The sequence below is a fragment of the Pinus tabuliformis genome, chromosome 8 (genome assembly GCF_031772625.1).
Source record: "Pinus tabuliformis cultivar Carrire ecotype Pingquan chromosome 8, CPIR1, whole genome shotgun sequence".
NCBI classification, from domain to species: domain Eukaryota; kingdom Viridiplantae; phylum Streptophyta; class Pinopsida; order Pinales; family Pinaceae; genus Pinus; species Pinus tabuliformis.
In genome coordinates, this window is record NC_142294.1 from 1,371,205,366 (window position 1) to 1,371,277,454 (window position 72,089).

General features: G+C 34.6%; 1 protein-coding gene and 1 non-coding gene across 2 annotated transcripts; one reads left to right on the forward strand and one right to left on the reverse strand.

The window, feature by feature from the left end:
* Nucleotides 1–23,299: 23,299 nt before the first annotated feature.
* LOC149240603 (cyclin-dependent kinase B1-1-like) lies at nt 23,300–24,467 on the reverse strand. The gene is made up of 5 exons (XM_089370233.1): nt 24,265–24,467; nt 23,894–24,035; nt 23,732–23,793; nt 23,534–23,645; nt 23,300–23,413 (listed from the first exon to the last, which is right to left on the reverse strand). The coding sequence occupies exons 1-5, from the start codon at nt 24,465–24,467 to the stop codon at nt 23,300–23,302; spliced, it is 633 nt and encodes a 210-aa protein (XP_089226359.1).
* A 10,679-nt stretch (nt 24,468–35,146) lies between these two features.
* On the forward strand, nt 35,147–35,218 carry TRNAT-GGU (transfer RNA threonine (anticodon GGU)). Its single transcript has one exon. It is a non-coding gene; the product is annotated as a tRNA-Thr (tRNA).
* The last annotated feature ends 36,871 nt before the right edge of the window (nt 35,219–72,089 follow it).

The following is a 72,089-nucleotide window of genomic DNA, read 5'->3' on the forward strand; positions in this document are numbered from 1 at the left end:
TGCAAATTGTGAATATTTAGAGGAGGATATAATCTAGGGACTTAATCCCTGCTACAGGAGGATCAATATTGGATAATAAATGAACAAATATCATAAAATCATTGACAAATTTTGGAGCTCTAATGATTGATGAAATCTAGGATTGTGTTCCCTGTCATTTAATGCAGATTCCTAGTCTTGGGAACCAAATCCACTGTTTGAGGGATTTTGGAGGGGAAATCTTCCTCCTTTTAGGGAGAATGCTTCCCCATAAATTTTTATAAGTACCATTTAAAATTTTCCTCTAGAGGCATGTATTTATTAGTCTTCTTGTAGAGACAACTTGTTCTTTAGCAACTCCACTCTCATTTCTAGCAGGGATGTACTTGGATTGATTCAAATAATGAAGTTTGGTGTCATTTTTATCTTATAAAGATTGGTTCCTTTCATAGGAATCTAATTTTTATTGGGCTTGGCCATCCTAGGGGCCTCAAATATCTCTTGTATAATTTATTTATGTCCTTTGAATGTATATTTCACTTACATCTCTTATTTCTGCATTTACTGTCCATGCTTCTTTTGTTGTAGGTTACATTGGTTAAATGATTGAAGTGAGTTGTTTTGTAGGTTATTTACATAGTCACGAGAATTATGAATCCTTAGGAAAATTTTGAAAATCGTCTTCATCATTGAGCTACTTAGATTGGTTTACTTGTTCACGAATCTTGAATTTTTGGAAGTCCCTTATAGCATAATAGTAGTAATTTTCTACTAATTTATAGAATGTGTTAATGAACTTCATTTGAGTTGATTTGACTTGTATTTGGTCATAAAAACATTCAATTTATTAACAAAAAGTATCGCATGTTAGACATTTGATAGGTTAAGGAGCTTACTAGTTGTTGAATTTTCAAATTTTAGACTAGTAATTTTATGCTATTTTTTAGCACGTGTTAGCAAGGCTATTTTTGGAGTGATTCCACTTGGAATGGAGTCCTAAGAAATCCTACTCAATAAAAAAAATTCCCATCCCATTTTTGCTTTGTTTACTTGGGAAGTCAGAAAGTTATCTCCTCATCTAGCAAAACAGGGCCTCACATAGCAAAACATGACCACTTGTATCACCTCCTATAGCACTCCTATAACATGTGTAAACCTGACTAGATTTTCTCCAAAAGATTTTTTTTTATCTCTCAAAATTGAATAATGACCCCTAGGCTCTAAATCCATGATTAGGGAAGAATAAACACCACTTACGAATTTCCTTTTTACAAAGTAGATTAGGTTGATTTCCTTGAATTCATGCTCTTAAGATTTCAATTACAAATTGTTGTTCTTACATAGGATTAGTTTCTTTTCAAGGCAACTTTTCATATTATGCAATCAAACTAATGAATCACATTGTTGCAAGTAGCAAAAGGTTTACATTCTCCAAATAGAAAAGTACTTTTAATTCATGCAAATAACATAACCTTTACCTTATTTCAATTAGGATTAGTGTTTTCATTTGAGCAACTATCATTTCCATTTATGCAATTAATTTAGGCTTTGATTTCATGAAATTCAGTCCATTACACCAGATCAACAAAAGGACACATTGTACACTACACATATAGTGTCAAGAGCTTCTATGTTTGTACAAACCCCATGTTGATAATTGAAGTTGGTACCATTGGGAGTTGCAACGTTCTTCTTTCAATACTAGGGCTCATCAATTTTTGGCACCATTTCTAGGGAGGTGTCAAAGTATGAATTGTTTTCTTCCCTAGTTGATTCATTTCTTTTACTTTTTGCAAAAACACACAAAAATTGCATTAGGCATATTCATTTCAAGAATAGAAAATTTCAATTTATTAGCATTCTAATTTTTTATTTTATATATATAAAAAAAAAACCTCTCCAAGACCAAACCCCCCAGCCCCCGCCATTTGATCACATGGTGCACCATCCATTTTTGTAGGTAGAAGAAGAAGAGGTGGAAGATAAAGTAGAAGAAATGGATAGAGATGATGAAAATGAAAAATATCCTGTTGGATTTCCCATTCAAGATATTGATGTCAGTGTAAATATGAAGAACGTGCCTCCATCTTTATTTCCCAACTTCCCTGGTATGAGGTCAAAGGATCCAGAAACCTTTCTTTTTGAATTTCAAACTATTTGTAGATCTTATGGTTACTTATTAAACACTCAAAAATTGAGATTTTTTCTAGCAACATTGACGGATAAAGCTCTTAAATGGTTCATGAGTTCAGGGAATAATTCAGTAAGATCATATTATGATATGCAAAGCATATTTCTAGAAAATTATAAATACCATGATCTTAAGGAAGAAATATTTAGAATGATGCAAATAGAAGATGAGAGCCTTGAGGAGCTAATAGAAAAATTTATGTATAATGTTAAGAGGGAAAAATTACATCAGTTGGGATCTGACACACTAAAAATTAACTTAGAACAATTAGGGATGAGTGGATTGATCTCCTTGATATCATGAGCAGAGGTGATGTATATCAATTATCATTTGAATAAATTTGTGAAATGTGCAAGCGCATCTCAGGAGGAAGGGCAAAGGTAAGTAAATCAACATCAAGACTGGTAAGTTAAGATGAACTTAGAAATTTCTTAGTAGCTTTGAAACGAAAATTCTTGGCAATCTAAGTGAACAAGTAGAAATGTTAAGAACGCAAAATAAGCAAAAAGAGGATGCTGATATTTATGTTACCCATGCAGAATCACAGGCTACTAAATATTTCCCATCATTATCAAGGTTGAAGTAATTTTATCAAGAGGACAATGGAGAAATTTAATCACCGAAGCAACTATCTTATGTAGCTCAAAGAAGACCATGGAAGCCTAGTCAACTTGATATGATGCAAGAACCTAATTCACAATTTCAAGGTTATGCAGATCCATCTCAAAGTAATTAGAACACACCCTTTCCTTGGAAAACTTGGTCATATCAACCTTAAAACCAATCTTGGAAACAAGGTTGGAAAGAACCTTATGGAAGAAATCAACAATATCCTCCATACCCAACTCCATGTTATCCTTACCATGCAACTCCACCACAACCACAACATAAACCGCATCCATCTCAAAGATCCACTCCCACTCAAGTACATGTACCACCATTAACAAACCCACACGGGGAAGTAGCTCAACCCACTTGCAATGTTGAGGTACAATACTTCCAAGCAACTCCTCTTGATCTAAATGACATTCATCTTAGCTCAGGAATAGTATTGAAAGAAAAGATTGTCTTGATGTCATTGAAGGAAAATGTCCAAAGGAAAAAGATTCAAATGAGGAGACCAAAGAATCATGGGATGCACTTGACGAAGAGTAGAAACCAGAAGAAGAGATTGGGAAAGTTCCCTCATCTTTATCATCAAATCCTTCACGTGTTCAAGAGAATAATCTACAAAAGAGGAAGATTTGATTTTCATGGTAGAAGAAGACATGAATAATGATCCAGAAGAGAAAGCGAACTAAGGTCATCAAATATATATTGAGGTTTGGTTCTACAAAATCAACAAGATGGGGAATGACTCTATTATTTAGTTGTGCTTGATATCATCAAAGTGGAATCATTTGGTCTTTGAAATTCAAGTACATGTAAAAGCATATATTTCGAGCCTACAAATTAGTTTCTCTGTAATATTGATGTGCACATGGCTCCGTTGGAAGTATTTCTATACTTGAAAGAAATAAAAAAATGAAAAAATAAGAGGAAAAATAAAATCTCAAGTGAAAAGATCCTAGGTGAAAACCTCCTTTGAGCTGTCTAGGCAGACCCACTAGTTGAAAACCTCATTGAGGAAGCTAGTAGGCATAAAAGAAAAAAATGAAAAAATGAAAAAAAATATTTTCTCAATGTATCTCTCTTTGATGAATGTAGGTGCTCTCCAACCTTTGCAAACAAAAAAAAATGGTTACCACCAAAATATGAAGTTGGTCAAAAATCTAGTCAAAGGAAGTCAAACTTGGGCTTTCTCCTCCTTTTCTCAGATGATCCAATAGAAACAAGGCCATGTAAATCCATCACCATCATCCATTTACAACATCCACCCATCATTTACAATCCTTTCCCATTCATTTTCCTCACTGTCCTAAACTGCTACAAGAGGGTTTTGTTTTGTTAGAGGAAGCCAAAATACATAGGGCATAAATTGTTTTTACCATATCCTGAAAACCATGCATCCAGTTTCCAATATGTTTCATATGGTGATACATATGGATGATGGTAACATGATCAACCAATTTCAACAGATTCCAATGCACATGCTTCAAGAAATTTGCCTCCATCACCTACAACAATTTTTAAAATTTCTCAATATTCATGCCTTCGCTGGAAAATATATTTTATGAAGCGATGCATAAGGATGATGGAAACATGCTAATATTTTTTAGGTAAATTCAGTCTACTATTTGAGAGATATGGATAAAATAAATTTGCTATAGGAGGAGCCCAAAATGCTATAGGAGTCGGAAATGTTGCAATAGGCGGATCCGATTTGAGGATGGGGTCAAAAGGTCATGTATTCTTTAGGGAAGATTGATAGAGGTCCCCCAACACAACTTTCATCACCCATCCACTCCATCTAGCCAAAATTCCTCTTCAAATACCACTCTGCCATATATAGCAAACACAAAAAATATATGCTTTACATTTTTCCACCACATTAACAACCCAGGTGAAAATTCCATGTAATAAATGTTAATAAAGGAAAAATAATAACCATGGTTGATGGGACACTTATTCCAAGCTGAATGTTGGGCAAGAAATCCTAGAGTGGGTGTTCAGTTGATTATTATGGCTAAGGAAATTGACAAAGGAAATGGCTAAGGCTTTGGAAAGGAAAAATGGCATTTTGGCACATTTATTTATGAAAGTAATGGAAATTAGGAGAAAAGGGAGGTGAAAGGTGTGAGGAGAAAATTGAAGGAAAATAATGGAAAATCAAGAAAATAGAAGCGTCGTTGATCAAAACGCTTCTGAGGATTAGTTGGCAAGGCTTGGTGAATTCAATTTTGGAGCACACCCATTATTCTCTCTCTCACATACTCTTTGATAGTTAGAGTTTTCTTAGAGAACTCTTGGAGAGTGTGGAACACTTGGATTTTTGAGCAAGAAGGCAAAGGAAGAGTACTAAAGGATAAGAGGACATCGGGATCAACAACTATAGCGGGTTTTTCTTATAGGTACTGAGTTGCATGTATGTTTTCCTCGATATTTTTGGCATGCATGGCATATGCATGTGGTTTCTTGTTCATGATCTATCATTGGCATGGAGGACAGTCAGGATTGATAGTGGAATTAACTAGCCTTTGTATTCATGGATAACCATGGAGATTGTGGGTTTATTTCCTTGTTTTGTTTTGGTTGGTTCTCATGTTTCCTTAGCTTGGGTTGAGTTACTAGTCCATGAATCCCTGATTGGATAAACGCTATGGAATCCTTGTAACAACTTGGGTTGAGTTACTATTCTTGGAAGCCTTGGTTGGACAAATGTTTTGGAAGCCCTTGGTGGGTTGATTTACTTTTCCTGGAAGCCATGGTTAGACAAATTCTCTGGATGCCCGTAATAAGTTGTGGGTTGACTTAGTCCTACAAGCCTTGGTTGGAAAAATTCTCTGGAGCCCTGGAAGGCTTAGATAGGGACTAATCTAATGATGGTTTTGTGATGTCTGACCATGAGGTGGAATCATTGTTTGATGGGTTGAGGTGGATGAACTCTGGAGGTCCTAGATGGTTTTGGATTGATGTGTTCTATGAGATCCCACATTCATGCTTGGAATATGGAACAGGGGTGAATGGCTAAAGAGATATTTGGCTCAACCATTATATGGCCAGGTGGAATGTGGAAGTCTCATCCGTGGTTTGGATTTTGTATCATCAATTTGAGGTTATTTCTCCTTGTATTTATATGAGTATTAGACTGGTTTATATCTGGATCATATGGCTATGATTTCATTGGGATTTTTGTTTCTATGATGTTGGTTATGTATGTGTTTTATGATAGTAGCAATGTATGGCTCTCATCATGTTTTTACTTGTACATTAATGAAAAATGTATCTATGACCTAATGGATGAAATGGAAGTTAATGTATTGCGGCATTAATGCCTGTTAATGATTCTCAGCTAAGTATAAGACCCCTATACTTAGATCTCTTATTTACACTGGTAGATTACATATTCGTCATATGCTTGATGAAATATCTGTCATGGTTAGTAGGGGTCCATTCAAGCTCTTGTTCAAGAGATTATATTTGTACTTTCATTTCCTTGTTATGTTATTGCTTTCAAGGTGTCATTCAATTTTGGATAGTGACCTGGGCTTTAGGCCTAAAGAGGTGGCTCAATCCCATGGATGCTAGCACAACACTAAGACAAATAGTCCGTGAATGCTCGCATACCTTTTCATGAGAGCATATAGAGCCTCATGGATGTTGGAAAGCCTATAGCGTGGGAGCATCCAAGGGTCAAGTGGTCAAAAATATCAGTGGGACCCAGGGGCTGGTTGGTAGAAAGGTTGGGATGGTTCCTGAGGGTCCCGATACTGATGTTGAAGGTCTGTATGGTGTTATGCTCTTAACCTGCAAGACAAAACCAGAATACCAAATATACGAAGAAATATACCCAGAACATAGAACAATGAGAAATAATAGCAAGTATTTTATTAATCAGAAAGCAATGCTCACTTGCCTCTTCGAGGGAGCAACCTCCAATATAGCAGATCTCAATTACAAAATAAGACACGATGCTCCTCGAGGGGAGTCTCTATCCTTTATATGGGATTCGTACATGCAATACCATGGGGAAATACAATGGTTCTTATTAATACCATATATCTAATACCATGGCCCATTTACAACTAACTGTGGTCCCTTCATTAAATGCAGGTTAACCACTTACAATTATTAATATGGGCTTTATTGACACTTTACTTAACTATAACTATGACTTGATCCTATTACATAAATAAGGGGGTTAGGGTGGGACCCTAACATGCCCTCCCCCATAAGAATAGCCTTGTCCTCAAGGCTGAAGCTGCAGAAACTGCTGGAGAATAGTGGCTGGTTCCCAGGTTGCATCTTCCGAAGAGGTGTCTTTCCACTTGACGAGGACTTCCTTGATCATGTGGCCATGCAGGTGCCTTTCTCGTGTATCAAGAACCTATTGAGGTTGGAGCCAGATTGACCCTTCTTCATCCAGTTTAGGTAGATTGGTTTGAATTGCAATTGTTCCCAATCACTTTCTTGAGGCATGAGACATGGAAAACTGGATGGATTTTGCAGTGGGTGGCAAAGCTAGCTTGTAGGCAACTTCTCGAATGTGCTGAAGTACTTGATATGGTCCGTAGAATTTTGGAGATAGTTTCTAAGAACCCTTGTCTTTGAGTGATGTTTGCTTATAGGGTTGGAGCCTCAAAAATACCTGAACCCCTTCTTGAAATTAGTGTTCTGAGCGATATTGATCTACCTGTTGCTTCATGTGGTTTTGAGCTTGATGAAGATTCTCTCTAAGGTGGGCCAGCATGGTTGTGTGGTTCTGTAGGAGTTGATCCATTGCTTGTACCTTCAATCATCCCTTGATATAAGAAGTAGGGGAAGGAGGGAGTTGACCATAAACAGATTCCTATGGAGTCATTTTGGTGGTGGCATGATAGTTGGTGTTATATCACCATTTAGCTAGAGGTAACCATTGTGCCCAAAGATGTTGCTTTTCTGAAGTGAAACACCTAAGGTATGTTTCCAGACATTTGTTGACTACTTCAGTTTGACCATCAGTTTATGGATGATAGGAAGTACTGAGTTGTATTTGGGTACCTTGTAGCTAGAAGAGTTCCTGCCAAAAGTTACTGGTGAAGACCAGGTCACGATAAAAAACAATGGAAGTGGGCATGCCATGCAATTTGAAGATCTAATCCATGAAAGATTGAGCGACCAAAGTTGGTGTAAAAGGGTGGGGTAGGGCGCAAAAATGAGCATACTTAGAAATTCTATCCACAAACACCATGATGACTGACTTGTTTTGTGACTTTAGAAGACCCATAATGAAATCCATAGAAACCTCTGTCCAAACTGACGCTGGGATGGGCAATGGTTGTAATGTGACTGGGGATTTGACTATTTCTCCTTTGTGGCACTGACAGATATCGCATTCAGCTACAAAAGTAAGAATGTCCTTTTTCATGCCTATCTAAAAAAAGATCTTCGAGTGTGAGCATACGTCTTCTGAAAGCCTGAATGTCCTACAGTGGGAGATGAGTGCAACTTTTCCAAAATGTGGCTTTTGAGGGTGGATGTTGGTGATATTATGACTCTGCCCTTGTAGTGAATAATCTCATCTTGCCACGAGTAGCCCACTGTGGAATTTGGATCCGCCTACAATTGATTAATGAGTTGGGAGAGTCAAGGATGTGAAAACCATTCCTTGGGAGCTTCTTCAATCCATTCTAGAATGGGAATGGAAATTGTGAGCAAGGTACTTTCCTCCTCAAATGGGCAGGATAATGCATCTACTACAATATTTTCGTGCCCTTTCTTGTAAATTATCTCATAATCATATCCCAGCATTTTAGTGATCCATTTATTTTGTTGTGGTGAGGATAGGCATTGCTCCAAAAAATATTTAAGGCTTGGATGGTCTGCGTGTATTTGGAAACGTCACACCAATAAGTATGGTCGCCAGGTATCTACTGCATGTAAGATGGCCATCATCTCCTTCTCATAGGTAGATTGTCCCAGATTCTTCCCACTTAGTTGTTGGCTCATAAAGGCCAAGGGTCGACCTTCCTGCATTAAGATCGCCCCAATACTTGTACCTGAAGCATCACATTCAAGCACAAAAGATTTGGTGAAGTCTGGTAGTGCTAAGACTGGAGTGGAACACATGGCATGTTTGAGAGCTGTAAAGGTCTGTTGTGCTTCATCATTCTAGAGGAATTAATTTTTCTTGAGGAGTTGAGTGAGGGGCCTAGCAATGCGACCATAATTGTGGACAAATTTCTGTAGTAGCCTGTGAGACCCAAAAATCCTCTCAGGCTCTTCAATGTCTTAGGTTGAGGCCAATCCTGCATTGCCTGGATCTTTTTGGGGTCCACCCTGACACCTTCACGCCCCACAATGTGGCCCAAATACTCAACTTCTTCCATGCCAAAAGAACACTTGGACATCTTGACCAATAATTTATGCTTGTGGAGGAGTTGCAAGATCAGATCCACATGTTGAAGATGTGCGGCCCAGGTGCGACTGTAGATGATGATATCATCAAAGAAAAAAAGGAAAAATTTTCTGAGATATGGTTTGAGCAGGTGGTTCATAAGGCTCTGAAAATTGGATGGGGCATTACAAAGATCGAATGGCATGACCAGGAACTCATAATGGCCTTCATGAGTTTAGAAAACAGTCTTTGGAATGTCTACTTCTTTCATGCAAATTTGGTGGTAGCCTGAGAAAAGGTCAAGCTTAGTAAAGAATTGAGCCCCATTTAGTTCACCCAGAAAATCATCAACAACTGGGATGGGAAATTTATCTTTGACTGTAAACTTATTAAGGACCCTGAAGTCTGGACACATACGCCATTCCCCATCTTTCTTGAGCACCATGACCACCAGTGATGGATAAGGACTAATGCTAGGACAAATGACGCCTGCTTCCAAGAGTTCCTTGATTATTTTTTCTATTTCATTCTTTTGGGCAAATGGATATCTATATGGGCGAACAATTGGTGGTTGGGCCCCTGGGACCAAAGTAATGCTATGATCATGTTCCCCTCTCGAGGGTGGAAGCTCATGAGGCTTGTCAAAGACTGGCAGATGGTTGTTTAAAATCTGTTGCATCTCAGAATGAATATGAACAGGATTGGGTTCGTAGGTCTGGATAGCATTAAATTGAGCTATAACTCCATGGTGGCCCTTTTTTAACAATTTTTCCATCCGATGTGAGCTGATGATAGAGGGAGCTCCTGCCTAGAGTCTACGGAGGGTATGTGTGTGGTTTTTCTGCTTAAAGCTCATATATAACTCCTGGAAATCCATTGTGATTGGGCCAAGTGTGCGAAGCCATTTAGCACTGAGGACAATGTTGCACCCTCCCGTATGTATGGCAAACATGCTGGTCTTTAATTGATAATCCTCCATTTGAAGTTTGACATTTTCACAGCGGCCTTCAAATTTCATTGTTCCCTCATCAGCAATTTAGACCTGGAAGTTAGAAACTGCTCAGACAAAACAATGCACTACTTCCACAACTCTTTGATGGATAAAATTATGTGTACTTCCATTATCAATCAAGACTACTACTGGTCAATGCTTAATAAAGCCTCTGATTTTGAGAGTTTGAGGTGAAGAAATCCTTGCCAAAGCATGTAGCGAGATAACTGGTTCTTTAGGTACATTATCTCGATGGTTGTCCTCTTCTTCCTCCTCTGGTTACTCAAGTGGTGGGGCTTCCTCTGATGCACTGTGATCAGTAGCATCAATTTGAAAAAAAATGGGCTCCTTGCATTTATACCCGGGGGAGTATTTCTCATCACAGTAGTAACATAATCCTTGCTTTCTTCTTTTCACCATTTCTGCTGGTGACACCTTTTGAACCTTGAGTGTCTGGGTAGTGCTTTGAGCTTGTGGGAGGTGACCCTTGGCGATGAAATTTAGGCGATTGGACTAGGCCACCAACACATGCTTGACTTCATGAGCTATCCTGCAAGCATGCAGCCATGAGCTAGGGTGGTGCAGTCAGACATGGACTTGTATGGCTTCTTTGAGACCACTGACAAAACATTCCATGTAGATCTCATCGTGTAGACCTCTAGTGCAGAAAGCTAAGGCTTCAAAGGCTGCAATATATTCATTCACTATTCATGTCTATCTGAGCTTATTGAGATGGCCCAAAAAGTTAGATTCATGGTCAAAGTGATCCATAAGAGATTTTCTAAATGTCTCCCATGTTAAGGGCCTTCCATAGCAACATTGATGCCATTGCCAGCATTGCCATCTCTCATTGTCCAAGTACATGATACCCACACTAAGCTGAGTTGCATTATCCAGGATGTAATTCAGTGTGAAATATTGCTCCATTTGTACTATCCATGTTGTTGGGTGAGAGCCATAAAATTTATATATGTCCAGCTTGGGTGGTCGCGGATGGGATTTTTCGTGGGTGCTAAAGAGGTGAAGAGACTAGCTAGACTCAGCCTCACTGTTTTCATTGCCAATATATGCCTCCTCGCGTGCCTCCACCCTGCCCTTAGAGAGTGTCGTTGTTAAATCCTTCAGCTGCGATACGATCTCTTTCAAGGATGATTCAAGGCTGTCCATCCTCTCATTCACCATAGTTTGAGCTCTAGTTTGTACCATGCACTGAGCTGATTTACTGGAAATTTGGGACCGCCCAAATTTTTGGCACTAACAACTTAATGGTACCACCTTGCTCAGCTCGTCATCCTAATTCTTATGGGATAAGTCACCAATAAGCGCCCCGGAGGGGTCTCGGACTTTTCATTTTCTTACTCCTTGCTTAGGAATACTACAGTAGCCGAATCCAGAAAATGTCAATGCTACCAAAAGTCCTGTGAAAATCATGCCCAGGCATAGGAACCCACACAAATACTCAGATTTGGTTGGTGGATCTAATGGATTTGAGAGATCTGAATGGCTAATCTGATAGATCTAAACGACAGAACTTATTGCTGCTGCAAATCTGATGGATCTAATAGATTCGAATGGTTGTTCTGATAGATTTGAACAGTGGAACTAATTGCTGCTACTGCAACAAAACCCCACTTGCGAGATCTGATCTGGTAGAGATTATGCATGATCCAGAGATAGAGAAGGGAACTATGGTCTCCATGAGTGTCAAGTGCTACAAATCACAATATACATAAGGGTTTGATAGTAGTACTCAGCCCAATTTTTCAGGACACTAACCAAGGAGGAGTACAACCCGGCTACCCTATTATACGAGCGAGTAATCTCTCTGAGTGTTGTTCTCGGTGTATTGTAGCAGCAAGATGGTCGATGGTTTATCTATGGCGAGGTTTCAAGGGAGCTAGGGCGCTTCCGATATACCCAGAGGGTACTTGGAAGATATTCTATGCATGGTTCTATCTAATGCGCTACTACTCGAAGGGGTACCCACAGGGGTTACAAGGGAGTCCAACAAGTGTGACCACCTCTTGTATTTCCTGCGTGCATGCCTCCCAAAATCCACAGGTTTATGCGCTCAACGACAGATCCCGTGGTTTAAATATGCTGGAACACGTCTCTAGCCAAAAAAAAATGCTAAAAATGGAGATCCCACTGGCCCTGGAAAGCGCTCTGATACCACTTGTTATGCTCTTAACTTGCAAGACGATACCAGAATACCAAATATGTGAATAAATATACCTAGAACATAGAACAATGAGAAATAACAGCAAGTATTTTATTAACCAGAAAGCAATGGTCACTTGCCTCTTTGAGGGGGCAACCTCCAATAAAGCAGAGCTCGATTACAAAATAAGACATGATGCTCCTCGTGGGGAGTCTCTATCCTTTATATAGGATTCCTACATGCAATACCATGGGGCAATACCATGGTTCTTATTAATACCATCTATCTAATACCATGGACCATTTGCAACTAATTGTGGTCCCTTCATTAAATGTGGGTTAACCACTTACAATTATTAATATGGGCTTTATTGACTCTTTACTTAACTATAACTATGACTCGATCCTATTACATAAATAAGGGGGTTAGGGTGTTACCCTAACATGTGGCATGTTTATGTTGGTTCCATTTCCTTAATGTAACTTAGGAGGTCAAATCATATCATAGTAGCTTCTCATTACATGTTTACCCCGGTTGGCTAGTTACTTGGGTAGGTGTGGGAGGAGGGTGTTACACTACACCACCTCGTAATGATTTTAGTCCTCTCCTTATACCCTTTCTGACTTTCCCTCAGTTCCACATGAAATATAAAATCTCAAAGAAGAATTAAGTGACTGCTACATGAGGGAATTTTGTCCTATAGCATCGTGTAGAGTCGCATCAAAATTCCATAATCATTTTTTTCCACCCATAGAGTAGAAGATACAGTGACCTTCAACATCATGAAGCCATTTCTAAAGTGAGGAGGGGCAAAACAATATATAATCCATCCACTCCAACATTAGCGGATTGAACGTTGGGAAGAAGCCTTCACGAGAAAAAAAATTATCAATCAAATAATCATCATGCTATGAAGACTTGTACATAAGAAAAAAAAGGCAATCAACACCTTCAACCCATCATGATATGAAGCCCAACAACATCATGCATGCATCTCCAACAACCATCAGGTAGGTAAAGGTATCCAATGTTCTTCACCTCTTCTCTTATGCATATTATAGCTAGAAATTTGTTGTCAATGCATGAGATATGAGGTTTTATAAGCTAAGGATGGGTCAGCTATCTCAGCCACCCTCAACCAGTTAAGTGAAGCTAACTCCCTCACTCATGCAACGTGGAAAAGAAAAATTTAGAAGGGTGAGGATTATAAGGAGTGGGACAACAGTTAAAAGAGGAAATTTGTGCAAAGGCCAAGTCACCAAAGAACTTCGAGCCACTACCACAAAACATATTAAAAGTATGGGGCTCAAATTCACTTACACACTTACTAATTCTCAAGAAAGAGTTGGAGAAACCCATTAAGATACAAAAGGAAGAACTAGATGCTATAGGAGACTTCTTAGGGTGCCATCGAGTTGCTTTCTACAATATTTGTAGGTGCTATAGAAGGAGCTACAAGAAGATATGAACTGCCAAAGGAGGATCTACACTGCTACAAGAGGCCCGAAAGGAAGAAACATGATAGAATTGAAGGGATAAAGGGAGCCAAAACTACCCAAATTTGTCCTCAAACCCTAATGCACATGACAAAGTTATCTTGAGAGGAGTAAGTGGATTTCTCCCTCTTTAATTTCCATATATCTTCATGGAGAATTCTGCTTGAATTAAGTACCTTGTAGCAAATAAATGTGCAGTAGTTCCCTTTGGAAATTGTTATACGTGAAGGCACGATAGGGACAAAGGAAACCTTGTTTTGATAAAAATTATCAGCAGCCTTCTCCAACTAAGATAAAAAGGAAATTTTGTTCTTGTCTCTACAACCAAGACTGCTCTAAGGAAAATATTAAAACCTCAAGAAGGAGAAGTAGGAGAAATGGGGGAGGTTGCAACCAAAAGGGAAGAAAATTTTACACCCCTGACAAGTCCAACCACTAGAGCAGCCACAACTAAGCATCCCAAGGCACATACTTCATTGCTACACGAGAAAATAGAGCTACTACAAGAGAAGCAAGGCTGTTATAGGAGGTAGTTTTCCTACTACATAATTGTCCCAAGAGGCTAAAAGCCACCCCATCCTGAGCATTTTGGCCACAAAGCACTATTATTTTGAAGGAGTTTGAAAGGAAGGGGTAATTACTTGATCTCTCACCTCTTACAAACAAACATTTTGTGAATTTTTGAAAATACTTCCATTAAATACCCTCTAGTAGAACCCTGAGATTTTATTTTTTTTTCATGAGGATGAGAATTATGATGGGATAATTAACTTGTTTTGAAATTTGCATAACATTTTTTCATCTCACTCATCAACAGGAAGCTCTCCTCCTCTTGCCATAAGTTGAAATCCTTAGTGCTCTAAAATTAATAAATGGTAGCAGGGTTCCCTTGCACAAACCTTGAGAACACATGGAAACATTTTGTTGACATGGATAGGGAATATTTTCTAGACTTGAAGAGATACTCAGAGATGGATATGCAAAAGAAGAAGAGGGTGGAAAAGAAAAATAGAAGGTTGAAACAAAACAACAATGCGTGAAAAAAAATTAGAACAAGGGATAAAAGGAGTGTAAGAATAAAACTGAAGAGATAACCTCCCTCCAATCTAAAATAAAGGATCCCCAAGCCTCTTAGAAGAATCCAAAGGGAGAAATGACAAAACAAATAAAAGAAGAATATGCCATACTACATGAAGTCAAAATGATGCTACAGGAAGGCAGAAATTTGCTACAGGAAAGAAAAAAATTGTTTTGAAATTTGCATACCATTTTTTCACCTCACTCATCAACAAGAAGCACTCCTCCTCTTGCCATAAGTTGAAATCCTAAGTGCTCTAAAATTGATAATTGGCCACAGGGTTCCCTTGCAAAAACCTTGAGAACACATGGACACATTTTGTTGACATGGATAGGGAATATTTTATGGACTTGAAGAGATAGTCAGGGATGGTTATGCAGAAGAAGAAGAGGATGGAAAAGAAAAAGAAAACGCTGAAACAAAAGAAAATATACGTGAAAAAAGTTAAAAGGGATAAAAGGAGAGTAAGAAGCAAACTGAAGAGATAACCTCCCTCCAATCCAAAATAAAGGAGCCCCAAGCCTCTTAGAAGAATCCAAAGGGAGAAATGTCAAAACAACTAAAAGAAGAATATGCCCTACTATAGGAAGGCAAAATGATGCTACAGGAAAGCAGAAATTTGCTACAGGAAAGAAAAAAGTTGCTACATGAAAGTTTTGTACAGCTAGAGGATAGATCAGGGAGGCCACCAAGGCCATGAATGAGGCATAGTTAGGTCACTAAGTTGCTTAGAGGATGAGAAAAGCTTTCAGCAGGGGGGTATGATGGAACTACAAATTAGACATAAATTAAGGCCCATATAACCATCCTTCAACACATCACTCCTCTCTTTTTGCATTAGATGACACATTTTAAACCTTAATATGTTGATTTGGAAGGTTTAGAGATAATTGCATATTTATGGATAATATTATTTATTTTTGTAGAATATTGTGAAACTAATCGCGTGTACATGTGAACACGTGGTTTTTTTTATTTTTATTTTTATAGTAAATTAGAATGGTTGAGCATGCTCATGTGTACACCATTAAATACTATTATATGGAAGCATTAACGCCAATTACCCAATAAAATTTAATCTGTTAAACTAATCAGTGAAGAAAAACTTACGAACATGACATGCCTCTTTTAAAATTATTTATGCTAATTAAATAGAAGTTAACATAAATAGAAATAATTTGATGATGATGCTGATCATCATCATCTTTGGGGCATTCTCTTAGTAAGCTATTATATTGACCTATGTAACAAGACATGATATTGGTCTATGTAACAATCTCTTTGATATTACACAGGGATGAAATTACCCATCTCCCTCCAATGCGTTATAAAATGTTCCTCTTCCTTAAAAAAAATCATCATTACATTCCTAACAATTCTAATTTTAACTATAACTAGAAATTGCCCCTAAAGGTGTGCAGGTACACCGAAGGGATAAAATATTTGGGAAGATTATATTTCCACTCACTCCAATGCAAGAATTTTTGATTTCTTCTATGAGTACAACAAAATTGCTTCTCGATAATAATATGTAGATGACATATATCTAAAGCCACTCAGAGACATTAAAAAGGTGCACACACATCTATGAAAAGGACTCTAGTTATTAGATTTTAATGACTAATGAGCATAATTATGGTACTGTTAAGATTGAAGAAGGCATTTTTGGTATTCCAAAAGACGTCATTGTCATTTCCTTCAGTACAGTGCCAAAGAAAGAGGAATGAGAATGGAAATAGAGGAGGTGGAACTGGAGTAGTGTGACACCCTTACAAAGTGGAAAGAGAGACACTCTTCCAAGAAAAAAAATCTAATTTCGTTATAATTTTCTCGTCGAGTTCATTTCTGTGCTATTTTTGAACTTCTAAGTTCTAAGTTTTGTTAATATGGGAAACATGATAATATGAAATTCCTTTTAGAAGAAAAAATGAAATTTAAGTGAAATGGGTAGAACATCTCACCTATGGTGATTGCAATTACGTATTTTTTTTGGAATAGGAGTTATCTTCTAAAGTATAAATCCTAAATTCACCAACCAATTTCTAGGCCATGCTTGTGAAATCCAAAGAACATCATCTGTGATCTCAGCCTTCGGATTAAGAATAAAGCTATCAATCCTTGAATGATTCAAATCACTGTCCATGGCCCCATAATTTTCCTTTTGGGGTAAAAGCAACACCAATGGCATTGATTTTGGCCAAATCTTTTATAGATTAAAGGAACATCCAATCCATCAGATTTATTCAAAGAAGGCAACATAAAAGCGACATTACTCCATGATTAGTCTACAAGATTTAAATATTTCCTTACATTCTAGCTAAAGAGAATTAGGATGCTATTAAGATTGAAAAAGAAATTTTTTGTATTAAAAAAGACATCATTGTCAGTTCCTTAAGTATAGTTGACTGCCAGAGTAAGAGGAATGGGAATGGAAACAAAGGAGGTGGAACTGGATTAGAGTGACTCTCTTCCAGAGGTGGAAAGAGAGACACTCTTCCAGAGAATATAATCTAATTTCATTAATTGTTTTCTCGTTAATTTCATTTATGTTCTAGTTTTGAACTTGTAAGTTCTAAGTTTTGTAAATATGGGAACCATGACAATATAAAAGTCCTTTTAGAGGAAAAAAATAAATTTAAGCGAAAAACGTAGCACATCTCATCTATGGTCATTGCAATTACATAATTTTTTTTTAGAATAAGAAATATCTTCTAAGTAGACAATCTTGAATTCACCAACCAATTTCTTGGTTGTGTTTGTGAAATCCCAAAACCTCCGTCTGTGATCTCAGGATTTGATTTGCAAATAAAACTCAATCATTGCATGCTTCAAATCATCATCCAAGTCCCTATAATTTTCCATTTTTGGGTAAAAGAAACACCAATGACATTGAATTAGGCCAAAGATCTGATATATTAAAGGCACATCCAACCCATCAAATTGATTAAAAGAAAGCGACACAAAAGTTGCATTACTCCATGATTAATCTACAAGAATTAAATATTTCCTTACACTCAAGTTGAAGGTCCATCACATCTTTGCGTCATTTTTCACTCTTGGTAAATATTTTTGTTCCCTCTTTTGCAATATCATAACATAGTATAATCATAATAAAAGAATAAAAAAATACTTGTATATTATTTATATATATATATATATAATTGTATAATAAATATTCATTTTCTTATTATAAATTGACTTTATTTTTAATTTTTTTGCAATCTTGGCAAGACTACATCTTCAACATGTCCAATATATCACCTTGATTGGGGCAGAGAATGAATTGGTGACTTCACACCAAGGAGTGTCGTAACAGAGCACCCGATTAGTGTTTATCCATGATCTCGAGGACATTTTTTGTAAGCTTGGGAATACTACATTTTCAACCTGTCTAATAGGCCTCGTGGACATTTTTTTTCTTGTAAGCTTGGCAATACTACATTTTGAACATGTCCAATATATCACCTCGATCGGGGAAGGGTATTGAACTAGTCACTTTACATCAAGGAGTTCCTTGAAAAAGCACCTGAACACCATGTTTCCAAGACCCCATGGAAAACTCGACTATATATATATATATATATATATATATATATATATATATATATATTTCTAATATTTTTATGGATTTATTTTTTAAAACCAAATAAAACTTAATTTTATAATAAATTAACTTAAAAACCAATGAAAATCAAAATATGTCAAAGTTTAGAAGTTACAATCTTTTTTTTTTCATTTAGGATGGGATTTAGAAAACTTTAAGGAACAACACACTTCCTCGGTAATTTTATATATTTATTTTTCAAAACTCATTAAAACTTAATTTTATGATAAATTAATTTAAAAACCAATAAAAAATCAAAATATCTCAAAATTTAAAGATTAGAATCAATCTTTTTATTTAAAATTTAAAAAAATTTAAAAAACAACACACTTGCTAACCAACAACACACTTGCTAACCAAGTTCATGACTATTACATCGCCATATGTCAATTTTTATTTAAAAAGATAAACCTTATTTGTCAAATCTACCTAACCAAACTCATTATAGAAACACTTATGTGTAAAAATATATTAGTTGACATGATATTATTTTGATGAAAAGATAAGTAATCCATTTTGCTTTTCCTAGAAATCAAGTCATGGATTTGGTTTTTGACTTTAAATTTAGCCAGCAGAACTCTTCGTTTATGTGAGTCGTGAATCAATAACTGTCGTGAAAGTGTACGCACCATTAAATACGGCTATATGTAAGTGGCCGCGGCATAAATGTTTATCAACTATTGAATTTATTTAGTTGGTGTAGTAATACTTATTTTAAGACGACCCAATAATATATGATATTTGTTATGTAAAAAAATTAATTTCATATTTGTCTAAATTTTAAGTCTCAATATTGAATTTATTTAGTTGGGTTAATAAAACCTATTTTAAAACCGCCAAAAATAAATATATCATAAGTAATGTGCACCATTTTTTTCAAATTAAAATTTTAATAATATATTGAAAATAAATTATTTTATTTTATTTTATTTTTAAAAAAAATATGTAAAACCTTTTCAAATTTAAAAACCATTTTTATCCATATTCCGTGGGGTGACTCAATTGAAGGCCTTTTTATAAATTATTTTCTAAAACATGAGGTTTAATGATCATATTAATTATTAAATTTTAAAAATTTTTTTATTTATAATTAAAATTCAATTTTTACACCCATAAATTATTAGTAAAATTTATTTCATTATCCCTTTTTAAAAGAGATTTAAACTAGGATTTGCTTTTAAGGCCTAGAATAATGAAAGAAATTTAAACTGCCTTCTCTTTTGAAGCCTAGTTTTTTTGATTAAAAAAAATCCAGAATTATTATTTATAAATTTGGAGTACTTCGATATGCCGGTTTAAGTTATCATCACAAATACGGACTAGGCGAGGAAGCGAAATGGAGAGGACGATGTGAGTTAGGGTTTTCTTTCCTGCTACCGATTTCGTCGTTGGCCGTGGGATCGTGACTCTGAGAGGAGGTAGATCTTGGCTTGCCATTGATACGCTCTTATCGCCCAAAGGAAATGACGAGTGCGGCCCGGTTGATGTGTAGGAGCGTCCAATGGTGAAATGTTGGAGAGCGCTCGGTTTGTGCGATGACTTGGCATGGGTTCTTGGGTGACTCGGGTGAGCGCCCACTCGTCGTGCAAGTGTGCACGGTGTGACGTTTGGTAAAGTGGTGAGATTGTGAACGGAGGTGTCTCGGGTAGAGGCGCCCATGTGTAGCAACTTGGAGGCGCACCCAAGTTGAGCAAACAACACGATCGTGCGACGAGGTGAACAAACGATTGGTGAGTCGTGCGGCGACCGTGTGGAGGCGCCGATAAGCTCGACAACCGAGTTTGCCGAAGTTGAAAATTGACTAAGTGTAAATTTGGGGTTTCCCAAGATTTAACTTGTAAAGCTTTGTAACATTGAAGATTGTATAATATATTGATTCGGGCAGACTCATATTGCAGGGAGTTGCCCCTCCTTTTATACTGTTGTGCATTTCTATTGTATAATGCTATTTATGTGAATGTTATGGGCTTTCACTTGTATAAAGAAACACATTAATAATACTTGGTTGCGAAACACAAACTAAGTAGGAATAAGTGGTTAGGCGTAGTCTACGAGCATAAGTATTAGTGAAAAGAAAGTGTTCGGTGGTGTCGCACCTCGCTAAGAGCGATTGAAAAACTACCGCTAGCTTGGGGGCGTGACACAACCAGCACGATAATCACATGTTTTAGGATTATGGCATTGTCAAAGATTCGACTATCGTAATCAAATCAAACCAACAAAGGAAAAGAAAGAGCACAAACCAAACTAGCAACATTGATCGATTTACTAGGGCCCTACATCGTGAAACAAAAACATGAGAATCCAGTTCTCACAATCTCAATGCAGGAGGTAAATGGCTTATATTCAGAAGTCTATAACAATGTAGTTATATGTAGATTTAATGATTTTTGGCCAAAATCTAATGTTTTGCACCAATGGATATATGTTAAATGATCACCAAATTGTGAAATATATCTATGTGAGTTTTTTATAGTCAACTCAACACAACACCAGAATAGGAAAAAATCCTTAATAAGGGACCATGGTTCTGGGGCAATGCTGGACTCTTCATGACCCCTTGGTTCCTAGAGTTGGATGCAAACACCATAGTGGTATAAAAAATGCTCGTATGGGTTATATTGGTTCTCAGAGTTAACACCATAGTGGTATCAAAAATGTCAGTGTGGGTTAGGTTGCATCACCTACCATTACACTTCTGGTATCATAATGTTTTAATTTCTATTTGGAACTCCATGCAAAAGTTCCTAGAGATTGATAGGGATAGACTTACAAGGGGAATATTTACTTTTGCCTATGTTGAAGTAGATCTCAGCCAGGGACTACCATACAGTATTACATTGAATTTCGGTAATCCTCAGTGGACTCAACCATTAGACTACGAAAATACAACATTTCGATGATGTGGATGTTTACAAACAAGGCACTTCCATAGTGCTTGTCCACTGGCCAAAAAAGACCGCAAATGGAATAAGAAGCAACATAAAATGCCAAAAGGTTGGCAATACACAAACCCTAATATAAGAAGCATAAATAGCAGAAACAAGAAAACAAGGCAGAATCAGATGCTCAAAAGGGCTGGAACAACACACAAAAAGAAGAGAAACACCCCACCAATCTCTACAACCTCTCTTAGCAACAAGAGATCCAAATGGAAGTAATGGATCAGAAGGCTCTGCCTTAGACAAAGAATCCCCCATAAATACAAAAGAAAATCAACTGGCCATTGTAAGATCCACTCCCAACACTGTAGATTGGCGAAAAGTGGAAAAGAAAAAAGGTAGAAAAGAATAGGCTAACAATAGTTCTTTAATTTTTTTGTATCATGTGAAAACATGAACAACTCATATGCATATGCTATTTAGCATTTCATTGTAATTTTGTCTTATGAATAAAATCACCATTTTTCCCAGGGGAAAAAAATTTGGAGTACTTCACACCACATAATATTAGGTAGATATGTATATCTATTTTGGAATAAAGTTTCTAAAAAATTAATAGTATGTTGGTTTTAGAATAAAGTTTTATAATTTTATTTTAATTATGGAAATTTATTAAGTGAATTAGGTAGATAGGTATATCTATTTTGGAATAAAGTTTCTAAAAAATTAATAGTATGTTGGTTTTAGAATAAGGTTTTATAATTTTATTTTAATTATGGAAATTTATTAAGTGAATTGTAGAGATTTAATTTGTTCATGAAAAATCCTAAACTATTTTTTTTACCAATTATTTAATTTATATAGTTTCCCTAACCATATATATATATACCAATTATTTAATTTATATAGTTTCCCTAACCATATATATATAATGTAGATGAAATGCTATGATATATATATATAATGTAGATGAAATGCTACGATATATATATATAATGTAGATGAAATGCTACCATATATGTCTATTAAATTTATTTTTTGAATTAGAAAAAGTGTAAAACCTTTAGTAATTCAAATACCATATTTATTAATAACTAAAATATAATTGAGTTTTTATTTGATAATATATTTTTAAAAATTATAAAAACATATTTTTTTATAATACATATATATATATATATATTTTCGATTAGAACACATTTCTTACGCTCACACATTAAAATTACAAATTACTACAGATTTAAACTAGGCTTCTCCTTTAAGACCTGGCCTTGGAGTTCAAAAAAGTAAGGATGTGATAATGCGTTCCTGGCTGGAATTCTCTTCGAAGGATCATATTGAAGCATTTTCTGCAAATATAAAACTTTAGTAAACTTTACAGAAGCATCCATAAATTAATATATAATCTAACTACTAAAACTAGTATTGCCTTTTAAAAAAGGAGAATGATTTACTGATAACAGGTCCAAACCACATTCATCTAAACTTGGAATTTCATCTCCCAAATCCTACTAAAACTAGAATTGCCTTTTAATAAAAGGGAGAATAACTTACTGATAACAGGTCCAAACCACATTCATCTAAACTTGGAATTTCATTTGCCAAATCCTTAGGTCTAAATTTAGGAAAGAGAGGATTCCAATGCTCCAGCCGTGATATCCCCGGCCACACATCTTCGTTTGGAGTTCCTAATGTCCTAGAAGACGAAGACAGAACTATGAGATTTTAATTTCAACCAAAACGTTAATATTAAACAGGATAAAGTCTCTTTCAGACAAAGAAAATGCTGAAACTCACTGGAATATTATAATTAATTGACTCAATTGTGAATCTCCCTCAAAAAGGGGCTTCAAAGTGCACAGTTCAGCTGCATAATTAATAGCAACAAGTCCCATCAAGGTTTTGTAACGGGCTAAAACCCAAGAACTCAAAAGCTTTATTTCACATGAAATCTACTGTACCAAAAATACACCCAATAGCCCAAATGTCAAGTGCAAAAGAATAATTCGTTTCGCCCAGCAGCAATTCAGGAGGCCTATACCATAGTGTTGCCACCTGCATTCAATAGAAAATAATAATTTAAAATCTCCAATTTCATGATGCTAATCAGTATGCCAGGTTTAGGGTTTTTGAATTCGAAAGGAAATTTAATGTTCTACGTACATAAAACCCTACCTCGTCAGTATACCACTTGAACTTCTTACGTTGAACTCGTCCAAGGCCCAGGTCTGCAACTTTTAACAGTCCCGCACGTAAATCTAATAGTAGATTCTGAGGTTTCAAGTCTCTGCAATCACAAATTGATATACATGACACTGGATAATTGCAAGTACATAATTTACAATATTTTACAAGAGAAGAGATAAGAATAACCTGTGTATCACTCCGTGTTTGTGACAATACTCTACTCCCCTAAGCAGCTGAAACATAAGGTTCTGCAGTGAAAAAACGGATACATGCTCAGCAACAAAATTAGAATATACAGGGTTATACTATTTCCAAAGCAATGAATGGACGGATTTAAATTCGGTAGACCTTGATGACTACGGGGGGCATTGATTCATTGTTGGTTGAATATTTGCGATACAAATCCATAAGATCACAATGCATAAATTCAAACACCATGTATAACACCAGCTTTCCCTTTGCATTCTTGGCCATCTCCACGGCCAATAACCTGCAGAGTATGAGGAACTCAGAAAGAAATTAGTTTGAAATGGTTGAGATTATCACTGGAGCTGAGAATACAAAAGTGTAGACACCTCTTAATTTATCTGATGCGTTTAAAGATATAAAAACAAAATTCAGATGTAAATCTTACTGTATTTGTTCAAAATATCATATGAATTTACAAATTTATGTCTATTTGAAAATAAACATTAAAATAGAAGTTGACACAAACTTACTTGACAATATTTTCACCACGGGCGAGCAACTTGAGATTTGCGATTTCCCTGAGTGTACTCGCAGGAAACCCTTCTTCGGTGGTTTGCGGACTGGTTTTCTTGAGAGCTACGACCTGACCTGTCGTTTTCACTTTAGCCTTGAAAACCGTCCCATAAGATCCCTCTCCAATTTTCTCCAGTATATCATACTTGTCCATTCCCATCGTTTAACAAAACAGGAGGTCAACAGAAGCGTTGAGAAATTAAGATGCGGTTGACACTGGACAGGCGAAGGGGCGAGAAATATCTCCAAACAATGCACTGCTGAGACGCATTTATTGAACTCAAATTCCTTGAAACGAAAAGACACGACTCTTCTTTCAGATTTCAAACGTGTTCTGTAGTTTATGACCAATCTAATCTCGTGACTCGATACTTGGGGAAAAGAAAAAGGAAAAGGTGCAGCGATTAATCAATCGTTACTTCATTAGTATTCTAATTAAATAAAGAAAACTTTCATGGAAATCACGAGCCCAGGGTTTTTAAAATCCTCGCTCATTTCTAAAACATAACGAATTGCATTGTGGATGAATTTCTGTTCTTAATTTCAATTATAGTTGGTTGTTGTGTCGTTTGATGTGTGTACCCTTATTTGTGGAGTTGACATACGTATATCTGGTATCAGATAGTTACACCAATAATACAGATAATTCTAGCACAGAGTGAAGGTGGTGGGCAGAAGAGAGAGTTCACTTTATTTAGTTTATAGAACGGAAAATAGTCGTAATTGTGATATCGATTAGCTAACTTGATATCACAGTAAGAGAATTTTTCAGTTTGGAGACAATTTTAGCAAAGAGGGAAGGTGGTGGTTAGAAGCAGAGTTATAGACTTTACAGAATGGAGAACAAAGGAGTCATTAATTCGGAAGAGGTCGTTGAAGGCCCCCATAGCCGACAGATAGATGTAGTTGAATATGTTGCATAAATGTTGAGAATGATTTTTATAGAGCTCCATTCCAGGGAGGTGGCCGTGAGAAGACGCACTACACAAGTAATAAACAGAGTGAAGTTGCACGAGAGATAGAATGATGCAAGCTTACGTTCATCTAAGAAGAAAGGGATAAGAAAAATTTGAAGAAACTGAGAGAATCATGATTTGAGAGGAGTTAAATAACTAGATTGAAGAGATGGACCAAAAAAAACACTTTGAAGTTTGATCAGATTCAATACAATAAAAAGGATTAATTTTTATACATGAGGTTGAGAAGCCATTATCGAGGGATATGCAACCTGGTCAGCTGAAGGTTCCATGATATTATTAAAATTGGTTGATAAGGTTTCCAAACATGAGGTAGATCGAGATGCCATGGAGAATACTCAAGAGTTAGTCAAAATAAGGTGAACTTTGAAAAAAAAAAGAATATTCCAAGTATATTGAATTAAGTGACTCTTTAATATTAAGCAGGAACATATAATTTAAAATATTTTTTGGATTTTTATTTTATTTTTTTAAATATAATATAGAAATATATTATAATAGAGTTGTTAAATTAATAGGGGGGATAATTATTATTGGGTGTTATTTATAAATATTGGTTAAATTATTATATTATTGAAGAAAAATCACAGTATTTGGAATAACTCACTAGTGTTTGCATTTTTTTTTTATGTCTTTTAGTATCGGGCAATGAATCTTGTTTTGTTATGTGCAAGGAAGATGAATTCTTAGCTAAGAGTAAGTAGTTTTAGGTCATACTCCAACCTTATCTACATTAAATTTATTTTTTTGCTTATTTTTTTTGTTAAAACTGAAAAATGAAAAAAAGAAATGAAATAAAAAGCATGGAAGTCACCTGGATAAAAGAAAAAGTAAAAGTGTATCAATGTGTGATTTAACCTTCACCTCAATCAATCGATGACAAATTAATTATTTATTGATAAGCAAAATATATATTTGATAATCAATTAGATTTTATTTAGAATAATTAAGAAAAATGATAGTTTACAAAATACAAAAATTTCCAAATAATTTTTTAGATTCTAAATTTTACAAATAATTATGTATAATTTGAGTAAATATAATATTTAAGAATATGTGTTTTTTCACTAAAATATATATCTCTCTCTCTTTATATATATAGAGTTAAGGATATGTGTTCTTTTAGTAGAGGTCACATAAATATATACGTTTATTGAAATTTTAACATATGGACTATGTACACTTTCATAAGCTTTAATAATCAAATCATTCAATTGAAATGGGTCAAATAATTTTTTTACCCCTTAAATAAAAGGATCTCATATTCTCAAATTTATACCTTACTAGAACAATAAAATAAAATTAGTATTAATATCATTATTGTAAATATGAAATACCTCAAACCATAGGATTTGTTACTCACTTCAAATGCACTAAAATAAAAATATATGTGATATTTATTATCTAAATTTTACTTTTATAAATTTCTATTTAATAAAAAAATTACATTTCATATCTATTTTCTAAATTTCAACTATCAATGGATCTTTAGAGGTGTTGTGCAATCTGAACTAGGGTTTGAGTTAGAGTTTGGTGCTAGTAACCATGGCGCGTCATGGAGGAGGGAGTTCTGCTCCCTCCTACAGTGAAATAGGTGCGAACAAAAGCAAAGAGACTAATCTGTATTGCTTCAAGAAACCAACAGAGGGGATAATTGAGGATACTAGCACAGGAAATATGAAACCTCACTTACAAAGAGAAAATCATGAGGAAGATAGCAGGGAGAAGAGGAAAGAGGGTAGTAGTCAGAAAGCTCTACCTTCAAGGGCGACAGGGGTCTGCAAACCCAAGTCGATCATTACTCCTTGGGTCATTTTAAATGGCCCAGTACTATAGGTGCATAGAGATCACATGGCGAAACATGCGATCATATGAAAATGGGGATTTGGTCGACAGAGAAGGCCTTACATGCATGGATAAGGAACCACTGGAAACCTAAGGGGGAAATAAACCTTCACCTTGGATCCAAGGGCTTCTTTACATTGGTGTTCTCGAGCTTAGAAGATAAAGAGAGAGTGTTTGAGGGAGGACCTTATTTTTACGTTGTTGCAGGCCTTTACATGTGACCATAGGTGATGAATTTTTCCCCAGAACGAGAAACGTTCACTTAAGTACAATATGGATAAAGATAGTAGAGGCGACATTAAGAGGCAAATACACTTATTTTGCTCAGATTTGTGTGGAAATGGACCTATTCGGGGCACTCCCAGACAAGGTCATTTTAGAAGTTTATGATGAAGAATGGGTGCAGGCGGTGGACTATGAGCATGTCCCATTTAGGTGTCGTAACTGGCATGAACATGGGTACCTATACAGAGACTGCCCATTAAACAAATTGGAAAGCAACAAGAAAACCACCACAAGTAAAGATTTCGAAGGTTTCACTAAGGTGGGGGGTAAGGGGAAAAGAGGAAAGCGGTACCAAAAGAAAATCAACAAAGATGAGCAATTGAGCCACAATAGTTTCAAAATCTTAGAAGAATAATGTGGAAACAACGGGGCAAACCAAAAATCGGAAACTAAAATCAATAATAAGGATAAGGATACTAGCATGGAGGACATACCAGAAAACAGCCAGCAACAGGATGATCCACTGAGCATTGTGGAGCTCAGTAGGGACCATGAGATGACCCCAAGTGAGGCGGAACGAAGGACCATGATCTATAGGAGATTCTTGAGAGGGAGAACTTTGATCTAGAAAAGTTTTTGGAGCAAGGTATCACCAAAGGAGTTGATTCCCTGCCAAAAGAGGAGTTTGACAGGGTTCAACAACTCTTCCTATGGATATCCCAAGCTAAGGGTTCTGGAGTAAAAAAAACAATGATAGCCAAGAAAATATAGGGATGAAGACAATGGAGGATACACCAAGACACTCTTCCAAGAACCTGGGTAGGAAAAGAGGAAGGAAGAGATAGAATGATTTGCTGACAAAATGTGGAAAACTCATGATCAACTCAGGTAAGATGAAAGATCTTACTAGTTACTCTTTTATAAACCATTCTTAATGGAGCTTACAACTTAGAATATTAGGGCCCTAGGAAGTAAAAGGAAACAAAGAAATCTCAACATTAGAATAAAAGAAGAAAAACCAGATATGGTTTTCATTAACGAAACAAAGTGCTCGATGGATAAAATCAGAGAAATACATAGCAAATGGTTAAGTAGGTATGAGTATCTATAGGTAAAGGAAGACAACTCAATAGGAGGGATTCTTATGCTTTGGGATCCCCAAAAATTTGGAATCCTGGATGCGGAAGTGTCTAGGAACTATCTTTCGCTGGTAATACAACCTGTGGGTGATAAGGAGATTTACATGATTATAAATGTCTATGGTCCTAAAAAATTAGAAGAAAAACTCAAGCTTCTCACTTTCCTTGACGAGCTGAGAGAGAGATATCCTGATATACCCTGGATTCTAGTAGGGGATTTCAATATGATCAAGTCTCTCACACAGAAAAAAGGGGGTACTAGAACACTAGGCAGAGACTCCATTTCCTTCCAGAACTTCAGAAATAACATGAGATTAGTGGATGCTGAAACAATAAATGGTACTTTCACCTGTAACAATAAGAGAGGAGGGGCTTCTCAAGTTGCTTCTAAACTAGATAGATTCATGATCTTAGAGGACCTGTTTCTCATAGGCCCTGACATGTTAGCTTTAATCCTTCCTTTTGGAGGCTCATACCATTGGCCTGTCCAGCTTGAAGCCACTTTTATGGGTACATCGAGGAACATACCTTTTAGGTTTGAAAATTACTGGCTCTCTAACCTTGACTTCACTAGCAACATTGAGAAATGGTCGATGGAATATTTGCCTTGTCAAGGCACTAAAATGTATATGCTATAGAAAAGACTTAAACACATCAAGGCCAGACTCAAATACTGGAACAAAAATCAGTTTGGTAACATTTTCAAAGCCAAAAAAGAAGTTGAGTGTAAACTTCAGGATATTATTCAGCTCATAATCACAAATGGTTTTACCGAGGAAAGGAAAACTCAAGTTGATTCTCTTTAGAATGAATGGGACGATAGGTGCATGCAAGAGGATATTTTATGGAGATAGAAATCGAGAGTTCAATGGATTAGAGAAGGGGAAAGAAGCAAATATTTTTTTCATAAATCAACTTTGAGTCACAGGTCACATAACAGAATTTCAAAACTCAGAGATCTTCAAGGGAATGATCTCATCACCCACAAATAAATGGAATCTGTCCTAGTACAACACTTCCTTAGCATTTCAAAGGAGCCTCTCTTAGACAGATAACTGTTCATTAACAAATTCACAAGGTACATTCCTAAGCTTGTCACAAGGGAAGACAATCATAATCTTAATAGGCTAGTGTCTGAAGATGAGCTCAGTGAAGCTATCAATGAGATTCAAAATGGGAAAGCTCCTGTCCCGGATGGTTTCAATGTGGACTTCTTCAAAGCATGTTGGAAAACAATCAAACAAGACATCCTTGATGCAGTGGAAGAATCAAGAAGATCCAAATCAGTCCTGAAGGCTCTCAATGCGTTTTAATAGCTTTGATTCCAAAGTAGGAGAAAGTTATGACACTGGACATATTCAAACACATAGCTTTATGTAATGTGGTGTACAAAATTATTTTCAAAGTGATCACTAGTAGAATCAAGCCCCTTCTTCCAGCTCTTGTCTCAAAGGAGAAAACGGGTTATGTGGAAGGAAGACATATTCTCAACGACATCATACAAGCTCATGAGATGGTACACTCTCTTAAGAGTAACAAGCAAGCTGGTATGATCATACAACCTAACCTAGCGAAAGCTTATGACAAGCTAAGCTGGTCTTACATCAGGGAAGTTTTGAAAGCTTATGGTTTTGATCACAATTGGATCAGATGGGTTATGGCCCTTGTATCCACTGCCAGTTTCTCAATATTGCTTAATGGCTCGCCCTCCAGAACCTTCATGCATTCTAGGGGTCTAAGACAAGGAGATCCTCTCTCCCCCTTCCCCTTTGTGCTCATGATGGATGGGCTATGAAGAGCGATAAAAATGGCAAGTGTTGAGGGAAGAATCCAGGGTTTGAAACTCACCATAGATGGAGTTGCTTCAACTCACCAACAATTTGTGGATGACACTATGCTGCAGGGCATTCCCACAGTTAAGGAAGCCAAATCTTTTAAACAAATCTTGAAAGACTTTAATATGGCTGCTTGTATAGAGGTAAGCCTTGAAAAATCAAAAGTTTTCTTTTTTAACACTGACATTGCTATTCAAATAAACCTTACCAGAATTTTAGGGTTCCAAAGGGAACAATTACCCTCTAAGTACCTTGGAATGCCCCTTACAGACAAACCTCTAAGCAGGGGAGTGTGGGAGCCAGTCATTAACAAACTGCAGGATAGGGTCAGGAAATGGACATGCAGATCTTTGAATTTAGCAGGGCGCCTTGTGCTCACAAAAGTTGTCCTGCAGGCCATACCCATTTTCATGATGTCAGCTCTTCCTGCTCCTAAAGGAGTTTTGCAATAGATCAAGAACATTCAAAGGGATTTTCTTTGGGGCAAAGGGGAAGAGAAAAAGAAATGGGCTTTGGTAGCTTGGGATAAGCTCTACAAACCTAAGGCCCATGGAGGTTTGGGGCTTCATGACCCTGAAACCCTCAACAGAGTTTATTGTGCAAAGCTTTGGTGGAGGTGGCTTAAGGAATTGGTAACCCCATGGGCCAAGCATTGGAAACATAAATATGAAAATATGGCAGGAGAGGGATCATATTCGAATGTCTGGGCTTATCATGGCTCCCACATTTGAAATCTTTCTTGGAAAAATAGAGACATTGTCCAAGAGCACAGCTTCTGGGAGATCAGAAATGGGAACCTGGCAAAATTCTAGGGGGACAACTAGTAGCAAGAACCAAAACTATTTAGGAAAGAACTAACCGATATCAAGAATGGTACTGAAAACAAAGGTTTACACATGGTAAGTGACTTTTGGGATCAGGTAAGGAACAATGCCAAATGGAGAATATGGAAGGATCTAGGCTACAGGGAAGAGAGCCCTTTGAAAGCTCAGGCAAACTCTCTTGCTATGGACTTGGAATAGAGGAAGATTTTGGTATCATCCTTGTCTCACCAACTTAGATGCGAAAGAAATAAAGAAGGTAACTTTAACCTCAAAGAAGCCAAATGAATATCCATAGGGTTTGATTATCAAAACCCTGATAAGGTATGGAAGGACCTTTGGCAGAACCCACATTGGATGAAAATTAAGTTGTTTATGTGGTTGGTTCAACAAAAGAAAATTCTAACTTGGGAAAATCTTCTCAAGAGATGTTTTGTTGGCCCATCCAAATGTTATCTATGTGGTTCAAAAGAGGGGACGATGGAACACTTACTTAACCTCTGCCTATTCACCTCTACTTTGTGGGATTGGGCGGCCTCAGTCTTTATACAAATTGATATGGATGGCCTCAGTATTACCAACGCTTTGAAGAATTGGAGAAAAGACTTCTTAGGTAGTCACATCATCAACAAAGCTTGGACTTTGGTTCCGGGCTTCTTAATCTGGGATGTCTAGAAAGAACTTAATGGCAGTGTATTCAAGAACAAAACTGGCTCAACCTAGAACACTATTGCACAAATAATAAGACAGCTCAAAGATGCAGTCATGTTAGGAAGACCTCCTGAGAACCCAACTCTGCCCCAGGACGCTAGTATACTGCTGCAGCTGGGCCTCCATGTGCTAGTTCCCCAGAGCATACACAAAGATGTGAGCCAGATAAATGCTAGCAAAGACTTTTGGCAACCTCCTCCTCATGGTTTCTTGAAAATTAACATAGATGGAGCCTCTAAAGGTAACCCGAGATGGTTAGTTTTGGCGAGGTCATCAAAGAGGAGCAGGGGTGCATAAAGGTCATCTTTCATAGTCATTTGGGGATTTCCACTAATAACATGGTGGAGCTCATGGCCTTAGAGCAGTGCCTAGAAATACTAATTGAGTCAAACCCTCATAATGCCATCATTGAAACAGACTTTGAACTGATTATTAATGTGGCCAAGAAGATTTTTAATGTAAAAACCACCTGGAAAACTTTCAAAACATTGGCAACTCTTGCAGGTCTTTCAGTGAATTCACTCCCACCTACAAACCCTGAGAACGACCAGCTTTGTTCATGTGCAAAGAAAATCCAATATGCTAGTTGATCGTCTGGCGAATGAAAGAGTATCTTGCAAGGAAAGTTATAGTAGGTATGCTTGGGATTCAACACCCTCAGGGAAATTGCGTGAGGATTGCCAAAGATAGGCGACCAAAGACATGGAAAACTTCCAAACTATTAGGAATGAAAAATAAGGAAGACTAGTGGTAGCAGGAGAAAGCAGAAGCGTAAGTCATTCTTAACCATTGATCCCCAAAGGAAAAAATATAAAGAGAAGGAAAATGCTCAAAACATAGCTTTCTATAGGGGAGAGGCACTTGGTAAACAACAGGCATCATAGAAGGTTGTTGGCCACAGATCTTGATAGCCTTCATCATCGAATGACCATCAGGTGGAAAAGTAATCAAAGGTTAACTATTTAAGCGAACCCAAAATTTTTTAGATTCACGGTTTATAATCTTCATGGGGTCCAAAAAGAAGCTAAATATCATGCAGGTTTCCGTTACGATATCTCAAAGGACTGTTAGATCAACATGAGCTTAATCGTGTGGTTTTTGGTTTCTCAAAGTGATCGAAGCTTAAGTTTCACATCAGACCCGAACATTTATAAAATAATGGCTCACAATCCTTATCAGGTTCGTGAACTGGGTAAAAGGGGTGCATGTTGCTGAGATGACAGTGTTCGTGACCATCAGATCTCACGGGATCTAGATCGAAAGGACATCGAGCCTCAACATAGGAGGCTAGGTCCAAAAATGGACCTGGAGTTTCACACTTTCACTATTTATTTACCCTGCTGAATCCGTAAAGTTGATAAAGACTGAGCTCACCTTTGAAGCAAATTTTGTACTAACAGTCGGATCACTAGGGGTCTCATTGAATCGCCATCGAGTTGGATCATGGATGGTGCTTTATTTTGTAAGCCTCAGGTTGAGGGTGTCAGGTTTATTTCGGGTTATGTAATTGGTTACTCTTCATAGGGTTAGCCTTTGATGGTCCTTACATTTGTAAAGACATGTATCATATGTAATATTTCTTGCAGTTAATAGAAGGCTCCACTCTTATTTGACCAAAAAAAAATTCAACTATCAATATTTTGTAAATAAAGTAAGTGTATGAAGCCTATGCTATAGGGGTAGTCTAACTTATAGACAAATAGGCTTTCTCACGGGAATTAGACAAAACAATTTCAAGAAAGAATTTGATTTTTTGTTTTTTAAAATGCATTTTAAATGCATAAATGGATTCAACACCCTAGAAAACCCCTAGGCACTCCAATTCTATAGATTAAACAACTTAAACTCAATTTTTTTTGGTAAAAAAATGTCATGAAAAATTCCATTTTGTTTGTAAGTTAGACTACATTTATGATATATATGCAATGCCATTTTGTCTACAAGTTAAACTACATCTATGATATATGTACAACTGTATCATTTTTTTAGCTGAATTTTTTTTTTTTTTTTTTTTGGAGAAATTGACAATTTCCAAAAAATAGTTGCCATAAAATCCTATAGCTTTAACAATGATATATGGAGTGGAATTTGATCTAGATAAATACTGAAATAAACCCATTTAATATAATCTATTTTTAAACACTACGTTATGATACCTCCATAAACTTACTCGAAAATGAAAATTAATAACAATAAAATTAAATTATTACTCATGTTATTTGGAGCACTTAGTCCCAAATAATTCTACCTATTTTAAGTTCATCATAATAAAGATATATGATATTTAATTATTATATAAATTTTTGTTTTAGAAATTTTAATTCAATAATTTTTTATATTTAATGTACACACTTTTTTAAAATTTAAGTATAAATATTGTCCAAATAGGGTAGGTGTGAAGACCAGGAAGACTATGATATATGTATTATCGTATTAAATTTTTCCTTCAATGAGAAATAGAATAATAGACATATACTATTGTATTAAATTTATTTTTATGATAAATTTCCTTTTTTTCATTTTAAATTTATTTTTATGATAAATTTTCCTTTTTTTCATTTTAAATTTATTTTTATTTATAATTAAAACACATTTTGTATTAAATAAATGGAAATTGCAAATTTATTTTATTTATTCCGTGAAGGTATTGTATTATTTTTTCGTCAATGAGAAATAGAGATATGTACCATTGTATTAAATTTATTTTAATGATAAAAAATATTTTTTTAAAATTTATTTTTATTTATATTTAAAGCAGATTTTGTACTAAATAAATGGAAATTACAAATTTATTTTATTTATTCTGCGAAGGTATTGTATTATTATATTTACATAATATATTGGATTTTTTTTGTTTGATTTTGTATTGATTTATGTTAACAAAAAACTTTGAAACTTATTAATGATTTAACATTATAAATTGATTTTTATTAATTTTTATGAGTATTTTATTTATTTATTTTAATAATCATTTCAATTTTTATTTTGTAATGATTCAAATTATACAAAATTAATTATTTTAAAATTTAAAAAATAAACTTAATAAATTCACCTTTGGAATTTATCTACTCTCTCCCTCTCTTTTTCTATATATATATAACCAACAAAATTAATCATTTTAATGATATACATTCGTTTCGTATCAGCTCAGCCTAGCGATCCTTACTCTACGAGCTACTATAATATATGTTCTCAACTTGATATCTATAAAGATAGATGGATCATCCATATCCAATTTGTTGTCCATCTACCATAGTAGACTCACTCATTCATATATGATGAGGGGGCCCTTTTAACTCAGCGGTAGAGTAACGCCATGGTAAGGCGTAAGTCATCGGTTCAAGTCCGATAAAGGGCTCATGTTTCCCACGAAGAAAGAAGGCTCGGGTGTCCATTTCTATTACATAGAGAGAAATATTTTCACCGAAATATGAATATGAAAATGACAACAAATCGGATTCGGATCCAGTCCGTTTTTTATCTTCTTTTATGAGGCGAACGACGGGAATTGAACCCGTGCATGGTAGATTCACAATCCACTGCCTTGGTCCACTTGGCTACATCCACCTCGGAAAAACCAATTTATCTATCTACGGTCATTTCATCCAAGAATAAAAAATGAGCTAACGTTTGTTCTTATGTGGGTCGTCGGTGACCTCTGATAGGGGATCAAAGCAAGATCGATGACTAACTCTCAACTCTCGAACAAGTTGTATGGCTTATTATCAAATATGTGATAAATATGAAGTATTTTGTATTTCTCCCAGAGAAATATCCCGATTCCATCTTCCCTCCGTTCTTTTGAACGTGAAAGAAGAATCTTTCTTCTTTCGTATCGATCCTTTGTCTATTCACTCATGGGCGATAATTATTGTTTTTCCCTATTAGATTTTAGTTTTCAACTAACACAGTTTTGCAGATTGGTTCGATAGATCCCACGTTATTCGAGTTGTAACGAACGGGCCATAACCATTAAAATGGTTCGTTGTAAATGGAATAGATCGAGATCTATCTCGATATTTATTGTATGTTTTATCTTGATACTAAGATCTTGTCCATCTGAACAACTTTGGGCAGGGTATTTGATCAGAGAGTCGTTGTTTAAAATGATCAAGGTTGTGGCTGTGTCGACAAGTTCGACCCTATTCACTTATCATATAATCAGATTCGATGAATCTAGACCATTTGAACTTGTATCGTTCCTTCTTGTATTAGAAGGTATAGTGTTTTCCAATCTGGAAAATTTTGTTATCTTACATGCACGGTTAGGATACAATCAAGTTCTTTGTTATATTATTATGCAGGTTATGGGACAAAGATACAAATTTAAAGGCTCATCTACCGACGGAGATAGTGAACATTTGATGAATCAAATATAAATTTGATTGTTGTCTTTCAGTTAATTCGTTTGAAAGTTTAGATCAAGCGAATATAATTGGTAGGCGTCAATCGATCCGTGGAACGTATCAAATCTTTCACATATAAGTTCGTTATGAGATGAGCCCACTCATCTCACAATGATATAAAATCATTTCGGACAGATCTATTGCCGAGTAGAGATCTATTTGTAACGGGGCAGAAAGCAGCTTCTTTTGGGTCGCTGTCCACATAATTTCTGGACAAGGTGTAATAGTTTCTTTCTTTCATCCCAACCCAACAGACTTCTTTATTCTATTGTTTGTTCCAGAACGCATTCCATGAAATATGTGTATTCTATAAAATAGTGGGGTAGATTAAAGCAAACGTTGGTCCAGATGTAGATCTAATATGCATAGCCGGTAGATTGCATTTTTGTGATATGTTACCAGAACGGAACTAGAGGCAAGGAAGAGTGTTTGTCCCAATATGAAAATCTTGGGTCTCAAAAACCATGTGATGATCTTAGGTGAAGAAAGAGAACGAACCAAAGGTTCGCCTTTAGCGAGGATGGATCAACTCCAGAGAATTTCTCTGCCTAGGTATTCGGAATATTTGTCGTACTTGCCACTTCTATGGTTCAAAAATAGGCTCAATTTACAGCACATAACTTATTGTAGAGAATCCTAGTTGATCAAGATCTTCGCCCCGATATTTAGCAAAGGGATAGATACATCCGGGATTTTCGATTGAACGGAAATTTTGTTCAACCCCAACAGAATGCATTGTGTTTGGATGGAGCTAAAAGTCACATGTCCAATCGATACTTTGACTGCTCTATGGATTGTTTGGAACATATGATATTCGAGAGAACTCTTGAATTTTTCAAAGAACTAGTGATAAAAAAATAAAATAAAAAGAGTTTATAGGTTTGATCATCTGGGATCAGATCAATCTCGATCGATCCAAAATACTAATATGCCTGCTCTAGTCCAATACTCCCATCCATCGATCTCGATAAGGGCATGAGATTGATATGATCTGAAAGACTTTTCAAGGCCAAGTCATAGGGACGGACTATGAGGGGATATATATAAATAGTATCACTTAGTGGAATGTATAGGGTTATACGGGCTTGAACCATAGACCTTCTCGGTAGAACAGATCAAAGTTCTTATTATCAAAATAATTTTAACTGTTCCAAGAACCCAACATGCATTTTCTCGCATTGGCCTCTTTCATTAACAGATGGAAAGATCGGTTAGTCTGCCATTCTACTCTTTCTGGTAAAATAATAATATGGCTCTGTGTGCTCCAAATTCTTACCCTTCGGAAGCAATCCAAAAGTTATTCAAAAGGTTTTTTTGATGTAGGTCTGCCTTGCTCGGGCATAGATTGACTCAAATAGAGTCTCTTCTATCACCCCAAAAGTAAAATATGACACTTCATACACCTAAAAGTTCATAGAGAGAAAAGAATCTATTTTGAGGTCCCCGTATTATACTCATTATGCCTGGCATTGAACAGAGCTGGGATTGACCATATCAATTAGATCCGTAATTTGAATCAGATCGAACTTAATATTTGTCATGCTATTGTTCTCCAGAGAAACAAATTTATAGAGTAAGACTATTTCACATAGAATCTATTTCGTGGATCGGACGAATCGATAAACTCTCCCGAAAACCATTGGCGCACGTGTAAACGAGATGCTCTACCTTGCTGAGCTATAGCCCTTCCTTGCTAGTCTTGGTGATACACTACTATACTAACCAGATGGATCACTTTATGTCAAGGTGCATATTTTATGATCCAATACGTTTCAATAAGTTTGATCTATGCCAGGGACACATACATTGTCTATACATTTAATTCGATTTCGATTTAGAATCGTTTATAAATCCAACTCTACCTATGAGAATAAATGACCCACTTAACTCAGTGGTTAGAGTATCACTTTCATACGGCGAGAGTCATTGGTTCAAATCCAATAGTAGGTAAACTTATTAGATGCCATCGAGTTTTCAATGGTATCTAATAAGTTTTACTCCACGTGTTTGGATCGAGGCGGAACATTGAATCCATTTTTCAGATCATTATAGAAAATGTTTATTATTAGATGTTACTCGAACCGTTCCTTTTTCTACCATGTCAGCGTTTCTTATAGAAGTAATTAGATTGGTAATAGTACTGTTACCCATGACGAACGAATTCTTAGGAATTCCTGGTCTCAATATAAAAGGGATGTTCGATATTCTTTGAGGAATATGCCTGAGGTGCAATGAATTTAATTGATCCATGTACCATTTGATGAACCTTAAGTTAGATTCTTACAAGATCTATCAGTACTTATAATACTTCGGGAGCCAATGAAACTATTTTCGTGAAATTCAATCGTCTCAATTCCTGAGCAACCAGACCAAAAACTCGAGTTCCTTTTGGATTTCCTTCCTAATCAATGACAACGGCTGCATTGTCATCAAATCGTATCATCATTCCATTGTCACGTTCAAATTCTTTATAGGTGCATATAACTACAGCTCTAACTACTTCCGATTTTTCTAGGGGCATGTTAGGTACTGCTTCTTTAATTATAGCAATGATAACATCACCTATATGAGCGCATTTACGATTACTTTCTCCTAGAACTCGAATACACATTATTTTTCAGGCTCCACTATTATCCGCTATATTCAAATAAGTTTGAGACTGAATCATTTTTCCTCCAAAATATTTTTTACCTCGGCAGATAATATGAAAAAAAAGGAAGAGTTCTTACGAACTGGTAATCTTCTTCCACCAGAAATAACTCTTTGATTCTGTATGGATGGGTTGGGTTAGGTAGTAAAAAATTGAGTACGTATAAGCATTTTGTATGCAGATATTCTAGCAGCTGCTCTAGCGACAGTTTCAGATACTCTGCCCATTTCATAAAGTATTCGACCTAGTCTGATGACAGATACCCAATATTCGGGAGATCCTTTCCCGGAACCCATACGTGTTTCTGCAGGTCTCATTGTAATAAGTTTGTCGGGAAATATACGTACCCATATTTTTCCGCCACGACGGGCATAACGATTAATCGTTCTTCATCCGGCTTCTATCTGCCTAGATGTGATCCAAACAGGTTCAAGTGCTTGAAGAACGAATCTACCGAAACAAATGCGATTGCCGCGGTAAGATACTCCTTTCATTCTTCCCCTATGTTGTTTACGAAATTTTGTTCTTTTTGGGTTATAGTCGATGGTTAATAGTATTTTGATCCCATCTCTAATCCAGAACTGGACATGAAAGTTTCTTCTCATCCGGCTCCTTGTGAATAATCAATGTGTAGATAAATGAGTCTATATCTATGCATTACACATATTGTATATAGAATCTAATTTACAGGACGAATAACTCTTAAATTTCCATCCAATGTCTTAATAAAGAATTTCACAGGCGAATATTTACTCTTCCAGTATTTGCTCTATGGGGTTGACTTACATATAGACTCCAATGAGATTAATTGGTTTTTGGTTTATTTTTCCATCCTATCCAATGAATGATTAAGATTCCTATATGATCTTATGTAGTCATAGGTTCCATTGTTCCATAGCTTCTATAAAAACTTTTTGAATGACCGGTGGAGATAGATTTAGCTAAAGAAAAATCTTTTATTGTGGCCCAATATGCTTTTCCCTTTCGAACATTTTTACGATTTTTTTTTTGATCTAGAAGTACGCTTTTTTGGAACTGCCATAAGGAACAATGGGGTTAATTCATATATTGTGATGTGAAAGACATCTTATGTATTTCATTTATTCATTTCTCTCGTAGATAGATAACTCTGCATATTCTTTATCTAAATATGCTGCAAATTGAATCAATCCATTCTCTCGACAAAAACGTTAAAATAATAATGGAATCTACCAATTTAAATTGAAAGGTCAATTTTCATGATATATTTTCATATATTTTATATGATATATTCATATAACGATCGATCTTCAAATTGATATCTTTCTCATCATTTTCCGAATGAGTTTCGCTCGGTCCTTGATTCTTCGAGATAATCTCATCCTTCTTGTTCGTGTTCTTGCCATATCCTGAATTTAAACTAACGGGATCAAAATCCTGATTGTAATATCTTTTCAATTGGAACGATAGTAAAAGATGCAGAAATCTCAACCAATTTTGAGTGAAAGGCTTTAAATATTCTTTCGGTGTTTCATTTCCAAGTTCCATAAAGTTATGGATAGGAAAGAGTTTAATCGAATAGAAATTTTTTCTATCAACCATACTACTTTGATGATTGAAGTGATATATGAGGATCGATAATGTAAGTACTACTATACCTTTGACAAAAAAATATGGAAGGGCTTACATTAGGTTTAGGGATAATTATGCTCGAACTGATGACTTCCACCATGTCAAGGTGACACTCTACTGCTGAGTTATATCCCTTCCCTACTCTCATCTGGAAGGAGAACTGACTTATGAATAATAACTTACCAAAGGGTCGAGAGACTCAACACAACTATCCCACTATTTTATCTCGAACAACTTGAAGCCAGACCTTCCTTCTTTTCACACTACTACGAAAAAAAAATTGGAGCCTATTCTGAGTGAATCCTATCAAAAGTAGTATTTCCTACTGATTTGAATCATAACATATGGTCCCGTAAAATCAGTAATATTTTACCTATCTTGATCAAGCAAGTTTTACATGAACTTGAATCAACATGTTTGATCCGATCTAGCACTAGTGCGTATGGAAAGAACTCAATATTGTTTGGAAGAATAAGGAGAACAAGATCAAGTCAAGATTATACAGAGATGATACAGATCAAATTGTTCTTCTTGAACCAAGGAGAAGACCCTATGCAACCGTTAACTACTCTATATAAATAAAGTGAAATCCTACCGGAACAGAATTTGTAACTAGCACTGCTATCCTCTCATCTAGCGAGAAAATATTTATCCCCATGGATGGAAATACTTCTTGATCTGGATCGATGCAAGAGTACAACTACATTTCCAAAATCCATGTTGTCTATTCGGAACAGGTTGACCCCTTCGCTCTCTCGTGGTACAATCCTCTTCCCGCTGAGCCCTCACTTTTCCACCGGTCCACAGAAACAAGATATAGGACTGACGCCATTCATCAGTTCATCATATCAGATCAAAAATAACTTTCTTTTTCGTATACTCTCCCTGGTATCGGTTGCTATTCGTGTGGACTTACTCAGTCGATCAGATCATATCTCAGATAGATATGGATATATATCTCCCTCAACATAGGTCATCGAAATGATCTTGGACAACCCCAACAAAAGCACGAAATCCAGGATCTTTCATTAAATTGATTCCTGTTCAAATTCGAACAATGTATAACCACATGGATAAGCTCACATTAACCCGTCAATTTCGAATCCAATTTGTGATTTGGAGGAATGATATATCGAGATATGAAGAAGGAATTAGCATGTAATAAAGTCGATTCATACAAAAAGAGTATTTCTTTAGGCACTGTACTTATAGGATGGTAATAGAGAAGGAAGAGGGAATCCCGAAGATTTTGCATAATATTTTTGACCGAAAAGGACAAATAGGATTCATTAGTGTTTGGTTAGAATACAAAAATGTGTTTGACTTAATTGGTTCCAGTTACTCTTTGAGACATAATGTATAAAGGAAGGGAATATTAATATTCTCGAACAACGAGAATAATCCAATTTATCTTACTTCGAAACAAAAAAAATTGAACGAGAAGTCGTATGAGGTGCAAATCTCACGTACGGTTTTGTAGAGTGACAGTGAAGAAAACTTATCTGTCAACTTTTCCACTATCACCCCCAAAAGAGCAAACTCTGCCTTACGTAAAGTTGCCAGAGTATGATTAACCTCTGGATTTGAAATCACTGCTTATATACCTGGTATTGACCATAATTTACAAGAACATTCTGTAGTATTAGTAAGAGGAGGAAGGGTTAAAGATTTACCTGGTGTGAGATATCACATTGCTCGAGGAACTCTAGATGCTGCTGAAGTAAAAGATCGTCAACAAGGGTGTTCTAGTGCGTTGCATATTCTTACTTATCTAATACTTGTATCATTTCATGATGATGCCATGTGAATTGCTAGGAACATGTTAAGTATATACACTACAGCAAAACCCTGTGATTAGCATCCCTTTTTGCTTCCTTTTTTGCGTCTAGAGACCATTTTTGGTGCTACTTGTGTCCATTTATCAAATATGGTGCAAAACTTGATGCAAAGTTTTAACCGAGTTTTGCACCAAGTCTTACATCAAGTTTAGCACCAGGTATTTTAATAGGTTTTGCACTAGATTTTACACCAAGTTTTATGCCAAGTTTTGTGCCATCCTTTGCACCATGTTTTGCATCAAGTTTGACACCTAATTTTGTTTCACCATCTTTTTCGTCCTCTATTGCATCCACCTTTTGCGCCTACACTTGCATCAATTTTTGCATCATCTCTTGCATCCTCTTTTGCATCATTTTTAAAATCATTTTTTGCATCCATTTTTGCATATTTTTTGCATCCCCTTTGTGCCAAGTTTTGCATTGAGGTTTGTGTCGAGTTTTGAATTTACTTTTGTTGCATTGACTTTTACATCTTGTTTTTCATCCATATTTACATCCTCTTTTTCATTTGTTATTGTGTCCACTATTGCATCCATTTTTCTTGTGCCATAATTTGCACCTAGTTTGCCACCTCCCTTTGCACCCTTTTTTGTTTCTAAATTTGCATCTACGATTGCATCCTCATAGAAATCTAGGTTTTCATCAACTTTTACATCTATTTTTAATCCCTTTTTATATCCACTTTTGCGTCAAGATTTGCATCAGGTTTTGTGTCTCGTATTGCATCTACTTTTGCATAGAATTTTGTTGCATCAACTTTTGCATCCTATTTTACATCCATTGTTGCATCCATGTTTACACCCACTTTTACATCCCTTTTTGCATCCTATTTTTCATCTTCATTTGCTTCTTTTTTTGCATCTATCATTACATCCACTTTTGTTGTGACACAATTTGTTCCATGTTTTGTACTTACTGTTGTACCCACGTTTGCTTCCAATTTTGCATCCATCTTCGCATCCTCTTTTGCATAAAATATTTCATCTATTTTTGCAACCACTTTTGTGTTGGGTTTTGCATCTCATTTTGTATCTTATTTTTCATGTACTTCCGTTGCATCCATATTTTGAATCCAGTTTTGTTTCTCATGTTGCACCCATGTTTGCATCCACTTTTACATCCCTTATAACATCTTGTCTTGCATCTAAGTTTGCATCTTTTTTTGTGTCTATTATTACATCCACTTTCTCATCCACTTTTTTTGTGCTATGATTTGTGCCATATCTTATGCCTATCATTGCAACCCACATTTTCTTCCACTATTGCATCCACATTTGCATCCTCTTTTGTGTCCAAGTTTGCATCAAATATTGTTTATGTTTTTTGCATCCCATTTCGAATCTACTTTTACATCCACTTTTGATTCGTCCAATTTTGAAACTAATTTTGTGTCCACTATTGCACCCATGTCTGGCCCATGTTTACATCCCTTTTTTCATCCAAGTTTTCCTCCTTTTTGCATTCAAGTTTGTGTCTTTTTTTTTTAAATTCATTGTAGTATCCACATTTGTTTCACCACAATTCATGCTACGTTTTATGCCTACTATTGTGCCCATGTTTTCTTCCACTTTTTCATCCATGTTTGAATCCTATTTTGTGTTCAAGTTTGCATCAACTATTGCATCTACCTTTTCATCCACTTTTGTGTCAATTTTTTTGTCTTGTTCTACATCTACTTATGTTGTGTCCACTCTTCATCAAAATTTATGTCTATTTTTACCCCCATTTTTTTGTTCACTTTTGCATCCCTTTTCCAACACACAATCATATTTTTTGCATTGATGATATTTCTTATGACATTGAAAATTATGAACAACTGATGACAATGTCAATAATTATAACGATGATGATAATGAAGATGATGACGATGACATGAATTGCGATTGTTATGATAATGACAATGATGATAAAGACGATGGGAGTTACAATGATAATGATGATGATGATGCTAATGACATTGGCCATTCTTCCCAATTTTTAAATGTTGTCATGGTCATAATCATAATAATTATCTTTGGTGTCATCTTCCAAGTCATCATCATCTAATCATCATTATCATTATTTTCATCTTGGTCGTCATCAAGAACAATAATGACATGAATGATGATTATGATGTTCATGATGAAGATGACAACAATTATGATAAAAATATATTAGTTATGATGATGGGGATGATGACAATTATAATGACGATGATAACGGTAGTGATGATGATGATCATCGATCATCTCTAAAAAATAAATTTGTTATCTTTCTTTCATATATCATGTGCCCTAATAACCCTTTTCGAGCACTCGTAACCTTTTTTAGGTTGATGATATTTCTTATGATACCTATAATTATGAACAATTGACGACAATGTCCATAATCATGATGATGATGATGATGATTATGATGATGATGAAGACATGAATGGTGATTATGATGATAATGAAATGATGACAATAATGATGATAGTGATGGTGGTGATGATGGCGATAATGAAGATGATGACCCTCCCTCTAAACTAGGGAGGTACTCATAATGAGACAAAAAAGTACTCTCAAGTTGAAATATTCATATAAGAAGAGATCTGGATTGATAAGCATTAATGATGATTTACATCATCATAGCCAACATTGTCAAAATAGTAAGGCCTTGACTAACAAGTTTATCTCTCCATTAGGTCAGAGCACAATGTAGGGAGGCATAAATTTGGACACCACTGCCTCTCTAGGAACTTACCCCATGAGGATGTTCACAAGGTATGTCCTCACATGATCATTTCCTAGTCCACTATCATAATATTTGACACCAGGAAATGTCAATCCTCATGACTATTGTTACCTTGGATTAATGTACTTTACTTATGATGATTAGTCATAGTCAAAGTCCAAATTCTCAAAGAATATTGGTTCGATATGTTTATCAAATCCACCATTATCCCTACTAGTGTCTTTACTAGGCTTACGATTGTTAGTCCTAGCCATAGTACATCACACATGGATAATATGGTGTCTACCCTCACTCCCTCTCAACCAGAGAGGAGACATCCACAAGCATAAGATTTTCTCAAGAATACCCATCATTTTCATAGAGAATGACATCATTAATTTGTTTTCATCACATGATGCAATTATGATTAAGCATTCATAGGTTTATGGAAAAATATTTCCCCTTTTGTCATTTGTGATGAAATAAAATCAAAAAGTGAAAGACAAAATCATTAAAGATACACTATATTGATTTATCTAAGTCTAAACTCTAAAGTTGAAGTGAAAATTCATGTAAATCTTATATCTATGAGTTGTGCCAAACTTATGAAAACCTTATTCCCTAAGTCCTTTATATAAGAAAATGGAAAATAAAGAAAAATAAGGCCCAACGAATGGTAACTCATGTCTTCACTCCCTCTTTGGAAAATATAAAAATATATACACTCCTAGTCACACTTGATCACATGTTTGTGATGGTTAAATCATGAATTCCTCTTTTCTCCTTGCATTTTCACTTCATCATTTAAGCACCTAATTGAGGATCTAGGGAATGTTTGTTGCCTAAGGATTTCATGTCTACTCTTGGTTTACTTATGTGACACTACTGTCAATTTATGTGATGGAGCGAAATACATAAGTTTGTGGAGTTATTAGAGCAGTGTATTAAGTTAGTCACTACACACACATGTATTACATCTCATTGATCCACATGTGTGGGTTGGAGACTCATTGCTTGACAACTTTAATGGAGACTACTTTATGGCTTTAATGGTATAGCTTACAAAATATCTTGTTAAACATTGTGATTCATCCTTTCTTTTCCTCAAGACACTTGATAATATTGAAGTCACTCCCAATAATCCATGGAGATGGGGAGTATAAAATACTTGTGCTAGAAATAGAATTGAGAAATAGAGGTTTTCCATTTGAGAAATTGGAGTCATAAACATTGGATACATGGTAGTAGTCCTCGATGTCAATTAACTAAAATTGTATTGTCATAATGCGAAAAGAGGTAAACATATTGGTAACCTTGATGTCTTGATCATTTCAAATAATAACCATTCCACCCAAGTATCTCTAAGCATCAACCACTACTACTTGGAAATTCCTCCCCCATTTTCTAATTATATGAGGTAGAACCTCACTTAATATTTTTGCTTCTTATATCAACATTATTGATGGGTGCTTTGCGTACTATTTTTCTTTTATGAGTCTTTGTTTTCCTTTACTATTGAGGCCCCTCATGTTCCATGAGACTATTTTCATCGAGAATTTACATAGAAAGGAAGTATAATGTGACTTAAAAAAAACATGTCTCAATATTTAAGTGCTTGGACAATTCCACTTCATGACTCCTATATTTCCTTAACCTGGGACCGAATGGTGAACTTGATGGCCTTAAGGGAAATTGACCAATGAAAATCTAAAAAATAGGTGACTTTTGACTTTATCACATACAATTTAATATACTAAAAAAAATATCCAAAACAATTTCATCAAGCAATGAATCATTACATTATAAAATACAATCTATAAAAATTTTGGGAATGTTTTCTAAACCATGCTAAAAAGCCAACATATTTAATATTAATATTTAACAATAATATGGACAATAACACATTTTGATAAATTAAATAACATATTATCAAGCCTAAAAAATGTCACTAACAGAAAACTATAAAGCATGCACCTAATGGAAGTGACCACTCAAGGCCACCATAAGACAATTAATCTATTAAGACCAAGATTAATGGGGACAAAGATCTACAAAGGACAAAGGAAAACTTATTTTAACTTTATTGTTTTATTAGCCTGGTTCAAGATGAACATTTCAAGATATCATGAAGAACATAATTAGTTTTATCGCATTAAGAAAACCCAAGCAAAGTCTATAACTTAGCAAGGAAGAGATGTATAACACCCATCTCAATGACACAACACATGGCATTAAGTTACTTTTTTATATATAATTTAAACTCATATCCTAAAATCACAAATTTAGCATGAATGGAATGTTTAAAATGCATTTTTATAAAAACAAAATATAATTTTTCTTATAGAAAAAGAATACAAAAAACTAAATATATTTTTTTAGAAAATCAAAGAATACTAAAACTAAATATATATTAAAAAAAACTAAAACATAAGCAAACTAGAATTTGAATTTGACACTCTTGTTCACTCTGGGAAACTCATATGGTGGAATGTGATCTCTTTATCCTCATCTGTAGCTTTTTCCTAAAAAATAGAAGCATACAAAAGCGAGAAAGAGCCATAAAGCATGGGGAAGATTTTTCCTAAGCACAAAAGCATCTAAAAAGTGGAAAAGGCCATTTTTATATGAGGAAACATTATTCACCCAAAAGACTTTTCCAAAATTGAACTAATGAGGAATTTGGGAAATCTTCATAGCCTTCACTTTCCTATATATTGGAGGCTTGCCCATTGAAAAAATGATGGGAATTCTTGTATTGTCACGCTGTTGAGATCTATCTTGAGAGGGAGAGTTTTGGAGCTATGATTTGGGGGAGGTGACGTTGCAACTACATCTGATTGTTGTAACTTTCCTCCAACTCATTTATTAATATAGATCAGTTGTTCTTCCTTCCATATGTTTCTATTCATTCTTTACTTCTTCTATTTAACTAATGGATGTATGGGATTTTGGTTTATATTTATTTATTGAATACTATTTATATGTTTCTGATAGTTTTGTTTATCAAGATATTATGTTGTTAAGGTTGCTTTATTCTCTCTCTTATGTGTAGGACCAAGCTTTGGAGCTAGCTAGGAGCCTTTCCTAGCTATACTAAAAACTCTTAGAAGACCTGCATGCGAGGACTCACAAGAATTACTTTTATTTTTCTTAATATACACTCTACATCTTGATCTACTAAGAATCCTAAGCCTTAGAACAACCTTTCTCTTAATTGGTTTGTCCTAGGTTTTCAGGATAAATTGAGAGGGTTTTATTTTCATCTAACCGTGCATTAAATCCTACAGCAAAATGATATTTAGAAACTTTAATATATTTCACTATGTAAATGAACATAGTAAAATGAACCCATAGAGGGGTCATAAATGGAAATAAAAGTAAAACTCTAAACAAGAAGCCAAATGTGGATTTAACCATGGATGTAAAATTGGGAGTAGAATTGGATGTTAAACTAGCTATCAAAATAAGATACAAACAATGACACAAAAATGGTTTTAAAGTAAAATTAAGAAAGGGTGCAACACTAGAGACAAAGAAGGGAACAAAATAGGGCATACGAAAGGATACTGAATTAGGCACAAACAAGGATGCAAAAATGAACACCAAAATGAGGATGCAAAGAATGGTGTAAAATTAGGATGCAAAAAGGATGTAAGAAAAGAAACAAAACAAGATGAAAAATGGGACTAAAAAGGGGTGAAACCAAGGATGCCAAAAATGATGCATAACTGGATGAAAATTCAAACTAAAATCTAGGTGCAAAATGAGATGCAAATGTGGACACAAAATGTGGCAGAAAAAAGGATGCAAATCTAGAAGCCAGATAGGATGCAAAATTAGATACCAAAAAGGATGCAAATTTGGACATAAAAAATGGTGCAAAATTGGACACAAAAGAAGGAAAAATGGTGCAAAAATGGGCATAAAAATGGTTCAAATTTGGATGCAAATTGAGATGTAACATTGGATGTAAAATGAGGTGCAACAAATCATTCAAAACTTGGTGCAAAAACAAATGCAAAAGTAGACAAAAAAAAAGGCTCAAAATTGAACATAACAATAGACACAAAATGGCATGCAAAGGTGGACGCAACATATGGTTCAACATAGGATGCAAATTTGGATGCTCAAAAGGATGCAAAATTAGATACAAGAAATAGTGTTAAAAATGATGCTAAATTGGATGCAACAAATGATGCAAAATTAAATGCAAAATATGGTGCAAAATAGGATGCAAAAAAAGGAGACAAATAAAATGCAAAAGTGGATGCAAAAAATGGTGCAAAAATGAATGCAACATTTGGCACTAAATCAGATTCAACATATGGTGCAAAATTGGATGGAAAAAATGGTATAAAAAAGGCAGAAAATTTGGCACAAAAATAGATGTAAAAATAAGTACAAAATTAGAAGCAAAAAATGGCATAAGACCAGATGCAAAAATTGGCACAAACTGGATGTAAAAAAAGGCACTAAATCAGATGCCAAAGATGGTGTAAAACTCGATGCAAATTATGACACAAAACTAGAAGCAAATAACGCCATGAAAGAGGAAGCAAAAAATGATGCAAAAAATGGCACAAAACTAGAATCAAAACCTATTGTAAAACCAAATGAAAATCTTGGTTCAAAACATGATGCAAAAAATGATGGAAAAATTGGCATAAAAAAGATGCAAAATTTGGTGCAAAAAAGGACGCTTTAAAAATTGTACAATAGAGCCAGATTTAGCACCAGGCTGCTCATCCCAATTGAGAAAAAAATGCACTAAAATCTGGTGCTAAATCTGGCGCAAATTGCCTGTTTTGCTGTAGTGGTATAGCTAACCTAATAACGAATGTTTTGTAAGGGGACTAGAGCAGGCTACCATGAAAAAAAAACACGATCTTATTTTTCATTGGAACTATTATATGTCCAAGGTTCAATATCGAAATCATTTTCGAAGTTTTCCCTGATTGTTTCAACAGAAAATTCAAAACACCTTGACCTTATTAGAACGGGTTCAGGTCAAATAGCAATGATTTGAAACACTTTTTTATACACTATTTTGTAAACCTAAGGACTTGATTGTATAGATATATAAAATACAGGATTTCCAATCATAGCAAAAGAAAGAAAGGGAATGGATAGTCAATTGAGAGTGAGTAAACATAATTATATGCATAAAGAATATATCTCATCTATGCAGATATAATAATGTGGAAAGCCATATTCGACGAAAGTCGTATGTACAATTTGGAGGGAGATCTTTCATACCTTTAGAGATCCACCCTACAATATGGAGTAAAAAAGCAAAAATAAATGATTTTCAGCTTTTATGAAATAGATTCTTGAACCTTTTTCACACTCATGTCACGGCGAAGTAATGCAGAAAAAAATTGCAAAATCCGATCCTATTTATCATAATCTATTAGTTAACATGGTGGTTAACCGTATTCTTAAAAACGGAAAAAAATCATTGGCTTATCGAATTCTTTATCGAGGCATCAAAAAGATTCAACAAAAGACGGATAAAAATCCACTATCTGTTCTACGCCAAGCAATACGTAGAGTAACTCCCAATGTAACAGTAAAAGCAAGACGTGTGGGTGGATCGAATTATCGAGTTCCCACTGAGATAAGATCAACCCAAGGAAAAGTACTTGCCATTCGTTGGTTATTAGGGGCATCTCAAAAACGTCCGGGTCGAAATATAATTGGGATTCTTACTCTGGGTTTTCATAATCGACATGATTGTCATGAGTTGAGATGTTTATTAAAAGATCTGGACACCAGAATTAATCAAATAATTCCTGAAGGATGATCTGTAGAGGATCCGAAAAATTTACTGAAAGCTCGGTTCAATTTAATTCCTTATCGTGAAGTGGGCTTAATGACAACGATGTATTTAAATAAGGAATTTGGAATGCCTTATGTATCTACAACTCCTATGGGAGTTGTAGATATGGATGAGTGCATCCAACAGATAAAGAAATCTCTTGAGACCTTGGCGGCTCCTATTTTATCGAGCAAAAGGGTTGATTACGAATCCTATATCGATGGACAAACTCGATTCGTTTCCCAAACTGCTTGGTTCTCAAGATCTATCGATTGTCAGAATTTTACGGGGAAAGAAACAATCGTTTTTGCTGATGGAACTCATGCTACTTCAATCACTAAGATACTTGCTAGAGAGATGGGAATTCATGTGAGTTGTACAGGTACTTATTGTAAACATGATGCAGAATGGTTCAAAGAGAAAATTAAAGATTTTTGTGATGAGATAATCATCACAGATGATCATGCTGAAGTAGGAGATATTATCTCTCGCGTGGAACCCTCTGCAATATTTGGTACTCAAATAGAACGTCATATTGGTAAATGTCTTGAAATTCCCTGTGGAGTTATTTCTTCCCCAGCTCATATCCAAAATTTTCCCTTGGGATATCGACCCTTCCTGGGTTACGAAGGTACTAATCAAATAGCTGATCTAGTTTATAACTCATTCGATCTGGGTATGGAGGACCATCTTCTAGATATTTTTTGTGGTCATGATACGAAGGAAATAATGACTAAATCCTTATCCACGGATATTAGTCCAATTTGGGATCCTGAAAGTCGGCAAGAATTGGGTAAAATCCCCCGTTTTGTAAGGGACGAAGTAAAAAGAAATACAGAAAAGTTTTCACGACGAAAGGGCATTTTGAACGTTACTGTCGAGGTAATGCACGCAGCTAAAGAAGAATTAAGTTAAGTACCTAATAAATATAAATTAATTGATTACATTGAGTGTATTCTATACAAAAAGAGTGGATCTGAATAAATATAAATTAATTGATTACATTGAGTGTATTCTATACAAAAAGAGTGGATCCGATTCGATACCTATTCCTATCATATCATTTGAGTTAATGACTATTCATAATCACGTCTCGAATCATGATTCGAGATCACTGATCTCGATCATGATTCGAGATCAGGGAGGAATCTTCAAAACATCGTCTGAAACGATGCGGTAGTTTACATAATGGGTTTCGTGGATATGGATTATGACATCATTTCATATTCGGATCAAATGCCCTTGGCTCAACATTATTCTTATTTTATTATATACTCTCCAAGTAAATCTCGTTTCCACGTGATTCCATACAAAGATGACGAATATTTGAATCGTTCTATTGTTACAAATAAGCCTAGGATTTTCTATCGATGCGTCTAACATCTCGTCCCAATATAGCGCCAATCCAACAATTAATTTATCTCTTATTCTGGATTGACAATAGTGTATTGTGTCGATATAATTCGTCCATTCACAATAGAAATAGATATCTTAGGTTCATCGTTTATCAGTGATTCTATCCAATCATGATAATTCTGTCGATGGATCATTTATTCATAACCTAGATTACTTTATTTTGGAATGGTGGATCGAAACTCTACATATTCCGATATGAACTGACGAGTGAATTATTTGGTCATTCATGTAGGTTTTTGATCCCTCCCGTTCGTCAATTAGATTGGTAGGATTTACCGATTCATATTCAGTAACCTCGCATTCCACTTTGATCGTATATATCCTCAATATCTATTCACAATATGTGTTGCTAACTCAATGGTAGAGTACTCGGCTTTTAAGTGCGACTAAGATCTTTTACACATTTGGTTAAGGTTTGGTTTTGATGATATATATTTTTTAATTTAAGAAAACACATTTTGCACCCTAAATTAAAAATACAATTTTATTTTATTTATAGCATGAATGTAATATTTATATATCACATTGGATTTTTGTTTGAATTTTATTTTATCTACAATTTAACTTTACAAATTCAATTTTATTAGTTTTTGTTAATATTTTAATTTATTTATCTTAATGATTCGCTGACATCTTATTTTGTAATGATTCCATGTGTACAATAATAGTTCTATTTATATATAGTTACTAATGTTTTGGATTTTATGAGAGTTGAGTAATGATTGTAGGAGTAATTTTTCATAATATAATGCTATACAATTTAATAGAATTTTTCTATTATGCCATAAGATATAACTGCAATACCTTTTTAGTTTCAATAATTATTTTCAAATTTGGAATATGTATATGTGTGTATATATATATATAAAACACCAAATTATTTATAAAATTATTTTTAGAGAAGATATATTTTAATAGCTTAATATTATTGATAAAAATATTTGTTTTTTATGGACAAATATAATTGATTGAAATTTTAAAACATCACAAAAATAATAATATCATTTCTAGTTAATCCATTTATTTATTAGCAAATTTTCATTATTTTTTTTTTAATTTAATTTAATTTTATTTAAAATAAATAATAAGTACTATCTATTATGTGACATTAGCATTAATTTCTTTTAAAAGAGATTTATTGATTAAATTTCAATATAAAAAAAGTGCCCCAAAAAAAACCCGAAGATAGACCTATGAGAGTTTGATGTGAACCAAGACATTAATACCAGATAAGAATAAGCCAAATAAGAATAAAGCTCTTTCTGAGCAACAAAATGCTCAAACTCACTGGAATATCCTGACTATTCGAACAATTGTGAATGTCCATCAAAAGAAGGATTCAAAATACACAGTTCAGCTGCATAATTAAGAACAGCAATTCCCCTCAAGGTTTTGTCACTGGCTAATGAACGAGCAACTCACAAACATTATTTTGGAGGATCTATACTCTACGAAAAATACACCCAGTATACCACATGTCAATTGGAAAAGAATGCTCTGTTTCTCCCGCAGCAACTCAGGAGGCCTATGCGATAGAGTTGACACTGCATCCAAATGACAATGGCGCTTTAAAAACCCTAATTTGATTGGGCTAATCAGCGTGCGAGGTTTACGGTCTTTCAAGGGTAAAAAGGATTTAATGTCCGACCTGGTTAAACCCGTACCTTTCCGCAATAGCACTCGAACATCTTACATAGAACTCGTCCAAGCCCCGTGTATGCAACTTTTAGTATTCCCGCATCTAAATCTAATAATAAATTCTGAGGTTTCAGGTCTCTGCAATCACAAATTAATATACATGACACGGGATAATTTGCAAATATATATATATATATATATATATATATATATATATATATATATATATATATATATTACAATGTCAGCTGAGCTCATAAGAGAATAAAAGATAAGTTTAACATGTGTATCACTCTATGTCTGTGATAATATTTTACTCTTTTAAGCGATTGGTTGAGTGGAGAATCATTTGACTACGGTAATAACCTAATAAGCTAGTATAAAAGCTATGTGTAAGTATATTTTTTAAAAATAAAAATAAAATATTTTCTAAATTATTCATATATAATTAGTTGTGCATGTAACTTAATATAATTTCATGTAAAATAATTAAAAGTAAAAAAAAAATAACATTTTATATGTCTAATATTTTAATGTTGTATAAAATAAAATATGCAATGTAGATTATAAACAAAATAATTTAATATGAATTAATATTGAAGTATACTTAAAAATATATTAATAAAAAACAAGTTCAATGTACATGTTATATAATTTTTTTTTTGGTTGATAAGTGGGTGAATCCTGAAAATCATGCTTACCTTGTGGCAGAGAGGCTATGACTCAAGGGCATCTAAGCCGTCAAAGTCACCTGGGGATCGCACCTAGCCTGAGCCGCACCAGCGGAAATCATGCTGGATTTTTGTTATCGGCGATACTAGAACCGGTAACCTCTGCTGACGGAGCGCTTTAACAATGAGCTCCTTCATTGAATGTTCTAAATCTCTTTGATAAAAGGTGAGGAGGCTTGGCCTAGGCAAGTCACTCCTCACAACTAGTCAATGCCCTTTGAGCACAAGACCTCATCGTCTTTACGAGTCTAACTTTACCAGCCAGCTGCCTCCGTCGACCTTAAAAGGTGAGTGGGCTTGGCCCAAGCAAGCCACTCCTCACGACTAGTGAACACCCTGCCTCCGTCGACATTAAAAGATGAGTGGGCTTGGCCCAAGCAAGCCACTCCTCGCGACTAGTGAACACACCTTAAAAGGTGAGTGGGCTTGGCCCAAGCAAGCCACTCCTCGCGACTAGTGAACACCCTCGCTCGACCTTAAAAGGTGAGCGAGCTTGGCCCAGGCAAGTCACTCCTCGCGATTACTCAACACCCTCGCTCAGGTTTGAGCACAAGACCTCAGTCTTTACGAGTTCGGTTTTATCAACCAGTCGCCTTCGCCTAAAAGGTGAGCAGGCTTGGGCCAAGCAAGTTAGTCCACGCGACTAGTCAACACCCTCACTCAGGTTTGAGCACAAGACCTCACCGTCTTTATGAGTCCGACTTTACCAACCAGCTGCCTCCACTGACCTTGTACATGTTATATAATCTCTATAAAGTTCTCTAAAACAATTTAAAAAAATAAAAATTAAACATTATTTTTTGCACTCAAAAATAAGTTTGAATTTGAAGAAATTTGATGCCTCTCGACTTATGTTAGATCTCTGATTAAAATAAATATATATAAATACATAATGTTAATAATACAAACACTGATATTATTAACCAAAAAAATAAAATATACAAATTATACTGTTTCCAATACAATAAGTAGGAGAATCTAAATTTGTAGACTTGGTATATGCATCATCTAATGTCAGTAAAACTTGCCATCTTAGTTGTGATATTGGTTACATCTAATGAGATCAGAGTGAAAGAATCCTCCTTCACGTTGGGGAGATAATTCTAGTAATGGGTAAATGTGGTGGGTAAAAGAGAAAGTTCATTCTATCAAGTTTACGGGTTAGAAGAGGTTCAGGAAGACATCAAAGAAGGGAGGTCGATGCGGTTAAATATGTTGAACAAATGTTAGAGAATGATCTTCATAAAGTTGCTTGCACCCCTTCTAGGGACTAGTGATAAACATTGAGAGTGAAGTTGCCCAAAAATGAATGATGCAACGTTACGTTAATTTAAGAAGAGATGGATAAGAACTATAAAATTCCACTTACAGAAATTCATGATGCCAGAGGAGTTAGATTAAATAGATGGAAAAAATACTTAAAATTTGATGAGATTGGAGACAGTAAGAGATTTATTTTTTATACATGAAGTTGAGGAGAAATACACCATTATGACATGCATGAGGTAAAAGAGCTGTTCATCATTATGATGGGATATGCAATCTGCTGCTAATTCAAAACCTTCGTAATATTATTTAAATTTGTTGATATTCTTTGTAAAAGCTGAAGTAGATGGAGATACTAGTTTTGCAGATTATCTATTAGGTCAAGTCAAAATGGTGAGACCATGAATATAAGTCAAAATGATGAGACCATGAATATATTGCAAAGATTTTAATTATTTATATGGTAAATATTTTGATTTTTTTATTAAAATTATTTGATAAATTTAATAAAAGTTTATTAATCAGTTAAAAGTGTCTTTATAATAAAAATAAAATTAAAAGAACCTATCAAATCATTAAACGAGGATAATTTATGAATAAAAAAGGATAGGGTTGTTATCATAATTATCAAATTCCGCCCAAAAAATCAATTAAGGAAAAAGTTATATATATATATATATATATATATAACAACAATGTATTTTTCTATTAATATTTTTGGTAGTCATTTTAAAATTTAAATAATTTTTAATAATTTTGATAACAATTTTAAAACTGCAATTCACTAAACAAAAACACAATCACACTTATCAATTATTTCCAAAATTTCTTGTTTTTCAAAACTCAAAACTATATTCCTCCCAAGTTTTATCTTACATAAAATCTTTTTATATTTAATATATATTTAGAAATTAAATATTCAAAACTCAAAAGTAAATACTTTCTTAGTTTCAAATTTCAATGTTATTTAAAATCCTTTCTAATTAATACATATTTAAAAACTAAATATTCAAAATTTATTTTTATAAAATTCATCTTAATAAACATATTTAAAAATTCAAGATTCAAGATTTTTTTTATAAAAATCAATAATTTTTTATAAAATTCCTTAAATTTTAATTATATTTTATAAACTTCAAATTTTAGGCTCAAATCATTGCCTTGGCTTTTTAAAACCTTCAGAGACATTGACATTTAAAATTGAGAAATTTCCCTTAAAAAGTTTACGCTCAAATCATTAACTCAGCTTTTTAAAAACTTCGAGGAAACTGAAATGTAAAACTCTCAAATATCCCCTTCGCAATTAATTTCCATTTTGTACATTTCCATTTTTTTGAAAGTTTAGTCTCAAATCATTAAGTCGGTTTTTTAAAACGTTTAAAAAAGTGAAACTTAAAACTGGGAAATTTGCCATTCTCAATTAGTTTCCATTTCGGACATTTCCATTTCTCAGCACACATGCTACCAATTGTTAAGTAAGTATGGTTGTTACTGGTTGTTTCCTTTATTCCCATTTGGGAATGGGAAATAAGTAACTAATTTTAAAGCGAGCAGGTAATGTATTATTGAATTTCTTTTAGAGTAATATTTTTAAATTTATTATGAACCAATTTATTAATATAAATTAATTAATTATTGTTATTTAAGGAAAATTGTATTATTTAGAATGATTTACTAATGGTTATTGATTATTAAGAAGTAGTTTTTCATTTTTCCAAAATACATTTGAGTTTTTGATTATTACATTTAAAGAAAATAGATTGTTAACAAAAAAACAATTTGAAATTATATTTCAAGTTTATTTTAACTATTATTATTTTTTTATAATTCTTATTAAAAATAAAAAATAAAAAATATGAACATGGATGAAAAACAAAGTGAAAAAGTAAAACTTTTTTCAGTGTATAATTTAAATTGCACCGATTAATAATTAGTATATCTATATATATATAATCAACCAGATTTTATGTCAAATAATTTAAAAAAATTAATAATTATCCATTTTTATTCAAATATTTAAATTTTATCAGACTGTTTACATAATACTTCATATGTCATGTCAATTAACGGTTAGGTTGTCTTCTAGGCTAACTACAAAACTTTTTATAAACAACATAAAAAACCGAGATCAGACAATAAAATTGTGAAACAGAACAACAGAAGATGCGAATGGAACAAATTGCCATGAAAAGATAGATCTACTATTTCCTTCTTTCATGGATTATTTTGGTTACGTTTCCTTTATTAGGATGGTTATGCTCCAAAGTCATATGTATTTATTGTTTATATCAAGTGAGTCAAATAGAGTTAAGATGTGTAAAGACAGGGCTGTAAAGTGATTATACACGAATTTTTTTGTTTTCTAAATTAATTATATATATATATATATATATATATATATATATATATTAATTATATTACCTTAGTGTGATTTACAAGTGATTGTTTTAGGGTGTTTTTTATTTTTTTAAAGATTATTACTATATATTTTTTACCAATACTATCATATTTTTTTAACTATTTTTTTTACCAATATTATCATATTTTTTTAACTATTTCTTTTCAAAAAATTAGGAAGAAACCTATATTACATTTATACAAAATCATTATATTAAAAAAACGGAATGAAAAGAGTTATAAATATAGATTTATTGTATAAAGTTCCAAACCATCACTGAGTTCACAGATGTTCAGAGATCCTAGGGCAAGCTCAAGATATTCTTTGGAGAGAGCATTCACCTCTTCATTGAGTTTATTCACCTCTTTATTGAGTTTACACAGGATGTAGTTATAGGTAAGTCATTCAAAAGTATATGAAAACTACCGGATTTTTCATTGAGTTTACAGAGGATGTAGTTATAGTTAAGTCATTCAAAAGTATATGAAAACTACCGGATTTCTTATCCTATCGAATCTAGGCCAATGTTTTGTATAATTGATCTAACATTGGATCAATCATTTAATAGCTTTGTGTCTCTAAGAACATAGAGCTTAGATATGTTTCTCATTTTAGAAATCTAAAGAAGAAGGTATATTCCATTCAATTCAGCATTGTTATTGGATCTTTTCCTAGAGAGTACCTCCTATAAAGGAAACATGTTTGGTTGAAATGTATGCCTATGCTAACACCACCACAAGGAATATGGTCTTGAATTACCTCATCAAAGGATCCCCTTGGAATATTATAATCGAGCCTTGTCATATGAGGCATTGGTTTATGGGTGTATTTAAGCTATGTCCTGTAGTTCTTTGCAAGATATATAATTTTGGAAGGACATATCACACAAGACACCATTTTATCTTGGAAAAAATGTGACTCTTGAGCCTTCCATATATTGTTGATCAAGATACACAAGAGACTAGAATATCATCATACTATTTTTTTAATCAACCACTTTCTATCTAATTATGCAATCCAGTTTGTGTACCAATGGGATTTGTGATTGATTGCTAGTTATAAATGAAAGAATACCTATATGATATATGGACACTTGAAAAATATAGTAGCATTGTCTCTTCATGATGTTGGATTGAAATATAATGGCTTGGTCCTTGCCATCCACAACTTGTGAGGACCTCCTAGGTGAGGAACTTATTTATGAGAGCTAGCCAATAAGAAATATTATATTTGAGTGGGTCTCAGTTTTTCAAATATCCCTCACCACCAAAGTTATGGTTCCTCAAAGTGGTCCTTGTTCCTTGCCTTAAGGATGAGCTTTGTTGTAACGATTATTCTACTTAGGTTATTTTGACCAGCAAAGTGTATCAGTAAAATTTGACTTGGTGGCACTGATGTTGTGCTTAAGGAGTCGTATATATTGATCCCATGCCAATGCTTGATCACTTACCAATCCAAGAGTTTGAGGAAACTTCTAGGCAATAATTCCTATTACTTGTGGGATCTTTGTCAAGGCATCATACAATATATGAATATTAGTGGCTTCTAAATGTTGTAGTAATGGAGGAGAGAGAAAAAATCATCACCCATACCGTAGTACACATCTCTTCCAATTCTGACTTAGGATCAATTGCCAATTTTCCAAGTTATTTACTTCTTGATCAATGGGAAGGAAACCACCATAGATTTCCATACCATGAAACCCATGGATGGTTTATTAGGAAGACATATCCATTCAATGATGGTTGAACCTTTAAGACACTTAGAGATAGTTCTTTTTTTTTTTTTTGTAAGTGTATCACCTATAATCACCCTCCATAAATTCCTACCTACTAAGGATTTAACAAAAATAAATAAGTTTTTAAGGCTCGAAGCCCCAAATTATTTTGGATCCACAAGTCTATACCACTTTACCATTGCAATACTAGGGTTATATCGAGTTATTGTCCATAGATAATTGAATTTGAGCTTACAAATTATATTTAGTATTCCCTTCAGGATCGAAGAAATGGATAAGTCATAAATTTGAATACTTTCTAATACATATTTCAACAAAATGAGGCACCCTCCACAAGAGAGTAGGAAGTGAGTCCATACGAAAATTATGGCTTCAACCTTAATGAGCCAAGCCCAATATATCTTCTTGTACTTATTAGGTTTCAAATAGAAAGGGGAAGATTTTAGTAGCCAAAGAGAATTATATATCCAAGGTATTATTGCAAATCAAAATAGAAACTTGAGAGTCTATGATAATACCTATAAATTTGCAGAAAGAGTCCAATACAATTTTCAATGTTGTAATGTTCTTTTTGGTTCCCTGTATACATAGGAATTTCTGGTGGATAGGTGTGTGACCTATATTGAATTAGAGAAATTTATTCCCTTAATATTACTGGTGGACTTTTATGAATCCAATAGTTTACTGAGATATTTTATCACTAGATGAAAAACTAATGGTGAAAGGGGGAATCCTTGGAAAAGTTCCCTGAAAGCACTAAAAGATATAATGGGATCCTCATTGATGAGGGATGGAAATGGGACAGATTGTATACAACCCATTATATTATTAATGCCTAGGTGTTCCATACCCATTTGAATGAGGAAAATCCACATAAAATTCCTATCAACCCAATAAAAATTGTTTGAAAGGTCCAATTTAAGAATCATAACATTGGATTTTGTAATTTGTATGTGATGCATGATTTCTTATGCAAAAATAACATTGTCCATGATGTTCTAATTTTGAAGGAAGCCAAATTTTTCATGTGAAATATGTGAGCTCAAAATGGGCTTGAGACTTCTAGAACTAGTTTTCAATATGAGTTTGTAAAGGACATTGTAGCAAGAGATAGGGTAATACTTCACAAATGATGTTTCATCATGAATCTTGTGAATGAGACATCAAAAAAAATATATTTATGAAACCGATAACTTTGCATTGATCCTTTAATTCATTAACCACCTTTAAAAGGTCATATTTTAGGAAATCATAAAAGCCCAAATAGAATTTGACTGGGAAGCCATCTAGCCCTAGACATTTGGACTTCTACATGGAATTTGAATTTACTAGAATCTTAGCTTTGAACATGTCCTCAAACAAATATGAGTTCATTTCTTCAGAAATAGTAAATGAGAATAGGGAGTTTATCTAGAGAATGTCTTGCATGGGGAATCCTCAGGGAGCCTAATATAGTGATTGGAAATAATGGACAACGTCCTTAGATTTTTCCTCAAAGGACTATAACTATGTTCTATATTATGCTTTTATCTCCCAAATATTATTTCTTTGTTTCTAGAATTTTTCATATTTTTGAAAGAATTTGGTAATATTATCACTAGACTCAAGCTAGTCTACTCTACATTTGAGGCATCAACTCTCTTCTTACAACATTTGTAGTGAGTGTATTATATATTTGAGTATGCACAACTCTTGTATAGACGCTGAGGAGAGAATCCTTCTACTAAAAAAGTAATGGATCTCAGAGAGTTTTGTCTCTACCTCAAATAATTCCCTATCCAAATTGGCTTGGTGTGCCTTAACCCAACTACAATAGATCCTCTTAATATATATGAGATTATCCTTGACTTTTCCATATATGAAAAATCCTCATGGGTGGAAAAGTGAACCCACAATGTTTGAATGAGGGAGAAATATTATTCATCCTATAACCATGAAAGGGTGAAATGGAATGGATAAGAATTAGAAATACTGCTAGGACTAACATGTAGGTAGACGAGTCTAAGTTTAGAGACCCTGAATTCAATAAAATATCTGATGGTGCATCCCAAATTATAGAGTTAACTTGGAAAAGAAAATGATCAAGTTAGCTAGAAACTTTAGTACCATCTAATCAATCATTTCTCCAAGTAGGAAGCAATTTTATGAGTTGAATATAAATTAGATGATGATTCTTGACAATACAAAATGAAGTTCTATGAGGATTTGGATGGGGGCTTCACCTCAAAAATTCATGTAGAGAAGTGGTAAAATTTAGATCACTACCCAACATTGTATTTGAATCCATAAAGAAACCTACGTGATCAAAATCCTCCCAATATGAAGTGCATTTAGTCAATTCACCATAAGCATTGAGAATTGAAATATTGAAATTTAGGTACTTAATTATCAGATTGAGAAGAATTGCATAGGGGAAGGTAGAAGAGGAGGTTTTTATATAGTTAGAGATCCATCAACTAATGAGGCCTCTAGAGTGACCAACAGAGTCTAGATGAAGAAAATGACGATTCTTTAGCAAACCCATGAAGATATTTCTAGCATTATCCCCAAGGAACATCATATACTAAATTAGGATTACATTAAGCTTGTCAATCAAAATTAACCTTATGAGGGATTATTATTTGTAGGTACCCACCAACCCATTCACATTGAATGATAAGAAGATAATTTTCTCGTAGAATATTGGGTTATGCCTGCTCTAATAACCATATAAATGTGGAATTTTCCCCCTTGACTTCTAATATCACCTTTTATTATGATTTATGGATGCTATAGTTTGGACCGGTTAGATTTGGGACCAAATTTTCAAGGGTGAGGCATCCACTAGATGGGGGTGCCTCTTAATATTTGGAGCATGAACAATGGAAATATTTTTTTCTTCTCTAAGGATAAGGAAATAGGAGATGGGAAAGAATGGCATGGGATATGAGAAAGGGAGGAAGGTATGAAGGGAGGGAGAGGGAAAGGGAGAGGGAGGGAGGAAGGGGCAAGAGGGGAAACCAAAGATGGAAAGGTTATAGGTAGGTATATGGAAAGGGAAAGGGAAGAACAAGAGGGAAAGAGAGGATCAAGAGTGGGGGATGATAAATACTTACCTGGAAATGCAGAAGAAATTTCCATGGCTAGAGTTGATACCATAGAGATAATAATAGGAGATGGAGAAATAAGGGTGTTTGGAGTGCTAGATCTCAAACTAGTTATTCTTGTCGACATATGGAGGCTAGACTCACAAACTGGGACTTTGTTATAATGGAAACAGATTAAGGGCCACTATGCGAATAATCTAATTGGAGATTACCCACTTTGTGGAAATGGAAGCACCAAAAAGGGAGATTCTAATAAATCTTCTATGTATAATTATGACGATCCTTCTCATTCATTATGATATCTAAAACTCCTTTCTTTAATATAACTTTGACTTGTATCCATTTCCATTTGTTATTGGGATTGGTTTCCCAACTTGGTTCCAATAGAATTAAGGCCCCAATCATATTCCTAATAGCCATGAGAATATCACACTTCAAGAGTAGGATAGGTAGTTGTTGAAGGATAGCACACACTTTTATGTTGTCGTAGGTTCCTTAGAAGGGCCAAAATTTATAGTCTAGGATTTGAGGGCGAGACCTTATTTTCCCCAAGACTAGGATCACCCATTGATGGTGTTCATATCCTCTTCAAAGTTGAAAATAAATACCAAGCAATTTCAAGGAGGAAGGTGATAGGTAGCTAGATAACATAAGAAATACTTCAAATTTTCTGAGAGCCACCTTGATAAGCTAGAGAGCTTTTTTGAATTGCCACTAAAATGGCCCACTAGGTTCTTTCTAGAGACGACTAGGACCTAAGAAAGGGGGTCGCCTTTTCCAACAACAGAGCTAACCCTTTTTACTATTGTTAGTGGATACAAAATTCCCTGTGCCTACTACCTATTCCTTTGTTATAATTTTGAGCAAGGGATGGAGAAAGGTTTCCAAAGGGGTTGGGGTAGGGTTACACTATGACTATGAGGAAGGGTCAAGGGGAACAGCAAGGAGGAATTGAAATGGGAGGAAAAATACTTGTGGATAGGAAAGTACTAGGCTTAGGGATGGAAGGCAAATAGGGGGCTAAGATAGGTGGAAAAGCGAGAGGCAATGTTTTATAAATCATTGAGAAATCTAGAGAACAAGTTAATCAATGGATCACATAAAATCATGTTGAGTGATGAAGGTGGGGGTGGATATAGGACTAGATTATTTTTCTATTTCGTTTACCCCTCAATATTCCGTAAATCCAATAAAGAAGTAGATGGGGCCAAAAAGTTAGACCTTGCCGGGAAACAAAGTCAAGAGTGATAAGGAAATGTTGATGTGTCTAAGGCTGGGACAAGGACCCAATCTCATAATTGAAAAAAAAATGGAAACCCTTTTTCCTAAAACATTCAAAGTAGAACCATAGAATAAAGTGTGTGGCTCTATACAAGAGAATATTTATTTATATCTTGTTTTGTAACAAGAAAAAAGATCAATTTCTCTATAATTTATTAATAGATACTAGAATGTGGTATATGTAAATTTTTATAATTCATAAAAGATAACATTTATAATTCAAATTATATGGATAAGTATGTTGTTTGTTACACAAGATGGAATTTTTAAATTCAAATTATAATAAATATTTAAGTTGTTATATATATTTTGATTTCAAAATGATAATTTTATATTATATAATTTTTCTTTATTTTAGTGATTAAAATGTATTTAAATTTATATAATGTTTTAGTTTTAATTCTCTTAAATAACAATGTTATTGTGCAAATGTGATTTAGTTTGGGAGAATAGTGTGATATGGGTTAGAGAGCTTCTTTTGATCTATATGGCCTATGGCGAGCTATGTTGTTATTTTTCAAATGTAACTTAGGATAATTAACCTAGAGAGAATGATATGTTTAGGTGCCAAGCTCTGTTATTATAATGCAAATGTGATTTAGGTTGACCAATCAACATGTAGTGGGTTTCAAGAGAGCATTTACTGATTGATATGGCTAGGAGATGGACTATGTATATTGGACACTAAAATTATTAATAAGAAATAAATCATTGCAGGTGATATGAGAGGGACAACAATGTTAGGGGTAGGAGAGCTAGTGAATTAGAATTATTGTTTGGATTCAAGATCTATGTTTTGGGTTGCTAATTGTAGATAGAAAAAATTCAAGAGAACTAGTTCACCTTACGAACTTAGAGCCCTAGCTTAGGGGTGCTTGAAACTAGGAAATAGAAACAATCCTCTAGTTGGGAATAATGTCCCTTATACATAGTTGGTGATTGATAAAAGGATAAATGTTTTGTCACTAAATTTATTTATTGTTCAATGCTATGTAATATTTTTCCTACATTTTACTGTGTTTTAGACATTGTTATATTTTCTTAAATAACTAAATTCATGTTTTTAGACGTTATTATAATTGCATGGTAATCGTCTATCCATTTTTAATAATTTACCATGTCTTTATTAAAAATTAATATCAAGTTATGTTAGTGAAAACTACAATAACATTTTTAACAAGAGAATTATAACTTATATTCGATTCATTTTGATTTTAAATAAATTTTGAATAAATTAAAAATTTGATATATAATTTATTTTTTAAAACACATTAGAAAATGTTACTTCTAGGTCACTTGTGCAAGAATTATTCAACTTTAGAATAGTTTATTTTAGAAAATTTCCAAATATTTTTAGAATGTCGTTATAAATTTAAACAAACTTTCTAAAAGTATCATAGAAGTAATGTATTATTAAATCCAATATTTAATAATAATGATTTTTTAAAGAAAACAATCGTCTAACTTGCAATTTTTTTTGTCACATTCACATGAGTGGAAGGATAAAAGATTTGATTGAATGATAATAGTCATGAGAAGTCCAAGAGATCTCTTGGATGAAGAGAACCGAGGATAATTGAAATGTATTTATATCTATAGCTTGTGAGTAAGAATAGAACTCACATTTATGTTACCTTGTGTTCCATTTATATAAGTTCAATAGTGATATAAATGCTACCACATGTTTTTTTCTCTTGGAGTTTATGAGCCATGAGTTTTATGGCCTTTTTTAAATTGAGTGCTCCATATGTAGCTTGGATGATCTTTATTGATGATGTGTTTTCTTCACTTCTACAAATTATCTCTAGTTTGCTCAACATTCTCACCATGCCTTAGCTTTATGCTTATTGGATGAATTGCAAAGCTTGACATTCTCTATGCTTAGCATTCTCTTTTTATTAATGTTTTCCCATATTCCATCACCATTCACAAGCCTATCTACATGCTTTCTCTTCTATTCTATGTGATATTAGTAGTGGTATCTATGGGTTCTTCATCTTTGCACACTTTTCCACATTGTCGAAAACCCTACTTATTCTTAATGCAAGTTACCTTGGTACTATTTGTGGGAACAAAACTAGTAGCTGAGATTTCACAGATTCTAAAAATCACAACCTTAAAAGAAATCCAATCTTTGTGTTATGCATATCAAGTGTATCAGTATTACACTAAAGAACATCTAAATTGTCCATTAAATTAGAGGTGAGAGGGATTTCTTTATCGATGCAAAGACCATTCTCACTAACAAATTATATGTTCCTTCTACTCTACCTAAAATATAGCATTGCCTTAGAGATTGAAGGGTCTCTCAAACTAGATTCAAATATGATTACCTGTGTGGGCTCTTGATGATATATGAAAACTTTTAGCACCACAATTCCATTCAGAATCAAGTTGTACACCTCATGGTCCTACTTTCTTATAACCTAACCATCATCTACACACATTCTTGCATTTACACATAGCATTAAGGAGAACCCCAAATATCTCCATGGTGTTGAAGGTGTAAAAGGACTCTTCAAATTTCTTTTAAGTGACAAAATACTGCTTAACTATAGCAAATAACTTCTATCACTTTTAACATTCCAAGTGTCTTCAATACATTAACAACCAAAGAAAATGTGAGTTTTTTACAAGTTCATTGAAACCATAGTGTGTGAAATCATAAAGGATCATGGTTGTTTCGGAAGTTGGGTTGGCCCTGGCTAGAGGATCAACATAATAATAAACTTAAGTGTTATGAGGAGTCGTTTGTTGTTGGGTCCCTATAATACCAGCGATTACCCCATTACTATTGTAGTTGAATTCCTTATTAATATTGTCGTGCCCCTATTATCCCCATATTTTTATTACTATGCCCCATAGAATCCCTCTATTATTATTTTTGTGGCTTTATATTTTTACTGTTAGGTCGGCTGGGTTATATTATGACTCCTTAGACTCCTATATATAGAAAGGAGGTTTTGTCATTTGAATCATCTAATAATTGTTCATTTATGTAATGTAAAGGAGGTTCCCCCCTCGAAGAGGCTACATTATAAGGTTTTGATCTATCTTTTCTATCTTTCCTTGAGTTATTTTCATAACATTTGGTATCAGAGCTTTGGATTCTAGGGTTTCGCTACTCCAAATAGGTCATCGTGGAATTTTCGCTATAAATTTTTTTTTTGTGACGTTTCAGAAGCTACAAAAAAAACCCATTTGAGAAGACATCATGCTGAACCTTGGGTCGAAATTTCAGAGCTTTTCGTGCTATATTTGTAGAGATATGATCTGACGAATTTGGTATTTTTGCAGACTCGTGAATTACATTCCAAACAGGTGACCTGGGGAAAATCGTCACAACTTTCTCTCTAAGCATCGGATTGAAATTTTGTAAGAAGTTACAGAAAGAGGATAGACTGTAGTTTCTTGTAGATATCTTTTAGAGCCAAAGGTCGAAACAGTGACTCATGGCATGTATTATAAGTTAGCTCTACTGAACTAGTCTATAATCAAGTAACTGTGGGAGATTTCGCATAACTCTTCCTTGGAGAATCAAATTTGGGTCGGCCTAGTGGCATTGGAAAGAGGAAATAGAGGGATACTTTAGGCCACAATTTCAGAATTGGATGATCAGAAAGTACAAAGATACACCAGAGGCAATATCGAGCTCCTACAAAGTGAAAAAAGGTGTGTAGATTTTTTTAAATTTTTGCTTAAGCTTGGTTTGAAAAATTATTTTGAAGGAATTCAAAGAGCATAGTAGAGCAGTATTATCGATAACTGATGCCCTGAGGAAATAAAATGCAAACACCTAGTAAGCAACCTAAAAGCTCTAGCATGACTCATGAACAAGAGAAATAAATGCTACATGATATATCAAAATTACAAGAACAAGTGCAACAAATGTCACTCTCACAAAAGTTAACAGAAGTGAAGATAAATGGCGTGGAAGCTAAGATGAATGGAATGGAAGCTAAGAAGGAAAAATTGAAGATATATTTGAACACAAATTTGAAAACAGGCATGGCTAATTTGAAGACAGATTTGACAAATTATCTACAATAAATACTTACTAATGGTGAAAAGGTAGTAAAGGAAACTCATGATGTGAACAAAAGAAATGTTAATCATGATTTCTTAGACTCTAATGTGGAATCGAAGACCCACCATATTCCAAAAATCAATATGAGGAAGTTTGATGACAAGGACCTTGCAACATGGATATTACAAATGGAGCAATTTTTCGATCTCAATAATGTGCAAAACACACAAAAGGTACGTATTTCAACTTTATATTTGGAACCAAATCAGTTTGTATGGTATCAATGGCTTTTCTCTCGTAAACAAATTATCACTTGGGCAATTTTTATAGAAGAATTGATAGCACATTATGAGGATACAAAAAGCAACACTTTTTTTAGCCAATTGATAAATATCAAACAAAAGGGCTCAATAGTGGAGCACATTAAGGAGTTCCAAAAATTGAACATAAGGGTAAAAAATATTCCAGAGGAGCATAGGGTTGATGTGTTCATAGGGACTTTAAAGGATAATATCCAACATGATGTTCTCCTTTGGGAACCTGACTCATTAGAGAAGGCATTCAGGTTAGCAAGAAAAATGGAAAGCAAAATTATGGCAACCAGGAAGCATACCACTCACAACTATAAAGATGGAAGTGTGGTTGCCCCTAGTCTTCCACAACCTATAAGGATGACACCACAACAATTGGAAGAAAAAAGAGCAAAAGGGCTTTGTTACAGTTGTGACAACAAACACACTAAAGTTCATAAGTGTGCTGAGAAGAAATTATTCTACATAGATTGCGAAGAGGAAGAAGAAAAGGAGCAAGAAAGGTCAAAAGAAGAGGATATACTCCAGGAACAAAGCCTAGATAAATAAGAAATGAATCTAACCATATCTTGTAATGCATTGGCAGGAATTACCACTCCTCAAACCATCAAGATAGAAGGACAAATCAAGAAGAAAAAGGTAATAGTGTTGATTGATTAAGGAAGTACCCACAATTTTATTCATTGTAAGGTAGCAAAAGAATTGAATTGCTTCTTATATCCAACACTAGAGTGTCAAGTGATGGATGCAAATGGAGGAAAAATAAATTACTCTGGAAAGTGCCATAATATCAAGCTATCGATGGGAGAATATGTACTGACTATCTCAATGCTTTCCTTTCTAATGGGAGGTGCTGATGTTGTACTAGGAGTCCAATGGCTACAATCCTTGTGTAAAATAGCTTTTAATTTTCAAGAACTTTTCATGAAATTTTCCATGGAAGGAAAGGAAGTTGAATTAAGGGGTATTGCAGGGAAACCAGGAAAGATAATCAGCTCTAATGGTATGAAAAAGCTTCTAAAAAAGGAACAAAGGGGTGTAATTGCACAATTATGTTCGCTAGATGTTTCCACATTGCAATCATCTATTTCTCTAGATCTCCAAAAAGTATTGGACAATCATTCCAAGGTATTTGAGACTCCCAAAGGTCTCCCACCTATTCGTGATCATGATCATGCTATTCATTTGATTCCAAGAAGTGTTCCTCCAAACATCAGGCCATAAAGATATCCCTATGCCCAAAAGAGTGAAATTGAACGTATGGTTGCAGAATGCTAGAGGCTGGTATAATTCAACCGAGTCAAAGTTCTTCCTCTACTCTAGTAGTATTAGTGCACATGAAGGATGGATCATGGCACCTGTGTCCGTATTATAGGGAGCTTAGCAAGCTCACTATTAAAGATAAGTTTCCCATTCCTATTATTGATGAATTACTAGATGAATTGCATGGATCAATTTACTTCACCAAGTTGGATCTTCATTCAGGATATCATCAAATCATAATGAAGACTGAAGAAATTCTGAAAACAACATTTAGAACTCATGAGGGTCATTATGAATTTTTGGTCATGCCTTTTTGCCTTACCAATGCACCTTCAACATTTCAGGGTTTGATGAATTCCATTTTCAAACCATTCCTTAGAAAATTTGTGTTAGTATTTTTTGATGATATACTAATCTACATCAAGTCTTGGAAGGATCATGTTGAACATGTTGACACGGTGCTACAACTATTGGAGGAGAAACAATTATATGCAAAAAGATCCAAATGTTTCTTTGGAGTACGAGAGGTGGAATATCAGGGTCATATTGTATCTCATGACGGATTTAAGGTAGACCCTAACAAAATTAAAGCCATTAAGGAATGGAAAATCCCCACATCCATAAAGCATCTGCGAGGATTTCTCGGGTTGACAGGGTATTATCGCAAGTTTGTTAAGAATTATGGGATAATAGCAGCACCTCTAACAACATTATTGAAGAAAGATGCATTTTCATGGACTCCAGAAGTAACAAAGGCCTTCAAACATATTAAATAGGCAATGTGCCAAGCACCAGTCTTAGCTACACTGGACTTCAAAAAAACCTTTATTGTGGAATGTGATGCTTCAGGAAATGGAATTGGTGCGGTTTCAATGCAGGATGAAACACCCATTTATTTTGAAAGTCGTCCAATCAAGGGAAAGCTTTTACACGAAGCTATTTATGAGAAGGAAATGTTGGCAATACTCCATGCACTTAAGAAATGGCGACCCTACCTAATGGGAAGACAATTCAAGGTAAAAACGGATCATGATAGCCTTAGATACTTTTTAGAACAAATATTATCCTTTGAAGAGCAACAAAAGTGGGTCACAAAGATGTTGGGTTATGACTTTGAAATCATCTACAAAAGAGGGAAGCAAAATGTGGTGGCAGATGCACTCTAAAGAAAGGATGAGGATGTGGAAGAATTGTTGTGCACCATTTCTATTATCCAACCAGATTGGATAAACGAAGCAAGGGAGGAATGGAAGAATGACGAAGAAGTGCGGGAACCTATTCGAAAGTTACAACAATACTCTAGTACATCTGATACATTTAGTTGGAAAAATGATTCTTTAGGGTACAAAGATCGCCTATACCTCTGTAAGAATTCCCAAATAAAACAAAATATTCTTATGGAAATGCACACTTCTCCCTTAGGAGGGCACTTAGGGTTTTTAAAAACTTACCACAGGGTTAAGAAGGAAATTTTTTGGAATGGCCTTAAATCGGATATTCAAAAATTTGTGGCAGAATGTTGGTTTGCCAAGAAAATAAAGTTGAAACAATTAAGACACCGGGTCTATTACAACCTTTATCCATTCCAAGCTAATGTTGGGAGGAGGTTTCAATGGATTTTATCACAGGTTTACCCAAGTCTGAGGGAAAGAGTGTCATCATGGTGGTAGTTGACAGACTTACCAAGTATGCACACTTTTGTGCATTATCACATCCATTTAAAGCCAATACAGTTTCTAATGCATTTATTGAAACAATTCAAAAGCTACATCAAAACCCAAAGATTATTGTAAGTGACAGAGATCCCATTCTCACTGGAAATTTTTGGACATAATTATTTTCTTGTCTTGGTCAGGGAAAATTTTAAGAACCCCCCCTAAATTTATATGTATAATAAATGGGCGAATCTCCATGGTATATAGGAAAAATCGAAGGCGATTTTATCAATAATATAATATGTATATATAATTTTTTGGCGAATCTCTCACCAAGCATGGCGAATATTTTACTCAATTATAAAATCTTGTAAGATCTTGGTATTACCATGGGTCAATACC

Excerpts from the sequence above, each read along its gene's own strand:
- LOC149240603 (XM_089370233.1), bottom strand. The coding sequence starts at position 24,467 with ATGGGAATGGACAAGTATGATATACTGGAGAAAATTGGAGAGGGATCT. Across the intron at positions 24,036-24,264 it reads CGTGGTGAAAATATTGTCAA|GTTATTGGCCGTGGAGATGG; the intron begins GTAAGTTTGTGT and ends CATACTCTGCAG. Across the intron at positions 23,414-23,533 it reads TCAAGTGGTATACTGACGAG|GTGGCAACACTATGGTATAG; the intron begins GTAGGGTTTTAT and ends TATTGAATGCAG.